The sequence below is a fragment of the Physeter macrocephalus genome, chromosome 3, assembly GCF_002837175.3.
Source record: "Physeter macrocephalus isolate SW-GA chromosome 3, ASM283717v5, whole genome shotgun sequence".
NCBI lineage: Eukaryota > Metazoa > Chordata > Mammalia > Artiodactyla > Physeteridae > Physeter > Physeter macrocephalus.
Genome location: NC_041216.1, coordinates 26173335 through 26245423, shown reverse-complemented (window position 1 = coordinate 26245423; position 72089 = coordinate 26173335). Strand labels below are relative to the sequence as shown.

Here is a 72089-nt window from a genome sequence, read left to right as displayed (position 1 = left end):
ATGGCCCTCTCTGACTGACTGCAGCCGTCAAAGTTTCTCCACTGTTAAGGATTTGTATGACTGGCTTGGGCCCACCGGGATAACCCAAAATTATCTCCCATTTTGAGGTCCTGAGCCTTAATCACATCTTCAGAGTCTCTTTCGCCATTAATGGTAACCTATAGGTTGGAGATTAGAACAGAGACATCTTTAGGGGAGGGGAGGTGGTGGGTGGGAGCATTATTCTGCCGTCATCCTATTCTTTATTAGGTAAGGAAATACACTTCCATTCTTTGCGTGCTAAATTTGTGTCATGAATAGATGTTGAAATTGATTAAATGCTCTTCCCACAGCAGTTGAGATCATTAAAGGTTTCTGTCCTTTGATTTGTTAATGTGGTGGATTATATTAGTAGATTTTCTAATCTACTAATCTCTCGCATGCCTGAGATAAACCCAACTTAGTCATCATGTTTTATCTTTTTTATGCATTACCAGATTCTGTTTGGTAAGTATTTATTTTAGGATTTTTTTGCATCTCACGTGTAAGGTTGAACTGCAAGTTCCCTTTCTTGTACAATTTTGGTATCAAGCTTGTGCTAAGGTCATGATCTGAGTTGGGGAATATCCGCCCCCCACCCCCATTTTTTTCTTTTCTATAGAATCATTTGTGAAGGATTAAAATTATACATTCTTTGAATGTTTGATGAAATTTCCCTCTAACTCAATCTAGACCCAGTGTTTTCTTTGTGGTGAGATTTCTGGTTTAACTGAGCTGAAATTCATATAACATAATATTAACCATTTTAGAGCATGGAATTACTGGGTTTTCTATGGGCTCAGTCATTCTATGTTTAACTGCTTGAGGAACCACCATTCAAATTCTTTGCAGGCAGTAGGATTAGTCAGGTTCTTTTATCTTCCTGAGATGGTTTTGGTAAGTTGTATTTGTCTAGGACTTTATCTTCATTACCTAAGTTTTCAAATTTATTGGCATAAACTGTTTTATAATCTCTTAGAATGTTTTTAATCTTGGCAACCACCTGGAATCGTGTCCCTCTTTTCATTCTTACTTTTTTTTGTTTGTTTGTTTTTTTGCAGTACGCGGGCCTCTCACCGCTGTGGCCTCTCCCGCTGCGGAGCACAGGCTCCGGATGCCCAGGCTCAGTGGCCATGGCTCACGGGCCCAGCCGCTCCGCGGCATGTGGGATCCTCCCGGACTGGGGCACGAACCCGTGTCCCCTGCATCAGCAGGTGGACTCTCAACCACTGCGCCACCAGGGAAGCCCTTCATTCTTACTATTGTTTATTTGTGCTTTCTCCTTTTATTTTCTTTGATTAATAATCATGCAAGGGATTTGTCTATTTAATTAGTCTTTTCAAAGAATCAACTTTTGGCTTTGACAATACTTTCTATTTTACGTTTTCCCTACTTTTCAGAAATTTCTTACTCTTTCCAGACTTTTCAACCTCTAAACTTGGATGCTTGGCTCCTTAATTTTGAGATTTTTTTCTTTTCTACTATAAACATTCAAGGCTCTACTTTTTTTTTTTAATATATATATTGATGTCAGTTTGTGTTAGCATTTGGTTCTGATTATTTCCGAGTGCATGCATCTTTTTTTCAATTTATCTAGCTATATTTTTGCTATTGATTTCTAACTTAATTGTAACATGGTCAGAGAGCCTGGTCTGTAGGGTAACAGTCTTTTGAATTTTGTTGAACCTTACCATTTGGTCAGTTTTGTAAATATTTCATGTGTGATGGAGAAGATTGGGTCTTCTCACGCCCATCAGAATGGCTAAGATGAAGAAAGTAGAGTAATATTGAGCATGGATGATGGGGGAGCACCTGGAACGCTCATATGCTGCTGGTGGGAATACAAATTGCTACAACCATTTGGGAAAATTTTTTGGCAGTATCTGCATAATAACTAAACATAAGCTCAACCTACTCAGCCGAAATGTGTACACATGATCATCAAAAGACATGTCCAAGAATGTTCATCTCAGCATCATTTGTATTAGCTGTGAGGAGGAAACTATCTAAATGTCCACCAGTGAAACAAGAGATAAACATCTTGTGGTTTTATTCATATAATAGAAAAACAAAGAAGACATTTCTACATGCTTAAATCTCACAAACATAATATTGAGCAAAAGAGTACTACTATATGATTCCATTTATATAAAGTAAAAAGGGGCACAATTAATCTGTGGTGTTAGAAGTCAGGATGGTGGTTACCTATAGCATGGATTGTGACTGGGGGTGGGGCAGAGCAGCAAGAAAGGGGGTTCTGGGGTGCTGTAATTTTCCATTTCCTGATTTAATCCAAGTTCTGGATCTGCAGTGTGTCCACTTTGTGAGAAATCGTTGAGTCATATATTTTTGATATGTGTACTCTTCTCTATTTATGTTCTCATTCAGTTAAGTCTAGTTTAAAAATGTCTATTCTTGGGAAAGAGTCTGAAAAAGAACATATATATATATATATATATATTCTTAATAACTTTGCTGTACACCTGAAACATTGTAAATCAACTATACTTCAATAAAAAAATCTATTCTTTAATTGCTGGGTGCAATGTTTATATATTCATTAAATCAAGTGTGTTAACTGTGCTAGTCAGATCTTCTCTGTCCTTACCTATTTCTTATATGCTTGATATATCAGTTACTAAGAGAAGTGTGCTCAACTTTCCCACTGTAATGGTGGCTTTGTCAGTTTCTTCTCATAGATGTGTAAATATTTGCTTTATATATCTTGAGGCTATATTATTAGATGCATATAAGTTCAGAATTGTTATCTCCTCCTGGTAAACTGAATTTTAAAAATATCACTGTGTAGTAGTCCTCTTTATTGCTTTTTGCTTTAATGTCTGTTTTGTCTGATGTTTAATAAGCTATTTCAGCTTTCTCTTGGCCACTACTTTGTGGTTTACCTTTTTCTATATTTTCAAATTTTTAGTGTCCTTATGTTTTGGAAGCACCTCTTGTGAAAAGCAGAGAAGAATTATATTTTTAAAAATCTGGCCCAACAGTGGTTTTTTTTGGCCACACCACGCGGCATGCAGGATCTTATTTCCCCAACCGGGGATTGAACCCATGCCCCCTGCAGTGGAAGTGCGGAGTCTCAACCACTAGACCACCAGGGAGGTCCCCAACAATGTTTTCTTTGAGCTAGCATTTTTCTTCTGACTCCCATTGTTGCAGTTGAGAATTTAGCCATCTAGGCCTTCTTCTTTTTGGCGGTACGCGGGCCTCTCACTGTTGTGGCCTCTCCCGTTGCGGAGCACAGGCTCCGGACGCGCAGGCCCAGCGGCCATGGCGATGGGGGAGCACCTGGAACGCTCATATGCTGCTGGTGGGAATACAAATTGCTACAACCATTTGGGAAAATTTTTTGGCAGTATCTGCATAATAACTAAACATAAGCTCAACCTACTCAGCCGAAATGTGTACACATGATCATCAAAAGACATGTCCAAGAATGTTCATCTCAGCATCATTTGTATTAGCTGTGAGGAGGAAACTATCTAAATGTCCACCAGTGAAACAAGAGATAAACATCTTGTGGTTTTATTCATATAATAGAAAAACAAAGAAGACATTTCTACATGCTTAAATCTCACAAACATAATATTGAGCAAAAGAGTACTACTATATGATTCCATTTATATAAAGTAAAAAGGGGCACAATTAATCTGTGGTGTTAGAAGTCAGGATGGTGGTTACCTATAGCATGGATTGTGACTGGGGGTGGGGCAGAGCAGCAAGAAAGGGGGTTCTGGGGTGCTGTAATTTTCCATTTCCTGATTTAATCCAAGTTCTGGATCTGCAGTGTGTCCACTTTGTGAGAAATCGTTGAGTCATATATTTTTGATATGTGTACTCTTCTCTATTTATGTTCTCATTCAGTTAAGTCTAGTTTAAAAATGTCTATTCTTGGGAAAGAGTCTGAAAAAGAACATATATATATATATATATATATTCTTAATAACTTTGCTGTACACCTGAAACATTGTAAATCAACTATACTTCAATAAAAAAATCTATTCTTTAATTGCTGGGTGCAATGTTTATATATTCATTAAATCAAGTGTGTTAACTGTGCTAGTCAGATCTTCTCTGTCCTTACCTATTTCTTATATGCTTGATATATCAGTTACTAAGAGAAGTGTGCTCAACTTTCCCACTGTAATGGTGGCTTTGTCAGTTTCTTCTCATAGATGTGTAAATATTTGCTTTATATATCTTGAGGCTATATTATTAGATGCATATAAGTTCAGAATTGTTATCTCCTCCTGGTAAACTGAATTTTAAAAATATCACTGTGTAGTAGTCCTCTTTATTGCTTTTTGCTTTAATGTCTGTTTTGTCTGATGTTTAATAAGCTATTTCAGCTTTCTCTTGGCCACTACTTTGTGGTTTACCTTTTTCTATATTTTCAAATTTTTAGTGTCCTTATGTTTTGGAAGCACCTCTTGTGAAAAGCAGAGAAGAATTATATTTTTAAAAATCTGGCCCAACAGTGGTTTTTTTTGGCCACACCACGCGGCATGCAGGATCTTATTTCCCCAACCGGGGATTGAACCCATGCCCCCTGCAGTGGAAGTGCGGAGTCTCAACCACTAGACCACCAGGGAGGTCCCCAACAATGTTTTCTTTGAGCTAGCATTTTTCTTCTGACTCCCATTGTTGCAGTTGAGAATTTAGCCATCTAGGCCTTCTTCTTTTTGGCGGTACGCGGGCCTCTCACTGTTGTGGCCTCTCCCGTTGCGGAGCACAGGCTCCGGACGCGCAGGCCCAGCGGCCATGGCTCACGGGCCCAGCCGCCCCGCGGCATGTGGGATCTTCCCGGACCGAGGCACGAACCCGTGTCCCCTGCATCGGCTGGCGGACTCTCAACCACTGCGCCACCAGGGAAGCCCCGAGAATTTAGTCATCTAATTGTTATTCCTTTGTAGGTGATTTTTTTTTTTCTCCTGCTTTGGCTGCTTCTGAAACTTTTCCTTTCCTCTGGTGTTTTGCACTGCAAATCCATGATTTGTGGATTTATTTCCTTCCTTCCTTCCTTCTTTCTTTCCTTTTAATCTGCTGGGATTTATTAGAATTTCTGGATTTGAGCCTTGGTATATTTCAACAATTCTGGCAAATTCTCATCCATTATCTTTTCAAATATTGCTTCTTCCTCATTCCCTCTTGTCTCTCCTTTCATATAATGTAATTTACCTCCTTTTATTATATGTTTCATATCTCTTGACCTCTCTTTTTCCATCTTTTTGTCTTTTGGTACTGCATTCTGTATAAGTTTCTTTAGATCTGTCATTTAGTTCATTAATTCTCAGCTGTGTCCAACCTGGTGGCTGACATGTCCTTTGAATTATTAATTTTAATTGTTACATATTAATTTTACTTTAAAATGTTTTATTCTTTTTCAAATCTATTTGTTCTATGCACATGTTTATTTATTTAAATATACCAAACATATGTGTTTTTTATGTTTTTTTTAATTTTTTATTTTATATTGGAGTATAGTTGGTTAACAATGTTGTGTTAGTTTCAGGTATACAGCAAAGTGATTCAGTTACACATATATATGTAACTATTCTTTTTCAAATTCTTTTCCCACTTAGGTTGTTACAGAGTATTGAGCAGAGTTCCCTGTGCTATACAGTAGGTCCTCATTGGTTATCTATTTTAAATATAGCAGTGTGTGTCTGATGATTCTCAAATCCAAAGTCTTTGCAGCTCTGTCTCTGCTGTCTGTGGTTCCTGCTGTTTTTGTTTATGGTGCTTTGTTTCCCTGTGTGTTTTGTGGTTTGTGCTTGGGAAGTGTTCATTTTCCTTTATTTTATTGTTAATTCTATAGGATTCTTTGAGGTTCAGACTGAGTTTGAGTTCTTCGCAGAGAGGGTTTACACTACTTCTGAAAGTCACCTGAGGGGCCCTATCATTCTAAGACCTGAGTGGTTGTGTGTGTTATCAGTTTCAGAGTTCAGTGCAGGAAATAGAAACCACTCAGTGTATTTTAAGCAGAAAGGGGTTTCAAACAGGGAATTAGGTGCTTATAAAATCACTGGAAAAACTGGAGGTGTGGTAAATCAGGAAACCTCCCCTGGAACTATTGAGTTGAAGACCACACCACTGTAGTTTTGATTCAGGCATAAGGAAGCCAGGGTTAGGAGGCCACTGCTGCTGCAGCTGTTACCATAATGACCATATCTACCCACAAAGCTGCTGATAAAACCCTGAAATGCTGAGTCTGGCCACTGCCAATCTTTTACACTCCTCTCCATGACCTTGGTTGCCAGCAGAACGACAGTCTTGGCCTCAATTCCAGCTACCAAATCTCATGCAGGTCCATGCAGTTGGGAGAACCTAATTCACGTCTGGAGTCTAGCTGCAAAAGAGCATCAGAAATTAGGCTTTTACGTTCCAGCCTCTACAATACAGGAGTTGAAAAGTGTGCTGAGTCCGTTGATCATGACCTGCTCAGAGCTACTGGGTAGTTCCTCACCTCTCTGCAGCCTCTCAGTTCTTGTTGCCCTTTTGTCAGCCTTTGCCTAGTGTATCTTTTCCATCCCTGTATTTTGAACCTGTGTGAGACACTATTCACTGGCTACGTAACATTCATTTCGAAATCCCTTATCTCTTGTCTGCCTTTACCAAATAAGCTGGGGTGACCTCCCCTCTTGCCAGCTGACAACAGTTTTGATTACTGAAACACGAGCAGAAGTCTTGTTGAGAACTCTGGGAAGGTTTTTGCTTTTCCTGAAAGAGGAAGCCACGTGACCAGTGTTGTTTTTCTCCCCTTCCTGCTTTCAATGTGGATGTAACGCCTAAAGCCTTGGCAGCCATTCTGTGACCATGAAGAAAAGGCCAAGAGAATTGCTGAGATACCACCCCTACACTGACGAACCAACACCAGCAGCCACATGCTTCCAGACTTCTACAAGAAAAATAAACCCACTTTGTTAGCCACAGTAGTTGGTGTTTCTGTTATTTGTATTCAAAAGCAGTTCCAACTAATATATAACTTTCTTTTTACGTGTGTCTTCTGTGAATAACATATCAGTTTGGTTGTTGTTAATCTGAAAGTCTCTATTTTTAATGTCACCTTCATCTTTTTTGTTGTTGTTTACATAAATTTTATTTTATTGAAGTATAGTTGATTTATAATGTCCTGTTAGTTTCAGGTGTACAGCACAGTGATTCAGTTATACATACATATGTATATACATACATATATATTCTTTTTCAGACTCTTTTCTCTTATAGGTTATTACAAAATATTGGGTATAGTTCCCTGTCCTTGTTGGCTATCTATTTTATATATAGTAGTGTGTATATGTTAATCCCAACCTCCTAATTTATCCCTCCCCGCCTTTCCCCTTTGGTAACCATACATTTGTTTTCTATGTCTGTGGGTCTATTTCCGTTTTGTAAATAAGTTCATTTGTATGTTTTTTTTTTTTAGATTCCACATATAAGCAATATCATATGATATTTGTCTTTGTCTGGCTTACTTCATTTAGTGTGATGGTCTCTACGTCTATCCATGTTGCTGCAAATGGCACTATTTCATTCTTTTTTATGGCTGAATAATATTACATTGTGTGTATGTATGTGTGTGTGTGTGTGTGTGTGTGTGTGTGTGTGTGTGTATCTCACATCTTCTTTATCCATTCATCTGTCATCTGTCAATGGACATTTAAGTTGCTTCTGTGTCTTGGCTATTGTAAATAGTGCTGCAATGAACTTTGGGGTGCATGTATTTTTTCTAATTATAGTTTTCTTCAGATATATGCCCAGGAGTGGGATTGCAGAATCATATGGTAGCTCTATTTTTAGTTTTTTAAGGAACCTCCATACTGTTCTCCACAGTGGCTGTACCAATTTACATTCCCACCAGCAGTGCAAGAAGGCTCTTTCTCTACACCTTCTCCAGCACTTATTATTTGTAGACTTTTTGATCATGGCCATTCTGACCAGAGTGAGGTGATACCTCATTATAGTTTTAATTTGCATTTCTCTAATAATTAGTGATGCTGAGCATTTTTTCATGTACCTGTTGGCTATCTGTGTGATTTCTTTGGAGAAATGTCTGTTTAGGTCTTCTGCCCATTTTTTATTGGGTTGTTTGTTTTTTTGTTATTGAGCTGTATGAGCTCCTTGTATATTTTGGAAATGAACCCCTTGTTGGTTGCATCATTTGCGAATATTTTCTCCCATTCTCTAGGTTATCTTTTTGTTTTATTTATGGTTTCCTTTGCTGTGCAAAAGCTCAAGTTTAATTAGGTCCCATTTGTTTATTGTTGTTTTTATTTCCATTACTCTAGGAGATGGATCTAAAAAGATATTGCTGCAATTTCTGCCAAAGAGTGTAAATGGGAATTTAATTCATACCCCTTTTGTGACTACTGAAATGTTTTGACTTATTCTTGCTATCTTATTTTATGTTTGCTTTTTACCATGATTTTTCATATTAAATTTCTCCTCTTACCATTTCTTGGATTGATCCTTCTCTTAAAGTTTCATTTTCTTTTTCTTCAAGTGTTTTAGAAGGTGTACATCCAATTTCTACCATCCCACTTGGGACAATTTTCTAATCGATTTTCTTTTTGTGCTGTGGTTTGGATACCTTCTACTTACCCGTCTTTATGTTCACATTACGATCCTTTCTTTTGCAGTATCCAATCTGCTTTCAATCTCCTAAACATTTTTTTTCAGATATAGCATTTTTCAGGTCTAAGATTTCCATTTGGCTCTTTTTTAGTGTTTCTATATTGCTCCTAAAAAGACATCCCTATACCTTCACCCATTATATCCATCTTTTCCTGTCAAATCTTTAACATATTTATAATAATTATTTTTGAGTCTTCGCTAATTCTAGTATCTGGCTTTTCTGTGGGTCTGCTTCTATTGACTGCTTTTTTCTCTTGATTATGGGATGCAGTCTCCTGCTTCTTTGCGTGTCTCATAAATTCTGATCGTACACTGAACATTATGGGTGATACATTATGACAGATACATAGTTTCTGTCAACTTCCTCTGAAAAGTGATAAACTTTGCTCTAGAAGGCAGTTAAATTACTGGCAGATAAACTTGGTCCTGTGGCAGCTTAGTTCTAGGCTTTGTTAGGGTATGTTTATTTCAGTTTTGCCTTCAGTCCAGGATGTGGGCCTCACTTCTAAAACATGGCCTTTCTGGGGTTTTAGTAGAAAGCCCAAGGGGTTTACCAAGCACCTCGAACTAAGGTGGACTTGAATTCCAAACTCTGAGTCTGCAGTCGGGCAGCTGCTGAAATCTCCGCTCAGTCCTCTGCCTCTCCACTTGTCACTTTCAGCTGGGCTCCTTGGAGGCGTGACCCATACATGCCTGGCTCAGCAGTCAGCCAGGGATTGAAGGGGTGTTTGTACACAGATCTGGGGGCTTCCTCCTTTCAGGATCTGCCCTCCCTCAATTCCCAGCTACTCTGGCAGCCCTTAAATCCAGCTTCTGTCTTTTCAGCCCTGTAAGATGAGGTGGACCACCCCTAGATTCCTTCCGTCTGGGGCACTGTGCCTTCACATAGTTGTTTTTTATGTTTTTCCCGAGTTTCTAACTGTCAATAGCTCCTGTGCTATTACCTGAGGTGGAACTTACCCTCTAGATTTTTTTTCTTTTGAAACTGGAACAGCACAAGCTTTACTGAGTGGACAAAGAACGGAGAAGCGGGAACCTACTTTAGAAATCGTCTCCTATCCTCTAGATTTTTTTAAAAATTCCCATGCCACTCTCTATATTTTACAGCTTCATTTTTAATGGTTTCCTAGGGACCCTGACACTTCTTATTTATTTATTTATTTATTTATTTATTTATTTATTTATTTAGGCCGTGCCAGGTCTTAGTTGCGGCACGTGGGATCTTTTAGTTGCGGAATGCGGACTTCTTAGTTGCGGCATGCGTGCGGGATCTAGTTCCCCGACCACGGATCAAACCTGGGCCCCCCTGCATTGGGAGCGTGGAGTCTTACCCACTGGACCACCAGGGAAGTCCCTCCTCTAGATTTTTAATGTACACTAATAGTATTCAATAATATCCAGAATTAATCAATTCTATCCTCTCCTCCCAAAAGACAAAAACCTGAGTCTGTTTTCACTTCCTTTCTCATTCTCCTTTTCCTTGAATTAATCCAGGATCTTAGTTCTCTATTATTATTCTTTTTTAGCTATGCATAAAAACTGTTTAAACTTCACTATAAGCTGTAATGGCTGCTCTGTTTGCCACTGCCCACTGGATACCACAGCTACCTCCTTCTTGGATTCTTTGTGTCTTGCTATGTTGCAATCCTTGAGAAATTCCTTCAGGGAGCAAATCTGAGAGTGACAGACTTCCTGAGGTTTATATGCCCCAAATATTTCACTGTGACCTTTCACGTGAATGCTAATTTGGCTGAGTAAAGGACTCTGGGTTCAAAGTCATTTTTTCTTAGAACCTTGATGATATTGCTCCGTTTTCCTCCAGCATCCTACGTTGCTGGGGCTCATATAATTCTTACTTCTTTGAGGGTAATTTTCTGCTTGTTTTCCTTTAGAAAGGGTGTTGCTTTTTGTTTTTCTCTTGGTATTCTGAAGTTTTGGGAAATGTGTAAGGGTGTGTCTTATTTCCAAGTAGATCATTTTGTCACCCGAGGGCCTTTTCCATGTGAAGACCTGTATCTTTCTTCAGATCTGGGAAATTTTTTTCCATTAGGTTTTAATTATTTCTTTCATGCCACTCTCTATTCCTGTCTCCTCAGATTCTAAATGCCTCTTTACTTTTCTTCTCATTTTCTGTTCCTCGGACTTTTCCCATAATACCTTGTTTTTGTGTCTTGTAATATTGTGTCTGATCTCTGAGGATTATTTTCACATCTGTTTACTTTGTGAAATCTTTGCATGGGTGCTGGTCTCTGTTTATAGAGTTTTGTGCTCTTCTTGACATTCATTGGTTTTCAAATGCTTGGTGATTTTTAATCTTATGCTCCTATTTGTGTTTGAAAACCCCCAATTCTGCTGTCTGTGGATCCAGGCTCTGACCACATGTGCTTGGAAGAGGAGGGTCCATGCTTCGGGACAGGGTGTGCAGTGGGGATGGGTCCTCTTCATCGGGAAGGGCTTTCCATCCCCCCTGGAGACTTCCTGCTGCCTGGGGCCTTGCCTGTCTCTTGGACACTAACGCTCTAGCCTGGAGGCAGACACTCACTGGCACGGTTTAGTACAGGGAAGGGAGTGAGAGCCGCTGGCTGGCCAGCGGATACACCGAAAGTGGTTCCCCAGATAATCACCCTGACTACTGCCCCAGGGCTGCTTCCTGTTCCATTTCCATAAACACAGAACTTTCTCAGAACTCTTGGAACTGCTTTCACAGAAGTCACTGCCTGTGAATAGTTCAGCCTTCCTTTTCCTTTGATCCTACTTCTCCATCAAACCACACCTATCTGCTCTGTATCTTTCATGAATTCTGGAAACAGTCCGGTATGCCAATAGACATTTTGGGTTTTTACTTGCAGGGTTTTTTTGGGGGGTGGGGGTGGGGGGGCCTCTCCTCGTGGCTTGTGGGATCTTAGTTCCCCGACCAGGGACTGAACCCGGGCCCACAGCAGTGGGAGCGCGGAGCCCTCACCACTGGACCGCCAGGGAGGTCCCAGGTTTATTCTTGACTTCAGGGGACTCCAGGATATGTTTACCAGGGAGGCAGGAGGCCCACCTGCGTTGGGCTATGGATGGGTCCCCACAGCTCGCCTGCATCACATTCCTGGTTATGGACCGCAGGGTAGGGGCTCCGCGCCCCTCCGAATAATACAGTGTCACTTGTCCTGGTTGAGGTTCAAACTTAAAGGAGAAAGACCTGCTGACATCAGGATTTGCAACCGGGAGAGGGGTTAAAAACATATCCTCAACATTAGGCTACAGAATTTCAGAAGAAAACCTTTCCATGAAATTCCCACCTAGAACCAGTTACGGGGAAGTGAGGTGATAAATGAGTCCAGAAAAATATACACGGGCTTCTAAGTCCGCCACAGCTTGCGTCAGGACACAGTGATGTAGAAATAACACGGCCAAGTTTTACGTGCAACTCGGGGTGTGGCGTGTATGTATGATTCATAAAGAATAATATGAGTTTGTATAGCTGGAAATGGGCATTTGGGTGGGGATTAAGCAACGACAGAGTTATAATGCACGCTGGGTGGGACGGTAACACCTCTTTTTGCCTGTAAGGCTGTTCAGAGAAAACTCTGTATCCAGAAAGCTGTCTTTAAGATTACTGAATACATAGAACCATTAAGAATAGGATTTAAGAAAAAAAAAAAAAAAAGACATGAATAGAAGAAGTCTATAGACTGATGATACTCCAAGTTTTAGAGGAAAACATTGAAAATGAGGATTTGGGGCTTCCCTGGGGGCGCAGTGGTTAAGAATCCACCTGTCAATGCAGGGCACACGGGTTCGAGCCCTGGTGCGGGAAGATCCCACATGCTGCAGAGCAACGAAGCCCGCACGCCACAACTACTGAGCCTGCGCTCTAAAGCCCGCAAGCCACAACTACTGAAGCCCGAGTGCCACAACTACTGAAGCCCGCGCACCTAGAGCCCGTGCTCTGCAACAAGAGAAGCCACTGCAATGAGAAGCCCGCAACAAAGAGTAGCCCCCGCTCGCCGCAACTAGAGAAAGCCCGCGCGCAGCAACAAGACCCGGTGCGGCCAAAAATAAATAAATTTTTTTAAAAAAAGAGAGAAAATGAGGATTTCCAGTGTACAGCAAAGTGAATCAGTTATACGTATACATATATCCACTCTTTTTTAGATTCTTTTCCCATATAGGTCATTACAGAGTATTGTGTAGAGTTCCCTGTGCTATACTGGAGGTTCTATTAGTTATCTATTTTATATATAGTAGTGTATATGTGTCAATCCCAATCTTCCAATTTATCCCTCCCCCCCTTACCCACCGGTAACCATAAATTTATTTTCTACATCTGTAACTCTATTTCTGTTTTGTAGATAAATTCATTTGTAGCCTTTTTTTTAGATTCCACATATAAGTGATATCATATGATACCTGTCTTAGTCTGTCTGACTTACTTCACTCAGTATGATAATCTGTAAGTCCATCCACGTTGCTGCAAATGGCATTTTTTGTTCTTTTTAATGGCTAATATTCCATTGTATATATGTACCACATCTAAATCAACCATAAAAAATGACAATTTCAGTTTGGTACATCAATTTCTTTATAAGATCCTTATCAGTAACCAAATAAGTGCCAGTCTATTACCGTTAAAGTGTGTGGATTCTTGCAAAAGGAAAAAAATGAACTGATTCAGCATCCTGTAAGCTTGGAAGAAAAAAAAAAAAAAAACTAGCCTCGAAAACAAAAATAAAAACAGATTTCTGGCTGCTGTCCACAAAATCCTCGCACACAGATGACTGATGACAGGATGAACGCCTGTTGTGTTACCTGCTCCATGGCACACACCCTTCTTTCCTCAATAGCCGCTGACGTGTGCCAAATCAGGATTTTGGTCCCAGTGGCAGTGACTTTCTCGCGCGGCTCCGTACAAGCATCTTTTTTCCTTTCTTCTCTTTTTTGGCCACACCACGCGGCATGCGGGATCCTAGTTCCCCAACCAGGGATCGAACCCGCGCCCCCCACCCCCCCACCCCCCGCCCCGCAGTGGAAGAACGGAGTCCCAACCACTGGACGGTCAGGGAAGTCCCAAGCGTCTTTTCTTTTGAACCAGGTCGCTTGGTTGTAAGGCAGATGCTGATAGCTTCACACAAGATCTCCGTGTGCCCAGCACCGCCCCTGGCAAAGGGCACGTTTCTGATAACTGGTGACTGTTAACGCGGTCAAGGAAATGCAGGAACAGGTTCAATCAGTCAAAGTGGCATCCGTGAGCCACCTCTCAGGCCAAAGCTACCTTGAGTGGGGGAAACACGGCTGCTTGGGGCCCCGATATTGGGCTTTTTTTGCGCTGACTCTGCCGCGATGCCCAGCAGTTTTCTGCTGGGCCACTTAGGGGGCAGGTGGAAAGTTGAGCTGGAAAGACCAGAAAGGTAGAGCCTGAAACCTTGATGGGAGGATAAAATTGTGGCGGTGCTTGGAGAAGAGCCGCCTGGGTAAACGGACTGTTGTCTTTGGAAGGCGGTTGTCGTAATTCATATTGAAATGACGCATGGGGCTCGGAGGAGCCTCCCTGACCCGGCTGCCCAGGCAGTGAGAACTGTGCCCGCGCTATCTTCACAGTTCTGGGATCGTGTGAGCCGGGCCACCTGGGCTCCTGCGAGCCCCAGACGTGTAATTAGAGCCTCCCGGGCCGGGACGATATGCAGACAAGTCTTATCATGCGTGTGGGCTGCTGTGGGTGCGCTGAGCCGGGCTCCCAGGTCTCCCTGAACCTCGGGATCCGGCCCCGGCTTCTGCTTAGCCAAGAGCTGTGATCGGTTACTAGGTAGCAAACTGTGTGCAGGACACTAGTGCCTGCAAGAACCCCAGCACCGCCGAGGAGCTGGCACAGGCAAAATACAGCTTCCTGCGTGCTGAGCCCAGGGCCACTCAGGGCTCAGGCCAGACAGACAGCCTCATCCTGCCTTACACAAGAGGGGAGTGTACAAAAGTCATGCAGTCCCAGGGGAGGCGCTGGGCTAATCCCTCATAACTGCGAAATGAAGAAACACGCAAGAAGCATGTGATTAAGATGTTTATTTGACATGGATCCAAAGTTATTTCCAAGGAATGAAGGTGCTGCCTTTTTCCATCAGGGCACAGAGTTCAAGATGACGAATGCTCGTACGTTCCCAAGGACCAGTCCCTTGGTTATAACCCCTCGGTTCCCCCTTTTGCTTTGGTTGGGGGAGGGAGGAAGAGAAGATTTACATGCCATCGTGGATGCTGTTTTAGAGAACTGGCTACAGGTGGGCTTGCTTTGGGTTCCAGGCCATTTGATGGGATCGCAGGGTGAAGGATGACGGCATAGAGGAGGCACGTGTAAGCCCAATGGCCTGCCAGCAGCTCTCTTTCTAGGCAGGGAAAACCTTCCCAACCAGCCCCAGCCCCCTCTCCATCCCAAACCCCACCTGCGGCCCTGCCAGGTGGCCGTGGGCCTGAGAAGCAAAGGGCCGTCAAGGGCTGCTCTGACGTGAAAGCATTTCTGCAGGTGCTGGAAAACATAAACACTGTACCTACCTTTGCCACTGAATTCTGGGCAGATCACGTGAAAGCCGAGGTGAGCCTGTCTAAACACGCTCTAGTAACAGACCTGGGCTGCTTAGGTAGAAGTATCTTGAAGTTTGATACATTCAGGTGAAAAGCAAGCATGAAAATTCACACCCTCAGATTGCATTAGACATGCTTCAGTTACATTGTTTCGCTTAGTACAAGGAGAGGCTAGCTGACTTCGGATGCACTTGAACCTTCTGCCCTATTCTCTCCTCTACTTTCCAAATAAAACCCCAAAACTTCTCTTAAAAGGTGTATGATTCAAATGTGGAGAGGAAAAGGGTCAGAACGTTTGCCAAATGGTCTAGTCTGCAAAGCAAACCAGGCTCTGAGTGTATCGTAGTTTGACCTAAGCTAATTTTCTTAAAATCAAGAATCCATACCACCACCATGCCCCCCATTCCCAAGCTTTAGTACTGGATTGGAAATTCACAGTTTGCCTCCTGGTTTGTTACAGGATTCAGATTTCAAAGGTGTGGAACCTCAATCTGTCTATCTGAAGGCCTTTAAGGGAAAAATCATTCAAGAATCCTCAAAGTTTGAAGTAATATCTTTACTAGAGCTAATGCAAATTAATCTTGTGGAAAATCTTGGCAGGTCAAAACCAACACGAGTCACTTTTATCTTCTCAGTTTCCATTACCATAATGTAGAAATTTTTACATGGCAACGTATTTTTAAAGTTTTATTAGCGTTTCACAAAATGCCTAACAGAATGCTGAAATGAATTTCTAAGTTAATTTTAAAAAGTAGGCCCTAAGTCCATTTTGATAGTAACTATTGCTAAATAAAATACTGTATATATATATATATATATATATATATATATGTGTTGTGGCAATGTCAATTTCCTGGTTTTGATTATGGACTATGATTATATGTTATCATTGGGGAAGTCTGGGTAATGGGTACAGGGGACCTCTCTGTACTGTTTTTGAAACTTTTGAATCTATAATTAATCTCAAAACGAAAAGTTAAAAAAAAAAACAAAGCTATGTATGAAATAACCATGCTAGGAGCTTTTTTTTTTTTTTTTTAATTAATTAATTAATTAATTAATTTATTTATTTATGGCTGTGTTGTGTCTTCATTTCTGTGCGAGGGCTTTCTCTAGTTGTGGCAAGCGGGGGGCCAGTCTTCATCGCGGCGCACGGGCCTCTCACTGTCGCGGTCTCTCTTGTTGCGGAGCACAGGCTGCAGACGCGCAGGCTCAGTAGTTGTGGCTCACGGGCCTAGTTGCTCCGCGGCATGTGGGATCTTCCCAGACCAGGGCTCGAACCCGTGTCCCCTGCATTGGCAGGCAGATTCTCAACCACTGTGCCACCAGGGAAGCCCTAGGAGCTTATTTTTAAGAAAATGTCTCCATATACCCTAATATAATAAATTATGTGATGAAATGAAGAACTGAAATAGAGGGACGTCCCTGGCAGTCCAGTGGTTAAGACTCCGTGTTTCCACTGCAGGGGACTCGGGTTTCGATCCCTAGTTGGGGAACTAAGATCCCGCAAGCCGTGCAGTACAGCCAAAAAATAAAATCGATAAAAAATTTTTAAAAAGAACTAAAATAGAGAATAGCTTAATATATATTTTGATTCTTAAGCCAGTAGGCGGATGTAGTTCTCTTTTCTCCGACTATGAATTGCTCTGGAAAAATCTATGGCTCTGTTGTTTTGACTAGGGCCCCTAGCACTGAAGAAACATCCTTTTAAAAGATCTTTTCATAACACACTTAAGACATCCCTTGAGACCTAAAGAGAAATAAGCAACGCATAAACAAGATTAAACTTCCATTAGAATGTGGAATTTATTAAGATCGGCAATGCATACTTGATTATTGCAGCCTAGAGAGACTTGGAATTTAATAGTATCCAGATTTTGGGTTGACTTAACAAAGGAGTCCTCTTGAACTTAGCTTCTGCTTTCTGCCATGAAACAGTCCCTAATAATAAATTCCTTCTGTTTGCATAGGCCTGGGCCCTGCTCGGCTGTGGTCTCCCATTGATGAGGAAGGGAAGCTCAGGGAATCCTTCCCGGAGGACGTGGGAGGTTGAGATGAGCCTCCACTTCCTGACTTTAGGCCAGAGCTTTGTTAGCTAGGTAAGACCCGTCTTTAAGTGAGGACTCAACAGTGCGTTCAGTGGCAGCTAAGAGCCGGCTGTCTCCTCGCCCGTAACGGGTCGGTCTTATCGACACTAGGAGAGCAGGCCCAGGGCTGCCCGAGGCCAGGGGAGCGCTTAGAATTCCATCTGTTCTGCGTGCTGGCCAAGGACTGAGTTGGCAAGTGGTGCTGTGGATAGCATTCTGGTCACTAGTGGCACTGGCCAGGAAGAAACAGGAAAAGAGAAGAGTCTCGCAAAACCAAGGAACAACATGGAGGTGAGAGGGAAGCAAATACGCAGTGAATTAAAGATGGGCTCGACCACGGTACAAAGAAAAGGCGGTGGGGCGGGAAAAAGAGGCAACCAATACAAGCCGCAGATGGCGCGGCGTCAGTGCCGTGATCAGGAGCCCCCGGAAGCTGGGGGACAGGCACAGTGGCTCGGGCCACACACCTGGGTCTGCCTCCCACCTGAGATCACCACCTGCTATTTCTCCCTCCAGGTATCTTCAAAGCCAGCGTTTCTCCATCTCCACTGCCGGACGCTCGGATCTCAGTTCCGACAGCCTCTGTCCTGAAGTCTGCCCATTTCCAATCCGTTCTGCGTGCAACAGCCACTGGGCTTCTTAAAACACATCCCATCCCATCCATCCCCTGCTTAGACCTTCGAGTGGCATCCGCTACCCTTTCCCATTGTCCCTCTCGCTGGGTAACTTCGGGCCCCTGGCAAGTGCCCAGCTTCCTTCCAGCCCTGCGGTCCTCTCTGCTGGCCCCCCCAGTTAGTTCACTGCCTCCTTGGGCTCACATTCCACCCCTTCAGATCTTATCACCTCAGAGAGGTGGGGGCCCCTTGGTCATTCTGTCACCACCACTGTTCATTCCTTTCCAGCGTTTATCACAAATGGTCACTAGGTACTGCTTCAAATTCCGTAAGGGCCTGGGTGTGTCTTCCGAGGATCGAGCACTTGGTAGTTATTCAACAAATGTCTGTTGAAGGAACTCCTCAAACCCATTTCTTCACCTGTCAATTGCCAGAAATAACGCCCAATTTGTGGGGTGAAGATGAGCAACAGAGAATCACGACATCAGTTCACAGACTGGGCCCTCACTGTGTACCAGCTACTGGTTGATACGCAGTGGTCACAGATAATTCTCTATCGTGGTTGTCACCCTCTCCCCCAGTTTTACCAATGAGAAAACTGAGGCACAGAGATTTCGAAGAAATCTGCCCAACACGTCATTAGAAAGAGCCGGAGTTGGACTTTCAGCCCAGATATTCCGTGGCCGAGTCCTCACTCTTTACCCTGGAAGGAACCACGCACAGGCAGGGGTGCAGTTAAAAGTCATGGAGAGCTTTGCCGTCACCCAGGAAGCTGGGGAGTGTCGAGGGCCGGGGGCGGGGGACGACAGGTAGCTGGATTTCGGCGACAGGGCAGAGAAAAGGGGGGAGAACAGGCAAAGGGCCGGGCGACACCGGACAGGCACCCTCCCCGACAGCATCCCAGCCTCCCCCCGCCGCCCCCCCAAATCCGTGACTCAATGAGAGGCCGGGGCAGGCTGGGCTTCCTTTGGTGGCCTCGCGCCAGGCAAGAAGCAGAGCCTCCCCAAGGGCCCAGGGCCATCCAGACCTGGTCCTCAAACTCAAAATGCGTCACGTCAGGTCCACGTCAGAGCCGGCTCCTTCCTGTTACAGCCCCCTTGATGGGGACGCCCCTCCCCAGAAGGACTGTTTCCACAGCAACGAAACCAGCATCAATTCAGCAGCACCTTCTTAACTGTTACAGGTAAATACAAACAGCTCGTTTTCACTGTCCGTATACTACTTAAATGTACATTGCTTAAATCGTTTGTCATTTTAGGGAAAGGTGGTAAATTTCAAGCCTATGTTAGACTGCTTAAAACTCTTCCCTTGTGCTTAAGAATGGTCATGTTGTCACATTACTCGAGACACAAAATTGTATAAGAGTGTAGGCAAGAAACATTATTAACGGTGTCATAAATAAGTATTATAGCTTTATTAAAATGAAAAGACAATATTCAAAATAATGCAACAAAAATGAATAAAATCCTTTGTCCAATACTGTACACGCAAATGCAGAAATCAGTGCATTTTTCTAAAGCATGTTTTAACCTTCATTTAGTTCATACTGAAAGATAAGCTTTAAATAGCTCAAATAACATCACTCAGCAGTTTAAACTGTAAACAGCTTGTTTAATGTGAAGAACATCGCAGTAAGGTACTTCTGTTACTGAGCACCGTCTCCTCCGTGTGGCTCTACGCAGGACACATACGGCGAAGCTTGTGAAAATGGGAACGTGAGCTCCGTGTCTCACCGAATCCGAGCAGAGCAGCCGACTGTGAGAGTTTCCAAAGCACGTGCTGAGGTGACCTCTGTTCTTAAGACATACTGGGCTGTTGGTCAGAAGTGTTTTACTTAAAAAGCAAACAATCCCCAGGAAATACTGAAGAGGAACCGGCAACACAAGGCCAGCTTGTGTTGTATTCGTTTATTTATACAGTCTAAAAAAGTTGGGGGGGGGGAGCCCAAGACAAAGAAACAAGAAACAAACAAACAAGAAAACCCACGACACACGTCCCCACACAGACCCTCTCAACCGCACTGCGGTTTCATTACTGCTTCAACTGACGTCCTCAGCACTGGCGAAGGGTTTAGGCCCCGAGCGCCCTGTGTTTCGGGGCGGTGGGTGTGTGGGGGGTAGGATACGGCAGGAATGGTAAGGAAAAATGATTGACTCATTCTGTTACCTTCCCATTTTCCAAGACGTGAGACACGGACAGGTGAGAATACGGCACCAAATATGTGGCCGTCCCTCCCCTCAACGGACCAGAAAGCAAGACCTAAAGGATTTAGGTCTTGGGATGACTTGAACGAGGCAGGTGAAGTCACAGAAAGAACGAATGGCCTGCCCTCCGGGGAAAAACTGCTTGCAAAAATGAATGAGACGAAACAGAACAGGCCTCGGAGCCAGAAATCCTCAAACTTAGTAAGCAGAAATAGCTGGGGTTTTTTTGTGTTGTTTTTTTTTTTAAATGATTTTGATCTAAACAATACTGTATTCTGTATTCTCTTCCATTTGCTCAATTTTCAGTCTATCAGGAGCCATCCTCCAGCTTTAGTTTTTATCGTTCTAAATATATATTACTCTAAGATAGCAACTACTTGGTTAACTGGCAACTAGGATCTACGATTTTACCACAAGTGTAGGTACGGGTGCCTAACGTGCGCACGTACAGAAATGTCCCCATCCTTCCTTCCCGCATCACATCTTTAAATCACAGACTTGAGCAGACTTCTCCCCGCCGCTAACACGGTCAGGGACGCTCAGCGCGGCGGCACCTCACGACCCTCTAAACCCTTCTCTTTAAGACAGACAGTTCGACTCTCCGACCCTGCGACCTGCGCCGTCTTGCTGTGAACCGCCGTCAGGCTGGAGAACCGCAGGAGAACCGCTGGCTGCTGCGGCACCTCTGCTGAGCCAGGACCCAGGGTCTACGGGGAAACCACGTAGGAGAAATGTCTGCGCTTCGCGTGGCCTGCCAGATCCGCTCTTGGTTTCGAGTCCAGCTTTTCTGGGGCCGAAAAGACACCGCCGTCGGCAGGGAGGGGCTGGATGGGGGTGCCCGCGTGTGTCTCTTCTGCTTCCCTAAAAAACTTTTCGTATTTGTCCAGGTAGGGCGGCCTCTCAGGGAGCAGGTAGTAATGCGTTGAGCTCACCTTCCTCCCATTTTCAATGATGGGCAGGATGCAGGGGACCTTACCGGCGGCCCCCTCGCTGTGCTGTCTCTGCAGGGCTTTGCTGCTCACGTACTTGGGGTCGGGGGCAAAGCTCTGCGTAGGCGGCATGACCCCGTTGAGGTAAGACGGGAGACTTTTGGGGCTCGGGGTGCGGGAGTTACTCCGGGACAAGGGTTCTCTCGGCGGGACTTTGGGGGGCCTGTCCTCGTCGCTGTAGGTGCTGGAAGTGACTTCGGCCGACCACCTTCTGTAGTCCGGCTTGGCCGGCCGGGGAGGGATGGGGACCCGGGGGGGCACCTCGGGCTTGTCGTCGTCCGAGTTGGGAGAAGCCCTGTGCACGTAGCTGGAGATCCTGATGGCCGGCTTGTTAAAGGACCCTGCGGGGCCTGAGTGAGACCTCCTCAGTCTCCGGTGGGCGTGGGACGGAGGCGGGTTGGCACCCGTCCCCCCGGCAGCCTGGTCGTGCGCCTGGCTGAGATCCGCGGCCGAGACGGCCGGGGTGTCGAAATACGCGTAGTTGATCTGTCCGCACCCCCGGAAGCTGCGCCTGCCGGGGCCGTCGGGTCTGAAGTCGGAGAGCGCGCAGTCTTCTAGAAGGAAGTCCGTGTCCGAGCTGGTCAGGAACTCGACCTCGCAGTCCGTCTCGTCCAGGGAGAGGTCCTCGGAGATGGGCAGGGGCGGCAGCGGCCGGGAGCCCCGCTCGCAGGGAGCCACGCCGGGGAGGAGGGCCGGGGGCGTCTTGATGGGGGTGAGCGGGGGCGTGGGGACACAGAGCCCGTTCACTGCCAGCCTCCTCAATCCACACGCCACCCGATCCTCCTCCGGCTGCCCCCAGCCTTCGCTCGGGGGGATGATGAGAGGGGGCAGGCGGGCCTTGGCGGAGGGGCCGTGCTCCGGAAAGTGGCTGCCGTTCGTCGGAGCAGACCTGGAAACGCGCCCTGGAAGGAACCCGAGAGGTCACCCAAGATCGACCGCGCTCGCCCGCAGCTGCCCGCGCTCCTGCCACCGTCTGCCAGGTCGCCCCCCGGCCAAACACCCGGCCGCTGGAACGCCGAGCACACCCAGGCAAGCGCCGCGGGCGTAGTCAGGGCCCGGAGGGGGGGAACGCACCGGATCGGGTTCAAAGAACAAATGGTCTCTTCTCTATCTGCCTCGGACGTGTGCGCGGCGCATGCCCACACGCCCCACGCGGGTTCTGTGACGTGTGCAGAACCCACCGAAGGCGGGCAGCACGTAACTTAACGCGAGCGCCGGCCTGCAGCAGCCTGGCCCTTTGAGAGCTGGACCACACAGCACATGCAGGGCGGCCCTGAGACAGGACGAAGCCTCACCCGGCCCCCTGCCATACCGCGAGCCAGAGACTCGCCTGCGATGGGACAGGCAGCCCTTGGCAAAAATCTAAGGAACGCCAGGTTCACGTTAGAAGGACTAACACACTCACACTCTTCTAAGTTTTTGTCAACACTTATACCGCTCTGTCACTTTCAAACAGGCACTCGAGGCTCGTCAGGAAGAAGAGAGGTCCTGTCCAGGGTTCCTAAACGTTATTATGTCTCATCGCTGGGATGCCTTTAGAAGCTCACACCTCCAGAGGGAGACCCAGTGACTCAGGCTGAGGTGCAAAGGCGGCTAAGAGCACGCTTAGCTTCAGATCTGTCGCCACTAGGGGCCCGGCTCCTGTGGGAAACGGCCCAGGGTCGTTCCCTCATTTGGAAAATAACGCTGGAGGCCAAGCTCACGCGAGGGGCTGCCACCACCCTCCTCCCCAAGTGCCGGGGGCGCTCGGGCTTTCAGGACACGTACCTATGGATGTCAGGTGCTCCTGCGCCGTCGAGTTCAGGCTGTAGGCCATGGTTATGGGGTCGATGTTCAAAAAGCCGCTGAAAGGACAGGACGGACACCTTGGTGACAAACGGGCCGCAGGAGCGTCCCCGCCCTCACTCGGACGTCACACACCCAGGCTCCAGCGGCCCCACGTCCTGCACTTACTTCTCAAACTCGCCGCGGCCCCCCCAGCAGGCCTTCAGGCTCCCCAGGGCGTGGCCATCGTGCAGAAACCCAGTTTTTAACGGGACTCTGATCTCCTGAGCAGCGACTCCGGCCATGGACATCGTGCCTTATTCTGGCAAGTCTTCAAACGCGTGAAGCCCAGGGAGGGACGTGTGGTCAGCCAGTGGCTTTCATTCCCTAGAGGGGATACAGAGGAAGACAGTGAGGGAACAGTCCCGAAACACGCGGAGCTCGCCACGGTCGTTTCCACGACCGACTTCCACTCAGTTCTTCCACTTTTATGTTACCTGGCTCTCACTTTTCACGAGGGTACGTAAACGTAGACATTGTAAGTCTTTTTTTTTGGGGGGGGGGGGCGGGGGTGTGTACTAATCCAGGATGTGAGATGCTTTCAGCCAATGGGAAACAGAGCGTGGCCAGCCGAGGCGCAGCTCCTGCGCGCGGAGAGCCGCACGGCACAGCGGCCTCACCCGCCAGCGCGCACACACGGGTCTTCGGCGCGCGGTTGTGTTGAGAGTGGAGCTCATCCCGCCCCGACCCCCGAGCTACACAGGTAATTTCGGAAGTTACCGTGTTCGAATCTGCAGCACTAATGTTCCCTAAGACCCGACGCTTTGATGCAGCAGGCGAGTCTGCACTCGGCCCCTGATCACCCACGCCGCAAGCCCGCAAGCCCGGCCTTTACTTGCATTCTGTATTTCGGGGTGGGCCCCGGGAGGACAAATTCTCCAGTTACTACTTTTGCGAGAATAAAGAAATCGTTACATGCGAAGATACTCGCTTCCATTCTCCTGTGGAAATCAAGTTCTGCAGGATGACTGGCTTCGGCAGAGGCCTGGAGAGCGTCCTCCTTCCTCCCTTTTAAAGGCAAACTGAAGCCTGCATTCTCCACATTCTCCCCTGTGAAGTGCCTAGTAAATTTATGTCTGTCCTGCCTAGCTGCGAGGCATGGATTACAGTTGTCTTAACCCAGCAGTTCCTCACCTTCAGACCCCTCCGCCCCCTTGTCAGGTGTGTCTGGAGTCCCCAGCCCCCACTTTCCGTATTCATCAGCGAGGGCTAGTCTCGTTATTAGCATCCACGTCCGCCCTGTCTTCAGACACGCATGTTTGCTTAGAATAAGGTGAGGACGTCACTTGTCAAGTCTCCGTGTCACACTGACCCCTTGTGCGATGGGTACATGCACTTTCTAACGCTGTCTCATCCTCTTGGCAAGTATTTTCGCACAGGCCGAGGGCTGGGTGCCGTGCTGAGGACGGTGGGTGACACAAGACGAGTGAGATGGGTGCTGTGCTGGGGGAGGGGCACGCGGGTCAGAGTTTTGTTCCGTCACCCCCTCCAAGACGGTGAGCTCAGGAAAGAGGCTGCGCCCCAATCATTAATTATCGCCACCTGAACGTTAGCAGGTGCTCAGTAAGTGACCGTTTGTTGAAAGGATGTTTGGGCAAAAATGCCATCTGTTAGTACTGTCAGCATCAACTGAATGTATACAATATGGAAGGCACAGGGTTTATTTTTTGTTTTTAAATTACTCTGCAAATGTTTATGATTCTTTTTTTTTTTCCCACGTAAAAAGGAATGCAGACAGTAATGTTTCGGTGACAAAGGAGGACGGGGTCCGATCAGCTCTTCTCAGCTTTTTACTCTCCTGAAGTCAGCTGTTTTCATATACTAGGCAGAGATTTCAACAGGTTTCAAATATTATTTCTAATAGTCAAGCATTATCTTTCTTTCATCGGTCTCTAAAGATATGCGATTAAGAAGAGGGGGGAAAAAAACCCCATCGTTTCAGAAATCTAAGTTATTGGGAGGTCTTTTTTTGTTGTTTCTGCGGGTTGGTTTTTAAGATCGGGAACAAAGCAAATGTGTTTTTACTTCCCCTGAATGCAGTTAAGCTCTAAGAAAAACTTAAGATACAATCTTTAGCAAAAAATTGCTAGACACGCCCTCTCTGTCCCTGCCCCGTGGTCTAGGGTGCTGTTTCTGAGCAATGTGCAAGCACTGGCAGGACGACAGGGACAGTATCTGTGGCGACAGGGACAGTATCTGTGGCGACAGGGACAGTATCTGTGGCGATAGAAAAATGAAAGGCCAGATAGGAAGAAGAATATGGTATCTGACTGGTTTGAAAGCACACATTTGAAGACCGCCCATCCAGATTACAGGAAAGTGCTGCAGGGGATGGTGAAGGCCCAGCCCTCACCTGTCTGCAGGCCAGCAAGAACTACCAGTAATTACTGCGGGTGGGCCTCCGAATGCCATCTTCTAAATCTTCGCTTTCAACAGGGTGATTGTGTAACCATCGCCTCTGCTGAAATGGCCTTAGAATTCTGGACTTCCATTTCAGTGGTCCCTTAACATTATGTACACGTTCTAGAAAAAGTTATTTTTCGGTCATTGTTTCCATCACCTCCCTGTTAGCTTTAAGAAAAAAAAAATTTTTTTTTTTTTTTTTTTTTTTAGTATAAAAAGAATTGTGTTCACTGAGGCAGCTCGCTTGTGACCACAATAGTGTCTTTGTGCATTCATCGAAGGTGACCTGCCTCTACATTTCAATGGGGAATTGTGAATGGGCCATGTTATGAAACTGTCCAAACTTCCCACTGGCTCGCACGGGGGAGCTCCTAGGGCAGTGTCACTGTGTGCTCTCTTCTTCTGGAAAATAACTCCCAACTGTAGACTCAAAATGGGGAACCTGCAGGGGGTCTGGAAGCAAACTTTCAAAGTGTGTTCCTCAGGTTGTAAACCCAACCACCTGGAATTCTTTTATGCCTCGCTCAAAACTCTGGAAGTATTCAATATGTATACTCCTCTGTAAAACAACAAAAAAAGTCAATCAATTTGGTCAACCTCGAGTCAAAAAGAAACACGGCGCTCAAGTGAAATTTAACTGATGCTGCCGTGTTTCGAAGTTTGTTCCCTTATAACTGTAAAACTAGCTCTACCTTACGATTCATTAGGAAAATGGCTGCAAAAAGATACCTACGTGGGAAAACCAGGATCTGTAAGGCCAAGATGGCTTTGTGTGATGAAATGCAAAAGTACGAAAGCTAATGTGAATCCACTCATCCTGGTATAGACCAGGGTCTCAATAACCTTGGGCATAGTAACTTTTCTAAAATACATGAACTAATTTTTAGCCTTTGTGTCAAAAATGCTGTTAGATACCCATCCCAGGTGTGAGCTACTTTTTCCTGTTAACATCACTTTTTTTTTTTTTAATTCAAGGAAAACAAAACAAAACAAAACAAAACCCCTGAAACCATCTGTTTCTTGAGGCTGTCCCTTTATTTTCTCTCCTCACAACCTGGCCCTGCCTGGAGTTCTGATCCCCCTCTAGGGCTTCAACTCTACATTGACAGCTTCCAGGCGCAAGCCTGCACTTTGCATTTCCTATTGTCTGGTGATTACCTTTCCAGTCGGATGGTCCCCTGGCATCTCCAACTTTACTAACCGAACGCCTCCTGTCACCCACTGCACGTCCCCTCTCTCCCTTCCCAAACCAGTTCACACGTCTCCGAAAGGCACCATTTTTAACCTGAGTTACAGCACATGTACGTTCAATCACCAAGGTCCACAACTTATTTCTACGCTGCTTCTCGTATCTATCTTCCTTCCGTCGCGATCTGCCTCGGGTCTGAAAGTCCCCCAGCCACCCTGCGCGCCAGATCGCGGTCCCTCATCTCTCACTGCTCCAACCTCGTCAAAGTCTTCAAAGGCTTCTCAGTGAAAGCTGCTCCGTCCGGCATCGAAGGCCTTCACAACGAGGCCCCCATCTACCTTTCTCAAGCTCTTGCTTCTCCTTCCCCCAGATCGCTGTTAGGAATCAATTCAGGCTTCAGGGCCACCCTCTCCATGAACCCGCCCCCTTGGGAGAAGCCGGAGGAGGCTGTCCAGGGCTCGGGTTATTCTGTGCCCCTGGTCCCCTCCTATCAGCCTAACTTTCTAGGACAGCACCCCACCGCCCCAGCAGATCCGGACCTCATTCATTTCTGACACATACTTAGTAAGTGGATTTTGAGAAAACAGTCATCTCATTTTTTAAAAAGTAATTACATGAAAGATTCATGTAATTTATAATACAAAGCAGTGAAGAAGGGGTAAACCACAGGTTTGTAAGGGATAAACTTAACATTTGCTGACATTGCCCAATTATCACGGAACAAGTCTAGGACAGGTAGCCAGCAAGGAATTTTCACTAAATTCATTTCCAAAATCCAAAGTGGACAGTTTGAGACTGGGTAAAGAATTAGAAGCTTAAATGGTTAACAATGTAACTTTCCCAACTGGCATCTGTTACTAAATGTCTACTTAGAGCAATCAGGGGATGCTTTCTAGAAACACTGAATTTCACCTTCTCCTCTCTTCTGGATTGTTAACGCACCTCCTGTGTTTTTGCTGCTAAATTTAAGGTCATTTTCCTTAAACAAAAAAAAGGGTTACACCCAAAAGCACTTTGCACATTCTTTATCAAATAGGTGAAATCACATGCCTTTTGCTTGAGGATAGCCTCTTTGAGACTGTCCTTTAAAACCCAGGCTACCTTGAGACAATAACCTAGATAGGCTCACCTGGCCACAGATCTCATTAATAAATCTCAGAGGAAAAAAAATTTTTTTTTTTTTTTTTTTTTAGTATAAAAAGAATTGTGTTCACTGAGGCAGCTCGCTTGTGACCACAATAGTGTCTTTGTGCATTCATCGAAGGTGACCTGCCTCTACATTTCAATGGGGAATTGTGAATGGGCCATGTTATGAAACTGTCCAAACTTCCCACTGGCTCGCACGGGGGAGCTCCTAGGGCAGTGTCACTGTGTGCTCTCTTCTTCTGGAAAATAACTCCCAACTGTAGACTCAAAATGGGGAACCTGCAGGGGGTCTGGAAGCAAACTTTCAAAGTGTGTTCCTCAGGTTGTAAACCCAACCACCTGGAATTCTTTTATGCCTCGCTCAAAACTCTGGAAGTATTCAATATGTATACTCCTCTGTAAAACAACAAAAAAAGTCAATCAATTTGGTCAACCTCGAGTCAAAAAGAAACACGGCGCTCAAGTGAAATTTAACTGATGCTGCCGTGTTTCGAAGTTTGTTCCCTTATAACTGTAAAACTAGCTCTACCTTACGATTCATTAGGAAAATGGCTGCAAAAAGATACCTACGTGGGAAAACCAGGATCTGTAAGGCCAAGATGGCTTTGTGTGATGAAATGCAAAAGTACGAAAGCTAATGTGAATCCACTCATCCTGGTATAGACCAGGGTCTCAATAACCTTGGGCATAGTAACTTTTCTAAAATACATGAACTAATTTTTAGCCTTTGTGTCAAAAATGCTGTTAGATACCCATCCCAGGTGTGAGCTACTTTTTCCTGTTAACATCACTTTTTTTTTTTTTTAATTCAAGGAAAACAAAACAAAACAAAACAAAACCCCTGAAACCATCTGTTTCTTGAGGCTGTCCCTTTATTTTCTCTCCTCACAACCTGGCCCTGCCTGGAGTTCTGATCCCCCTCTAGGGCTTCAACTCTACATTGACAGCTTCCAGGCGCAAGCCTGCACTTTGCATTTCCTATTGTCTGGTGATTACCTTTCCAGTCGGATGGTCCCCTGGCATCTCCAACTTTACTAACCGAACGCCTCCTGTCACCCACTGCACGTCCCCTCTCTCCCTTCCCAAACCAGTTCACACGTCTCCGAAAGGCACCATTTTTAACCTGAGTTACAGCACATGTACGTTCAATCACCAAGGTCCACAACTTATTTCTACGCTGCTTCTCGTATCTATCTTCCTTCCGTCGCGATCTGCCTCGGGTCTGAAAGTCCCCCAGCCACCCTGCGCGCCAGATCGCGGTCCCTCATCTCTCACTGCTCCAACCTCGTCAAAGTCTTCAAAGGCTTCTCAGTGAAAGCTGCTCCGTCCGGCATCGAAGGCCTTCACAACGAGGCCCCCATCTACCTTTCTCAAGCTCTTGCTTCTCCTTCCCCCAGATCGCTGTTAGGAATCAATTCAGGCTTCAGGGCCACCCTCTCCATGAACCCGCCCCCTTGGGAGAAGCCGGAGGAGGCTGTCCAGGGCTCGGGTTATTCTGTGCCCCTGGTCCCCTCCTATCAGCCTAACTTTCTAGGACAGCACCCCACCGCCCCAGCAGATCCGGACCTCATTCATTTCTGACACATACTTAGTAAGTGGATTTTGAGAAAACAGTCATCTCATTTTTTAAAAAGTAATTACATGAAAGATTCATGTAATTTATAATACAAAGCAGTGAAGAAGGGGTAAACCACAGGTTTGTAAGGGATAAACTTAACATTTGCTGACATTGCCCAATTATCACGGAACAAGTCTAGGACAGGTAGCCAGCAAGGAATTTTCACTAAATTCATTTCCAAAATCCAAAGTGGACAGTTTGAGACTGGGTAAAGAATTAGAAGCTTAAATGGTTAACAATGTAACTTTCCCAACTGGCATCTGTTACTAAATGTCTACTTAGAGCAATCAGGGGATGCTTTCTAGAAACACTGAATTTCACCTTCTCCTCTCTTCTGGATTGTTAACGCACCTCCTGTGTTTTTGCTGCTAAATTTAAGGTCATTTTCCTTAAACAAAAAAAAGGGTTACACCCAAAAGCACTTTGCACATTCTTTATCAAATAGGTGAAATCACATGCCTTTTGCTTGAGGATAGCCTCTTTGAGACTGTCCTTTAAAACCCAGGCTACCTTGAGACAATAACCTAGATAGGCTCACCTGGCCACAGATCTCATTAATAAATCTCAGAGGCAACCCATGAGAGGGGGAGGGGCACATTTTTGTCACACAACTCATCCAGTTCTGCCCAGTGCTTCCTTATTTAAAAGTGTGATGTAATTTCCGTCTTTCAATCTGGTTTAAGAACCTGATTTCTGTTTATTCGGGGTGATAAATGGTCTTCTCAGCTGCATTTAACAACTACCTACCTACCTATTTCCATACCCAGGGAGATATAAGGTAACTATATTCACAGCCAAAATTTGTGAAAAGAAACTGACTTAAGACCATGACAAATACCATGATTTTAGACACTCCCCAAGTTAACCAACTCATCTTTCATTTTGAAGATGCCTAAAATAATCACCTTTGGGAAAATGAAAGAGCAAAGAAAACAAAACCAAGCCTCACTATTTTTACTGTGATTAGTGTCTAAAGCACTGGTGGCCAAGCGCTCTGCACTGAACGTTCAGTTTAGCTCTTTTACAGGATTTTAATTTCCGTTAATAAAAGGAGAAAACTGAACTTATGTGACATTCACCTAACACATTCAGTGTTTATGATCGCTATAGTGTTGTGTGGCCTGAGCTGATTCACTAAAAGCAGAAGAGTCTTCAAAAATCACAGACCCTAATTCAGGGTTTTTCTCGGATTTCACTTCAATAGGCATGATCTGGGGGAAGGGAGAAGGGGCAGCAAGGTAGGGGAGAGAGAGCCCTGCTGCTGTGCAAGCATCAACAGCCTCTGCGTTAAATGCCCAGATGATTTTAAAGAGTGTTATATGAAGTTACTAACACGTAACTAAACTCAGTGGTTTCAGTGAAGATGTGCGTGTGGCCCAGTGTGGTGGGGATGGACGTTTTGTCCTCCTGCAGCCCTGCACCTGGCCCATGATGGCCCATTTGTAGGTGGTAAAAACCAAGGCAACCAGGAAAATGTTTTATCTTCACACTGTCGCAATCAAAGCTAGGTGACCTAAGTTCTGAAATAATTCAGAATATTCTCTAGCTAAGTATTTTAAGAAACAGGCAAGCCAACAGAAAATGTATTCCTTCTCTACCACAGTCACCGACAGCCTCTGGATTCCCGGAGTCTCCTACGCGGCTTTGGTGACAGAGCAGAAACGCCCCACAGCAGGAATGGATTCTTTTGTCCTTCCTTTTCTTACAGAGCGCTAGCGGAGCACAAAGACACGCTGCGTGGCAAATATTATTCCTGTTAGACACACACACACGGTACGTCTCTAATCGTGAAAGATACATGATTTCTATCACGGTAGATCTCTAATCGTGAAAGATACATGATTTCTATCACGGTAGATCTCTAATAGTGAAAGATACATGATTTCTATCACGGTAGATCTCTAATTGTGAAAGATACATGATTTCTATCACGGTAGATTTCTAATTGTGAAAGATACATGATTTCTAGTCAAATTTTAATGACAATGAGCACAAGAGTCTAATGATAGGAAGCGAGTCTTTAAAACTTCAAATTTAGGGCTTCCCTGGTGGCGCGGTGGTTGCGCCTCCGCCTGCCGATGCAGGGGAACCGGGTTCGCGCCCCGGTCCGGGAGGATCCCGCGTGCCGCGGAGCGGCTGGGCCCGCGAGCCATGGCCGCTGAGCCTGCGCGTCCGGAGCCTGTGCTCCGCAACGGGAGAGGCCACAGCAGTGAGAGGCCCGCGTGCCACAGCAGAGAGAGGCCCGCATACCACAAAACAAACAAACAAACAAACAAACAAACTTCAAATTTAATTAATGAGCGTTTAAGTCGCCCAATGGGTAATTCGAGATTGTTACAGTGAACAGAAACCCAGTAAGGATAATAACTAGTTCACTGGACGCTTATCTGACAGACATCGTTCCAAGTACTTTATGTGTATTAACTAATTTAATCCTCTCCACAACCCTGGGAGGTGGGTGCCTATTACCACCCTCATTTACAGCCCAGGAGCCAGAAGCGCAGAGCTAAGGAACTTGGGGCCCCGACTTGAGCCAGGCTCTTCCCACACACCACACGGCTCTCCAAGCTCTTAATTAAACCGAGGGAAGATCTGACCCACTACGATGCTCAAGGTTTCAGGGTGGCTCAGACAGACTGTCCTGGGGCTTCGCTGCCTGGTAATAGTTTTTTCTTGGGCAATCTTTAGCCTATGAAAGTTCCTATTATACTTCAACTCCCTCAGATTCTCCTGTACAAGTCATTACTTGCAGGTCTGTCCTATGTATCCTCTGGAAAGGGTGGGTTAGGTATCAGTCTGATATTCCGTGACCACTTCAAACAGTTCTTTGAAACCGTCAACCTTCAGTGACATGTGGATGCCCCACCATCATATAACCCGCTACAAGATGGTATTTGATATACGCGGGTCTGTCTCCGTCCGTAAAAAGGGGTCCCTACATATACCCACGGGGCCTCCTTTTAATCCACTCCCAGCATGGATCCCTGTGGGGCGTGATAATCAGGCTCTATTGTAAAATCCAGAATTTAATGATAGAATGTCTTGTGTTTGGAAAGCGGTCCACAGATGACAAAACACTTTCTAACATGTTATCTCACTTGATCCCCAAGGCATCCCTGTAAGAGGAGGCAGGGATTATAGTCGCCATTTTGCAGAGGAGGAAATGAAGTGAGGTTAAGCATCTTCCTGTTGGCAAAGGGCCATCGCGGCTCTTCTACCCTGTAATCTAGCATTTTCCCCACTACACTTTCACCACCTCCCCTTTCTAGAGTGTCTTCATTTCAGGCGACAGCCACGTTTCTCCTCCTGACATTCTTGGTTACAGATGGAGAACCTGACACAAAGGACAGGACCCAAGCACCGGTCAGCTGCGCAGAGAAGACTGAACTCAGCTCACGCATTTGGCTCACTGGTTTTTAGAAGGCAGGGCTTCATTATTTTCACAAATAGTTATCGGATGCTTATTCTGGACTACATACGACGCTAGGTGGGGCCGCCTAAGGTTCAGTCTAGCGAGGAGAGAGCTAAGAGGTAGGCACACAATTTCAGATTGTGGTCACTCCCAAGGGAATGAGCGGAGAACAGGACAGGGCAAGGAGGCAGAAGAACCTATTCACACAGGCGGCTAGGGAAGGCTTCCCTCGGGTGACTTTTAAAATTTGAATCTAAAGGATGAAAAAAAAGGCATCCATGAGAAGAGTCAGGAGAAGAGCATTCGGCGCAGAGAGGAACAGTATTTTCAAATCCCAATCTGTAACTCATCGAGTTTCATATTCTGGGGGTCTTTAACAAGAGCTTTTGGACAACGTCTTCTCATCCTGACCTTCCTACTGTTTCCTCCTCTGTTAAACCGTAATCTTTTGTTGAACCACAGCACTTTGGAGTTGAAAAGGGCTTCGTCATGCAGCCAGAGCCCCATATTTAAAAAATATATTCAGTGGCCTTTCGGTAATACTGCCCTATTTTACGGTATAAAGAATTGGATTCAGGTATCAGCGAGGACTCCAAATCGCAGAATCCTTTTTTCTTTTCTGAAATCTGAATCCCACATTAACTTCCCCCTACCTTAAAACGAACTTCTGTATTTAAGCTAGTAACGTACGTTCAGAACCCCAAAACTCACCAGTTTTACCTATCTTTACAAAGCATGTTTATACTGTGCGAATAATGCCAGAATGCCACAACTGGATTTCGTGTATCTGGTGAGTTATCCCGATCAGCTTTTATAACGCATGGCCAAACAGCAGCACCAAAGGATGCTACAGAAATCCTGATGATGAGGTACCCACTCAAATGCATTTAGCTTAAGAGCAGACTCCCTCCGTGGCGGGAGTCTGTGACATTCCAATTCCTGGAATTACCCCTGGCACCACCTTTCCCCTCCTCTGGTCACCTTTTGAAAGCAACCTCATGGTATGTAGACATTCAGGTCAGTTTCAAGCATGTTAGATTGCACCTGTAATTTAGGTGACTTGATTTTTTTTTTTTTAATTTATTTTGGCTGTGCCGGCTCTTAGCTGCGGCACGTGGGATCTTTAGTTGCAGCATGCGGGCTCCTTAGTTGCGGCATGCATGCGGGATCTAGTTCCCTGACCAGGGATCGAACCCAGGCCCCTGCACTGGAAGTGCGGAGTCTTATCCACTGGACCACCAGGGAAGTCCCAGGTGACTTGCTTTTAAAAGCTACCATTACTATTAGCAGAAAGGAAGTATTGTCTGGTTCCTCTCAGGAGCAGCAGTTATTTTCACACAAAAACTCAAAGTCTACAGTATAATTAAACCTCACAGAAAGGGCAACTAGAATAGACTGTGAACCGAAAGGAGGAAACCCAGTGCATCACGACAGTGGTTTCCCCTATCTGCCAAAACTACGAATAATTCAGACATTTCATAACGGCCATTAAAACAACAACAACAACAGATTGCTTTCCGAACTTTATCAGTGACTGGTCTTATCCTGCTGAGCTTTAAAATGTAAAATATGCTTTCCTGCAATTATTTATCAGTCATCAACTATGTGCAAAGCTGCCTAAGATAGAAGTTGTGCAAGGCAGGGTTCCTGCCCTTAAGGAGTTTACAGTCTAATATATTAGATAATCTATTATCTAATATCTAATATACAGTTAGGTTATAAATTATTACTCCCAGACCTCTCCCACCTACGAGTGAGAGTCCACAAGAACACACAGCTGAAAAGGAAACCTCTGTATGAAGTGAAGGCAATGACGAACAGTGTCTGAACTCCATGCTAAAACCCATTTGTATTTCTCTTCACATGTGCTAATATCTGGAGAAGATCTTGACTGATAACATACTGATAACCAATCATCGTCGGCCTGTTAACAGGAACCGACTTCTTTTATTTTGGTCTTAGCAAAATTTGGTCATTTTCTGAAATAGGTACCAAAATGCCTTTGTTTAAGGAAAACTTCACTTACAACTATATAATTCCAGTAACGATTTTAAAAAAAAGAAAAAGAAAGAAATGCAGTTAAAAAAAGAAGGCAAAAGCAGATACGGTGAACTTATTTAGATGCTTCAGTCTCCTGAACAAACGTATCCCCATTGCATTCTTAACAGATTTATAAAAGCCTGAAACTGTGTAGAACACTTGTTCTCCAGAAGGGGGGGGAAAAGGCATTTTAACCTCACCTTTCTTCACCCCCGACAGTTGCCTAGAAACCAGTCCTGCCCTACCTGTGCTGCAGGTGCACCTAAAGTCACCTACACATCTCTTTTAAAGCTACAGTCTCTATTCTGATTGCACTTACGTTTATGACTAACACTCTACTCATATTTTCTTTATCAGGTAAGAGACTGGTTTCTTTCAGGCAATGACGAAATCTTAATAGAGACTTCGCAAGCGCCAATCCAGTATCAATCCTGGTAAAGGAGTCATCTAATTTGTATAAGACTATGATATACATATAAACACACACGTACACACACAAGAACTGGCCAATAAGCGTTCTCGTTTCGAACACAGAATTTTACAATTCCTTCCCGTTTGAGGCAGCATTTAGGACCTTCACAGCAAAGAATCACGTTCCTGGGAGGAGGAGGAGCAGCAGGGGGAGGAGGAGGGCGCGGGGCTGCTCGGATGAATTAAGAACACCGACTGGGGATGACCGTCGTCGCCGAGACTAGGCAGAAGAACCGCGGGTCAGCACCGGCGCCGATCCCGGCCCCCCGCAGCTCCCAGGACAGGGCTTGCGGGCGCGCGGTGTGGACCAGACTAGCGCAGCCCCCCGGCGGGAGGAGGAAAGAGCCCGAGGCCGCCGCCAGCCCGCGGACGCAGGACCCCGGCTCGCCGCTCCCGGAGCCGCGTCCCCGGCGCCCCGGGCCGGCCCCTCCCTCCGTCCCGGGAGACTCTGCGCCGGGCGACCCTCTCCGCGCCCCGGGGACCCACCCCGCTTAGGGAGCCGCCCGGAGCCCTGAGGGGCGCGGCGCCACCCCCCCGCCCGCAGGCCCCTTACCCCAGCGAAGCCGCGGCTGCCCCACGGCGCCCTCCCGCGCATGTCCGTCCCGGCTGTCTCAGCGCCGCGGGCTCAGGGGCCCGGACACCGCGCAGGCGCCTCGCCGCTCGCCGGCCGCCCGCTCCCACTAGCGTTCCCCACTCGCACTCGGCCGCCGTCGCCGCCTCAGTATATAGTGAGTGGGCGGGGCCGTGACGTCGCCGCTCGCCGCCCCACCTCCCCCGCGCAGCCAATCCCGGGCGCGAGCCGCTTAAAGGGGCGATATCGCGGCGGAGGCGCTCGCGTGGGGTCCGGAGGCGCTCGCGTGGGGTCCGCCCGCGTCGCGCGGCCCCGCGGGGAGGCTGCCTTTGTCTCCCGAGGGCGGTGTTTCTGGGCCGCCGCGGTCTGGGCGCCTCCCCTCTGCCGGATGCGGGTGGCCGCTGCCCCGCTCCGAGAACCCCCTCCCGGGAATCTTCCTCTGAAGTGTGCGGGCCGCCCGGCCTCGGCCGCGGTTCCTGCCCGACCCAAAGGCGGCGCCGCGCCTCGCACGGGGTTTCCACCGTTTCCAGCCCCAGGGAGGGTTTTGTCTTCCCCTGTCCGCGGGCCGCCGCCGCGTGGGTGGGTTGAGAGCACCGTGGGGAGGCGAGCGGAGCTACTGCTGGGCCGGCCTCGGGTGGGGGGGGCGCGCCTGCCGTTTGCAGCCGCGCGCTCACCACGAGGCCCGCGGGCCGCGGCGTGGAAGGGACAGCGTGGGACATCAAGGGCAGCGCAAGACACGGAAGGACAGAGTGGGGCATCGGAACCTTGAGGGACAGCGTAGGGTAGAGTGGGACCGTGTGAGACAGCGAGGGGCAGCGAGGTCACGTTGGTGAGGGCCTTTCCTGGCAGGGTGCCCGGCCACCTCTCCTCTGACCACACGTTTGCCAACGGAGGCCAGGCCCTGGTGGCAGTTGACCCGGATAGGGCCGCCCACGGACTTCCAGAAGCCCCCACCCCACCCCCAACTAGGCGTCCGCTTGAGTTCCCAACCTCGTGTTTACTTAATAGACCCAGGCAGACCTCAACATCTCTTGGCATCAGGGCAGCCACTGATGCCCAAGGACAAAACATCAGCAAGCCGGCAGGAGGAGGTTTCTCGAGGCGCCGGTGATGCAACTTAGGCTTATAGTTTAACCGTAAAATAAATAATACAAATGATAACAAACCAAGAGTAACTAAAGTAAGAAAAAAAGCAAACAGACAGAAACCCTCCAGTTTTAACTAGAACAAATCCCCTGAATGGTACTCTCTATTGAGTAGAGGCCAGAGACCTCTTGCTGACCTCTTTGGTCTCCTCAGAGGCCCTTCTTGCATTTCAGCAGTAATGCCCAATAGTTAGACATTTAGCACTACCTAATTGGGGTAGTTTAACATATGGAATGAGATTCCGACCTCATTATCAGGTTAACTATTAACTTTACACTCCATGAAGTGATTTGCCTTTTCTCCCCTATTATTTACTTACATTCTTTTAAATTTAATTCAAAGGCTTAATTTTGAATTCAAGGCCTTAGGAACCAAAACTAAAACCAAAACAAAACAAAACTCTCTTTTATTTGCAAGATAAACAAATATTTAGCAGGGAGAGCTCTATCCCTCATTCTGATGGGCTCCTTCTGGACTACAGGGCTTTTGGGGTCATTTTCATGCCTCTGCTACTTAACAATTCAGTTATTCCATCTTTCTGTTAACTTTTCTTACTTACTGCCATTCATGTAGTAGTATTTTAGGATGATGAAAATTAATCACAACTAATTGCTAATTTTCTTAACAAATTAACTAGGTTTTTTATTCACAGACAATCTATCCAGATTTTTTTTTCCCCATTTTGGTTTCATTTATGTTTACGGCTTACCCATACACTATCAGTATAAAAAAAGGATCAGCCTGAGAACTTGCCAGAGAACATCTTTTCAAACCTCACAGTCCAGCATTTACTGAATGGGGACCTAGCCAAGCTCATGTTTCATCCAAAAGGCACCCTGGTTGCACTATTTCAAGTAACCACAATACAGCTGTAATTTGTGCTTTGGCCTTATTGGCATGCTTTTACATTCTCCTATTCATTAAACAGTGATAATCACCAGAGCAACCATCAAACACACCCCTTCTTTAGAGAAAGAAGATCAACAGGATACTCAGTATAGGGTTGAGAGCTGTATGATGGGCTAATGTTTTGGTAAATTATCAAAAAAAAAAATCACAAAATCACATGAGTCATTCTTGATGAATATGATTTTTTCTTCTGATCTATTTACAACTTGCAAAGTAAACATCTTAAAAAATTTTTTAATTGCAATATAGTTGATTTATGATGTGTCAATTTCAGGTGGACAGCAAAGTGATTCAGTTATACCTATCTCTATGAATATATATATTCTTTTTTTGTTCTCTTCCATTATGGCTTATTACAAGATATAGAGTGTAGTTCCCTGTGCTATACAGTAGGTCCTTGTTGGTTATCTATTTTATATATACTAGTGTGTATATTTTAATCCCAAACTCCTAAATTTCTGCCCACCCCCCGACACCCCGGCCCCGGAAAATAAACATCTTGATTTATTCATTTTGGGGGAAAAACCAGTTAGAGCTGATGGCTTACTGAATTTTGCTTACAATAATACTCATACAATGTGGCTTTCTCAGCTGTGGATGAATTGCATAAGAACACTTATACCCCACTTATCTTTTATCTAAGACTCTATTAATGATATTTTGTCATAACACTGACATGTCAATAATATTGTGGAGTACTTGCGAACGGTTTAAAAGGAAAATGCTAAGCAACTTCAATTGAGCATTTTGTGTTTATCGAGTGATCATTCCATGACTTTTAACAGATTAGAACACTAGTCTAGAGGTTTAGGGAAAAAATACCCTCTTTGTACTGAATCTAGCATGTTTTAAATTATCTCCAGTAGGGAAGAAAGTTAAAGTCAGACAATGATTTTTTTTTTTACATCTCCCCAATTCATCTAATTTGGAGGCCACCTCCCAAGGAATTTATATTGGCTGATTGTTATTTAATATAAAAAAACCCTAAATGTAACATCTAAAATGTTAGACTTACATCACATTGACCCAGATTGTCACTTTGCACTTGCCCTTCTTTCAGAGTAAGAAGAGGCTGTCCTTGGAGTGAGAACAGGGGGAGGTTTTGGCTCAGAAACCTTAGGATCACAGTCTCTGCTTTCCTAAGGACATTGTTTCTTTCTGTCCTCTCCCAGTATCCCTGCAAATCATGTGTAAGCATGCACGTGCTGGACAGGGCCTTATGACACTTCCAAATTTCTATTTGGATATTATGCGAATCCTGTAGAAGAGGATCACAGCTTGGTGTTTATTCATCTTGATTATAGATGTTTTTGTGTTTCGGCTCTGTTTATAGAGACATATTTTAAAGTGAGACACTTTCTGCATTACTCTCTTAGTCCTAGAGCCTTTTCTATTCACAGTGTATGTAGTTATGCACCTTTTTAAAAACCAATTTATAGATGTGTGCAATAAAAAAAATACATGAGAATGGAAGAATTGTATTTCATAAAGGTCATTTGTTTAGTTGTCGCTTTATGTTTTGGAGACATCTGGCACACACACACACACACACACACACACACACACACATATTTATACAGTATTTCCAATAAACTTTGTGGATTACTTTAAACTCTCCCACTGATGTGAGCCGAGATTCACCCATGGGAATTGCCTCATCAAATCAAAGTTTCCATGGAGCTTTCAAATTTAGCAGCCATTTGAAAAGTTGCACAGAAAAAGATTTCTTTACAACTTCCATTTTCCCCAGGGATCTTAATTAGGGATATTACTCCCCTTTCTTAGCTTTTCCCCTAAAAAAAGAAAAAAAAAAAAGCAGAAATGAAAGAAAAAAAATACATGCAGTATGCTCAGCCTAGGAAAAGACTGAAGAGGCTGGTTTTCATTTATCCGTCTACTAGTTTAAGTGTTAGGGCCAGGGCTTACCTGCTTTTGCTTACTATGAGTTTTGGAGGGCTATTTGTATAGTTTGTTTTTAACGGAGCCACTTTTTCATTTACTTAATGCTCCCTTAACATTTGATGCTATTGGCTGTTAATATATTTCTAGTTTTATCCCATCTCTAGAACTTATAACCTTTAGAAATTTTTTAGTGTCCTGTAGATACACTAATTTAATATATAGATGTTTACGAGACAATTTTTTCAAATTTCTTTAAAACACTGATCTGATTTTTATCTTCAGATTTTAACATGACATTTTCTTCCAAGTAAATGCTGTATTTCCCATTAGCTGGCCAGTAGGGTGTGCTCTAGTCCCTTGCCAAATTAATTAATTAATTAATTAATTAAAAATATTAATGTCAACTCTTCATTAAGAGATTTCAGAAATATATTTCACTCCTTCATTGCCATCGACACAGATGAGGTATGTTTACATAGACACAAGCGAATAGTTCAGCAAACACAACATATATGGAAAGTTAAATTGTTATATTAAAACAAGAAAACAGAGATGTTTCCTTCTTTGGATTTAGTTCTAAAATAACTTGGTATCATTTTACCAAATTGGTCCCTTGGTAGCAGATATTTTCTTTTCTTCCGGATAAAAGAAGAAGGAAAATGGTGTAAGGATGAAGAGCTTAGGGTCTGCATTCAGAGGATTTGGGTTTGAATCCAATTCTATCACTAGCTGTATGACTCAGGCATGCTCCTAACCTCTCAACACCTAGTGAGCTGGGGATAACAGTGCATCCTACTCCATAGGGTAGATAAATGATATTGTGTACATAAAAGTATTTAGATCACAGCCTGGCTCCAATCAGGATTCAATAAGTGTTAGCTGTTTTTTAAATCAATATTGTTATTCTCATTGTTAGTGTTGTTATGTACTCTTTTTTTTCTTTTTCTTTTTCTTTTTTTTCTTTTTGACCGAGCGGTACGGCTTGTAGGATCTTAGTTCCCTGACTAGGGATTGAACCTGGGGCCCACAGCAGTGAAAGCATGGAGTCCTAACCCCTGGACCGCCACGGAATTACCTGTTATATATTCTTTGAGTTTTTGAACACCTTTCAGTCTAAGATTCCAAAATTCTCTATTGCTTATTAGTATACATGATTTAATTTATCCAGGAGGTTGTTTTGTTAAATTCCAGGAGCATAAATGATTCATAAGATAAAATGTTTTACTTTCTTTGCAGTATTTCCACTTAAGAGGCTATAAAACCTTAAGCCAAAGAAAGGGATCTGTCATAGTGAAATTTCAGGCACCAGCCTTTCTTGGAGAGATAAGCTACAGGCAGGGAGAATCTTCCTAGTGTCTCTGAAGGGAAGGTAACAAGTGGTCATAAGTCTAGGAACATTTACTTGTAAGCCCATACTAATCAACATCCATAGGCATGTTTCCTTTAGAAAAAAATAGGTTTGGTTTGTCCATAAACTTCAAGTCCCTACAGAACTTTTAAGTATGAACAGCTTTACCATTTTCTCTGGAATGCAAAGGCAATGGGATATACCCAGTGACTAGATGCTGTAAGAACTGAATGAATGCCAACACCTCTCGGTATTTCTTCTCCTTTTTTTTAATTGAAGTATAGTTGATTTACGGTATTGCGTTAATTCCTGGTGTACAGCAAAGTGATTCAGTTATATGTATATATTCTTTTTCATGTTCTTTTCCATTATGGTTTATTATAGTATATTGAATATAGTTTCCTATGCTATACAATAGGACTTTGTTGTTTATTCATTCTATATATAATAGTTTGCATCTGCTAGTCCCAAACTCCCAATCCAACCCTCCCTCACCCCGCTTTTTGTATTTCTAATTTTATTCATTCATACTTTTATTCATTCATCCATCAGTAAATGTTTATTGAACTCCTGTGTGCCAGGCCATACTAGGTACCCATCAGTAAGCAAGAGACACACAATCCCTCCCCTCAGAGAACTTTCAGCTGTGAGAGTTGTAGACAAGCACCCAGGAAGCCGTAAGGTGATAGAGGCTGGCAGGGTACTATGGGAATCATAGGAAAGGCACCCACCCAGACCCGGGGGAGTCAGGAGAGCTTTTTTGGACCATGTGAGGTCTCTACTGAGAGGTGAAGGTTGCTTCAGCTGTGGGAAGATGAAGGGAGGACAGGGCAGACAGAAAATGTTCAGAATGTTGACATTTGAGGAGGTCAAGTTCACTCTCAATGACAAGAAGGTAGGAGGTGAGGTTGGAGAGGTTAAGTAGAGGCCAGATTTTACTTGACTGTATATGTCATTTCATGTGAAGAAGTTCAGACTCGGTGCTAAAAATAGGCGGAGGGTGCTATTGAAAAGGTTTAAAGTAGACAGTGAAATGTTTAAATTTGCATGTTGAGATGTCACTCTTATTGCCACAGGCATTATGTGACCAAAAGATTTATAATTTGGGGCTGAGGGTGCTAAGTTATCTTCTTAGTTCTGAATTATCATTCTGGCTAGGGCATTAGTTCTTCTAACCCTGGGACATGGAGAGCTGCACCAACGTTTGGCAGTAATTACGAAGCGGATGGGAAACAAGAAGAGGGACAGAGAGAAAGAGACAAATGCATAGATTTTTGGTCAGCTCCTTGGTTTTCAGCCACTTGGGGTGACAGGAATGGCATCTGTGGCTGGTGGCCTCGCTTGGGGAAATATAGATTGGGGTTCATGGTGTTTTATAATAAATCCCTCAGTGTCTACAACATTGCAAAAGTTACAGATTTCTAGTGGAGACACCACTAGAACTCAGGGCTTTAGGTTCAATGACCCTTTTATAAGAGAAGGTGTGAACTTCAAATCTATTATAAAGGTTAGGTGAATGTTGGTTGATACTTCAGTTCAATTTGCCACTGTCATGTCTTCTGAGTTGTTTCTGATCTCTTCCTTAGTCAATTTAAGACTGTGGGATAGGGACTTCCCTGGTGGCACAGTGGTTAAGAATCCGCCTGCCAATGCAGGACACACGGGTTCAAGCCCTGGTCCGGGAAGATCCCACATGCCACGGAACAACTAAGCCCATGTGCCACAGCTACTGAACCTGTGCTCTAGAGCCCGTGAACCACAACTGCTGAGCCCACGTGCCACAACTACTGAAGCCCGTGCGCCTAGAACCCGTGCTCCGCAACAAGAGAAGCCACTGCAATGAGAAGCCCACACACCGCAACGAAGACCCAATGCAGCCAAAAATAAATAAATAAATAAAATTAAAAAAAAAAATACTGTGGGATAAAGTCATCTTTTTTCCAGATTATACTTTTCTTAAAATAATGATTGTGAATCACTGATATCTTAAAGGTGGCCAGATTTTTTTTTTAATAAAAAGGCATATTTGACTGTGTAATTAATAAGACAAATGACCATTCCTTTGCTCAGTTTCTTCCATTGTAAAACACATGTGATTATATCATTAACTTTAGGGTGTTGTCATTAATGAAGGCTGTTTGAAGAAAACTGTAACAAAAACTTTGTTTTCACCTATTTAGATATATACTAAAGTCTACTCCCTATTAATTTATCCTATAATGATGCATCCATCAGGAGGCACTTCAGGACATTAGGGTAATCAGCACATTCACTCAATAAATATTTATTGCCAATCTACTATATTCTTTTGATGGCTTCTATTTTTTCAAAGTAAAATTCAGAAAATATCCACTTATTTGAGCTTTCTGATTGTTTCTATTTTAAAATTTCTTTAATACTTTATAAGCATTTATTCCATTTCATTAATTAGAGTATACGATCCTAGTAAAGACTCATTTACAGGCAGACCTCAGAGATGTTGCAGGTTCAGTTCCAGACCAGTGCAATAAAGTGAATATCCCAATAAAACAAGTCATGTGATTTTTGGTTTCCCAGTACATATAAAAGTATGTCTACATTACACTGTAGTCTATTAAGTGTGCAATAGCATTATATCTGTAAAAACAATGTACATATCTTCATTAAAAATACTTTCTTGTGACAAATACCATATGATATCACTTATATGTGGAATCTAAAATATGACACAAATAAACTTATCTGTGACACAGAAACAGACTCAGACATAGAGAACAGACTTTGTGGTTGTCAAGGGGGAGGAGGGTGGGAGAGGGACGGAGTGGGAGTTTGGGGTTAGCTGATGCAATCTATTATACATAGAATGGATAAACAACAAGGTCCTACTGTATAGCACAGGGAACTCTATTCAGTATCCTGTGATAAACCATAATGGAAAAGAATATGAAAAAGAATGTATATATATGTATAACTGAATCACTTTGCTGTATATAGAAATTGTAAATCAATTATACCTCAATAAAATAAATTTTAAAAAATACTTTCTTGCTAAAAAATGCTAACCATCATCAGGGCCTTCAGTGACTTGTAATCTTTTTGCAAAATCATAATATCAAAGATCACTAATCACAGATCACCATAACAAATATAATAAAAAAGAAAATGTTTGAAATATTGTGAGAATTACCAAAATATAACACAGAGAAATGAAGTGAGAAAATGCTGTTGGAAAAATAGCACCGATAGACTTGCTTGATGCAGGGTTGCCACAAGCCTTCAATTTGTGTAAAACACAGTATCTGCGAAGGGCAATAAAGTGAAGTGCGATAAAACAAGGTCTGCCTGTATTTTATATCTCCTTTGATCATAGGTCTAAGCTTAAATTACTGGAAGGAAGACTTGGATGAGTGCAAATACACTAATTGGTATAAAAATGCAAAGGAAGTATCTTTGGAGCAAGGCTGTAGATTCTACCTCCCTAAAAATCTTTGAGAATCAAATAGACTCTTTGAACTGGTATTTTCACTAGTACTCTAAACTCAGGAAATAATCATATACAGAGTAACCTTTGTGCTCAAAGATGTTCAAAGCAGTGTTATTCACAATAGTGAAAAACTGGCCTGTTAGTAGGACAATTGGCTAAGTAAAGTATGAAATATCCATTCATCTATTAAAATGATGCTTATGAAGATTTTGTAATTAGAAATAATAATTAATAATAGCTAGCATTTTTACACCATTTACCAAGTATTAGGCACAGTCTTAGGGCTTGGCGTATATTAATTTAACTTTCACAACCCTATAAGGTACATGCTATTCCTCAGTTTATGACTGAGGTCAAGTGATATGCCCAAGGTTGCACAGCTACTAACTGTGGACTCAAGCCTAGGCCGTTAATTTACTTTTAACCACCCCAAAATTCTTCCATTATCATGTTTAGTGAAAAAAGTGGACTACAAAATCGAATATGGAATAGCTATCCTCATGCTATCACTTAGAATTTTTTACTTTGCTAGTGAAAGAAAACCCAACTCAAATTGGATTAAAAGGAAAAAAAAAAGGAATTCAGTGGTTCAGTAACAGAAAAGTCTAAGGATGTCTTGCTACATGCACAGCTGTATTCAGGTGCTCAAATGATGTCATCTGATTAGGACTTTATTTCACTGTGGCTTTGTCCTCTTTTATACTGACTTCATCTTGAGGTTCCTCAGTGGCATGGTGGCTGCCAGCAAACCCTAGGGTCAGCCAATTAAAAAAAAAAAAAGAGTTCATTTAATGGTTTGAACAAAAACCCTGAGCCTTACTCTCACTAGTTCAAACTGAAGGCCAGGGAATGCAATGCTCTGACTGTCCAAGCCCAAACATGAGCCCACCTTTGGAACCATGGGTAGAATCAGTGCCATCCAAAGCACATCAGCTAAGAGTAGAGGGGGTGGTAGTTTCCTACAGTAAAATTAGAGAATGGACTAGGAGAAAAGAGAAATGGATGTTGTTAGTACACATTATGTAGCCACAACAACAATTTTCTTCCCTATAAATTAAGCATTTAACATTAACTTACAAATTTCTTCATGTTTTCTGTCCTTTCACCTTGGTGACACTACACTGTTACACCTTTTTGATGCCTCTCCTAAGTAGCCTATGCTTCTCTTTCTTGGATGCTTAGCTGTAGGCATCCTTTGAAGCTGTCTTTACTTGTTCATAATTTAGCCATCTCATTCAATTCCTGAACTTTTTTTTATCACCTCTATAGGAATTGCCTCAAAATCTAATGGTAATCCTATCTCCCTTCCTGACCTTTAATTCCATATTTTCAGTTTCTTACCAGTGCTTCTCCCATGGATATTTGTTGCAGATTGCCTTCCTTGAGAAGCAGGCTTTGAGACAGAGGATGTTTTTTACAGTTTGCTCCTAGGATCTGGGGAAGAGAGGATGAAGAAGCAGACTTGGGCAGAAGATGTTGAGCTGTGATACAGACCTCTGCTGATCCTATGGAAAGCTCTATAGCCAGATTGTCCCAACTCGGGCAAGGGAGCTGGGCCTGTATTCCTTCCATCCTCATCAGCCTGTCATTGGATGTGAGTTGCCCTTGGGAGTAGTAGTAACCTTGGGCAAGGTATTTTTCTTCAGCTGAGGCAAATCTGCAAAGAAAATTGATGGCTAAGTGCTATTTTCTGGCTGCAATCCTAGAAGTATGGGGACTAATCCTAGAAGTAAGAGTTTCAGTGCTCAAGGGAAATCTGGATAGCTCATCACAGTAGCTTTCTTTATTCTCTCTGCTCTTAGTCTATCCTTCCTCTCATTCTCCTAGTGGTTTTGTTGATTTTTTACTTACATATTTTGAGACTATGTTATTCGGTGCATTCAAGTTTAGGATTGCTAAACCTGTCTGGTAAACTGAACATTCTGTTACTATGGAATTAACCTCTACCTCTAGTAATAAGTTTGGCTTTCAAGTTTGTTTTGTTTGATATGACTATAGTCATACTGGCTTTCTTTTACTTAGTATGTTGGTGAATGTTTTTCCAATATTTTCTTTTTAATCTTTGAGTTCCCTTAAATTTTACATATGTCTTGTAAAAAGCACAGAGCTAGATTAAAAAAAAACTTTGTCTTCTAAATGGAGAGTTTAATTACTAATAATTATTGTGGTTGCTGATATAGTTACTGGTGATTAGAAATCATTTTTACTATATTATTCTGGACTTCCTATTTGTCTTGTTTTAGGGGGTTTCTTTTTCTTCTTTCTTGCTTTTTTGGTCCCTCAGATGTTATTTTAAGGTTAGTTTTCTATCTCTCTACAATATTTCTTTTGAAAGTTCCTTAGGGGGTGATATATTGGTTGAAACTCTATCAGTTTTTATTTACTTGAAGATGTCTTTTATTCACCCTCCTTCTCAAAAGATAGTTTCATGTATATGCAACTCTATGTTGACAATTTTTTCCTCAGAACTTTGAAAGTATTATTTCATTGTCTTTTAATATTATCATAATTGATGAAAACTTAGTTGTCAGTTTTTTGTGGTTTTTTTTTTTTTTGGCTGCATTGGGTCTTCATTGCTGTGCATGGGCTTTCTCTAGTTGCGTCAAGTGTGGGCTTCTCATTGCAGTGGCTTCTCTTGTTGCGGAGCACAGGCTCTAGGCACGTGGGCTTCAGTAGTTGTGGCATGCGGGGTCAGTAGTTGTGGCTTATGGGCTTTAGAGCACAGGCTCAGTAGTTGTGGCACACGAGCTTAGTTGCTCTGCAGCATGTGAGATCTTCCCAGACCAGGGTTCGAACCCGTGTCCCAGCATTGGCAGGCAGATTCCCAACCACTGCGCCACCAGAGAAGCCCTCTTTTTATTTTCTATTTCTGTTTCTCTGTGCTGGATTTTGTGTAATTTCTTCAAATCTATCTTCCAATCGGTTATTACTCTCTTTCATTGTATCTGCTACTTAACATTAATTGACTTTATGATATCATTTATTATATTTGTCATTTTTAGATGTTGTATTTGGTTCTATTTCAAATATGCTTGTTCATTTTTAATAATCTTTTTCCTTCTCTGATATTTTCTTTTATTTGTTTAATTATCGTAAACATAATGTTTTACTTTTGGTATCTAATAATTCCAATATCTGCAGTCTTTGTGGGTCTGCTCTTACTGTTTGTTTTTTCTGCTTAGCTTTACTTTTAGTAACTTGTTTCCTCATGCATTTTGTGCTTTTTGATTTGAAGCTTTTATTCTTTGGCTCTTTATCTATGGGAATTCAAGGATTGGTGTTTGTTTATGCTGGACACCGAGGGGCACTTCTTAGCCAAGATCACTTGAATAAACTGAAGTTTTGGCTAAGAGTTTTTTTGGGCCACCACATAGATAATGTGGGTTCTAACCTGTGTGAGGATGGGCTTATGGTAGAAATTCTCAGGGGAAACATTTTCCTTTCCACCACAGCTAAGATACGAACAAGCAAGTATCTCCCTTATCTCCCTCTTCAGGACAAACATTTTCCTAATTCATCTATTGAAGATGTCACTTTATTCAGTCTTTCATAAGGCATCCCACACGATGCAGGTGCCTGGCTTTGTCTCCCAAATCCCATAAACTCAACCCGTTAAAACTCAAGGCCAGGATTCAGCAGATTTTTTTTGTAAAGGGCAAGAGAGTAGATATATTAGAGTTTGCAGACCATATGGTCTCTGTGGCAGCTACACATCCCTGCTATTATAGCATGAAAGCAGCCATGGACAATACATAAATGAATGGGTGGGGTTGGGTTCAAATAAAACTTTACTTACAAAAAGAGGAGATAAACTAGATGTAGCCCCTGGGCCATAGTTTTCTGACCACTGCTCTAAGGCTATCAGGAATTGGCAGATGTCCTCAGAGCAGATGCCAGCTTCATCATTTTCTTACCTATTTGGAGTCATGCTTTCTTCTTTTGTCAGGTCTCTGAAGATTTCGCTTACTATTTTGCGAGTCCAGCAATGTATTTATAAAGATGTTTTAGAATATTTTGTTTGCAGTTGAATTGTTCTGCACCAGAAGGGTTTCTCTGGATGGAAGTCAGCAATGGGAGTCAGATTCATCTTATTAGTGCAGATTTTCTCAGACTTTCAAACTGCTGGGAGACCTTTAATAACCACACTTGCTTAACGTATTAAGTCCAAACTTCTCACATGGGCATTTAAGGCTTTTTATTCTCTGCCTTTAGCCTGATTTTCCAATTCTTAGCTCCCTCTACTCCCTTTCTTGAATAAGCTTTTTTTTCCCCATTTCTCTCCTATTTCATGCTGTTCCCTGTACTATCCTTGCACATTTCATCCTTAGTATTTCCCATGGCAACAGCAGCCAGTTAAAAGATGACTCTCTTTGGACTTCCCTGGCAGTCTAGTGGTTAAGACTCCATGCTCCCAATGCAGGGGACATGGGTTTGATCCCTGGTCGGGGAAGATCCTGCGTGCTACGTAGTGAGGCCAAAAAATAAAAATAAAAAGACTCTTTTCAGATACCCTCTCCTTTCTTTTCTTTTTTTTTTAATGTTTATTTATTTATTTATGGCTGGGTTGGGTCTTCGTTGCTGCACGCGGGCTTTCTCTAGTTGCAGTGAGTGAGGGCTACTCTTCGTTGCGGTGCACAGGCTTCTCACTGTGGTGGCTTCTCTTGTTGCGAAGCACGGGCTCTCGGTGCGCAGGCTTCAGTAGTTGTGGCACGTGGGCTCAGTAGTAGTAGCTCGCGGGCTCTAGAGCACAAGCTCAGTAGTTGTGGCGCACAGCCTTAGTTGCTCCACGGCATGTGGGATCTTCCCAGACCAGGACTCGAACCCGTGTCCCCTGCATTGGCAGGCGGATTCTTAACCACTGCGCCACCAGGGAAGTCCCTCCTTTATTTTCATCTTTATTTTCATCTCAACTGGATATACTCTCTCCCTCCTCCAATGTTGTGCCTTGTATTATAGTTATTTGTAAAATTGTTTTGATCATCCCTGCTAAATTATAAGCTCATTTAGGACAGAGAACATCCCTTATCCAACTTTGTAGACTTTTCTCCTTCTCTCACAGAGCCCCTAACCTACTGTTTTGAGCAGGTACTTAGATATTTGCAAAATGGATGAATATATAGAATTTTAAAATTATTATTATTTTTAAATTTATTTATTTATTTATTTTGGCTGGGTCTTAGTTGCAGCACGTGGGATCTTTAGTTGTGGCATGCGGGATCTTTTAGTTGCAATGTGTGAACTCTTAGTTACGACATGCATGCGAGATCTAGTTCCCCGGCTAAGGATTGAACCCAGGCCCCCTGCATTGGGAGTGCAGAGTCTTACCAGGGAAGCCCCTAGAATTTTTTATTTTTATTTCTATTTATTTATTTTTGACTGCGTTGGGTCTTTGTTGCTGCGTGCAGGCTTTCTCTGGTTGCTGCTGGTGGGGGATACTCTTCATTGCGGTGCACAGGCTTCTCATTGCAGTGGCTTCTCTTGTTGCAGAGCATGGGCTCTAGGCATGCGGGCTTCAGTAGTTGTGGCGCACGGGCTTAGTTGCTCTGTGGCATGTGGGATCTTCCTGGACCAGGGCTCGAACCCGTGTCCTCTGCATTGGCAGGTGGATTCTTAACCACTGTGCCACCAGGGAAGCCCGATTTTTTTTTTTTTTAAGTTGGGAAAACTCAGTATTTTATTGTAAAGTCCGTGCTATTTCTCATCTTCAGCTCTTCCTAAGGCTCAGCCTCCATGACAGCCATTGCATTCCATTGGGAATAGAATCACAGCTGTGCTTATGCCCTAAGACCCATGTAGAATCTCTTTTCATGGTGTCTGAAAGTTACTGCTTGCAAAATAATAACACCACCCAAAGATAACTGCTGTTAACAGTGTACATATTGTTAACATTATAATATTATTCCCATTGTCAATAAGCACCCTTTCACGACAGGATTTTTTCATAGCTACTTAGTAATCCATCGTATGGATATAGAATGATTCATGTCTGACCAGTCCTGAGTATTAGATTTTGAACATAATATTATTATAAATAATGTTATAATGAACTGCCTTGTATGTAATTTTCCATCTCTCTGCTTATTTCCTCGGGACAAATACTATCAAGTAAAGGAAATCTTGAATCAAAGAGACAAATCATCTTTCAAAACTTTTCCATTTGCCAAATGGCAACCAGATTGTTGGGACACCTAGTAGAAGTACACTCAATTAGTGATACACTTTGCATCTTTGGAGTTTTGGGTTAGTTTCAGATTTTTTTTTTTTAAGTTTGTTTCTTTGTTTTTGAGGGTTGATTTATTAGGCAAAATTTTATCGTAGTTTTAAGAAAATATGCATTTCTCTTACTGGTACTGAAGTTGAATATATATGTGTGTATACATACGTACCCATATATACATACATACTCATGCATACGATGACTGGCCCTTATACTTGTTCTCTTTTTTATTGTGGCATTTGTTTTTTTCTTACGATTTATATATTGAGGAATTAATTCATTGTCTATCACATATGTTACAAATACATGTATATACATTTTAGTATATGTCTCTTTATTTATGACAATTATTTAAAATTTTGACACAATTTCAGACTTACAGAAAAGTTGCAAGATTAGTGCAAGGAATTCTCTAGTACCTTCACCCAGAGTCCTCAAATGTTAACATTTTATTACCTTCATCTTATTCTTTTCCTTTTCGGTTTTCTCTATCTATATAATTTTTATTTGAACTATAAGTTATGGACATTAAGCTATGGCATTTAAAAAAATAGCAATAAAGATGTTTAAAGTAGACTTTATTTTTTGGACAGTTTTATTTTTACAGAAAAACTGAGAAAGTAGGACAGAGTTTCCACTTACCCCGCACACAGGGTCCCCTATGATTAACATCACTTGAAATGAATGAACCAATATTGATACGTTATTATCAGCCAAAGTGCATCGTTTATGCAGATTTCCTTAGTTTTTACCTAATGTCCTTTTTCTGTTCCAGGAGTCCATCCAGGACACCATATAGCCTTGTCTTCATGTCACCTGAGGTTCCTCTGGGCTGTGACAGTTTTTTTTAGATTTTTCTTGTTTTTGATGACCTTGACAGTTTTGAGGAGGACTGGTCAGGTATTTTGTAAAATGTCCCTCTATTGGAATTTATCTAATATTTTTCTTATGATGTTATTTTTCTTATTTTTCTTATTTTTCTTATGATGTTACTGGTTTTGGGGAGGAAGACCATGGAGGGAAAGTGCTATTTTCATCACTTCCTATCAAGGATACAGACATGATTTGTCATTGTTCACGTTGACCTTGATCTGAGGAATACAGAGTCTTTTAATGTCTATATAAATATCATCAGTTACAAAAGAACTTATTTACAAAACAGAGACAGACTCACAGACATAGAAATAAAACTCATAGTTACCGAAGGGGAAAGGTGGGTAGGGAGGGATAAACTGGGAGTTCGGGATTAACAGATACAAACTACTATATATAAAATAGATAAACAACAAGGACTTACTGTGTAGCACAGGGAACTCTGCTCAATATTCTGTAATAACCTAAATGGGAAAAGAATTTGAAAAAGAATAGATATATGTATATGTATAAGTGAATCACTTTGCGTACACTTGAAACTAATACAACATTGTGAATCAACTGTAGTCCAATATAAAATAAAGATTAAAAAAAAAACCATCCTCAGTGGCATTTAGGTCAGGTCAGCTATTCTGAACAAAACTTGAAGGTTCAAGTTATCTTTTTTTTTTTTTAATTTATTTATTTTATTATTTAATTTAATTTATTTATTGTTTCTGGCTGCATTGGGTCTTCGTTGCTGTGCACGGGCTTTTCTCTGGTTGCAGTGAGTGGAGGCTACTCTTCATTGCAGTGCGTGAGCTTCTCATTGTGGTGGCTTCTCTTGTTGTGGACTATGGGCTCGAGGCACGCAGGCTTCAGTAGTTGTGGCTTGTGGGCTCTAGAGCGCAGGCTCAGTAGTTGTGGCACACGGGCTGAGTTGCTCCGCGACATGTGGGATCTTCCCGGACCAGGGCTTAAACCCGTGTCCCCTGCATTAGTAGGCAGATTCTTAACCACTGCGCCACCAGGGAAGCCCTCAAGTTATCTTTTAATCATCATAAAAACTGTACAATAGCTAAAGAACTGTTATATTCATTGCAATTCATGGGCCTGAATAATATATCGATGGGACTTGCTTAACTATACGGTTAATGTTATACAGTGTGTTCTTGGTGATACTACAAACTAGAAATTAATGTTGGAACAGAAAGTCTTAAAACTGGTTCTTCAAAACATTTAGCAAATTATTTGAACTGCAAAAATACCTGCGTGCATCCACTGAAGGTGAGAGCATCTGTACACCTCTGTATCCCAGACGTAGCCTTCGATTTTCTAGTATTGTTTTGCAAAGGAATACATCTTAACTAGAAACCATTTAGCTGTCTTCTTTCCACTATTCTTATTTCCCCTTCACTGAATAAACCTTTTGAATGTTTGAGCAGTTAAATTCCCACACTCTACATTTGATCATTTCCAGGAGCCAATAAGAAAATTTAGTAAAGTGAATCTGAATGATGTATTTGTACAGAAAGAGTGAATTTCCTCTTAGTCGTACATCCGACACCCACACGATACCTCATCTATGATGCTGGGAAGGAACATTTTCAGGAGAAATTTGATGCCCAATTAGTGTGTTTTAATTTAGTCAGTGGAATTTCCATCTGGCTCCAGTATATATCCTGGAGGGTAGACAAGCATGGAGTGAAACAGTTGATGAGTTTGTGGGATGGGTCCATAGATACAAAAACACTTCACCCAAGCAGGATTTTAGAGATTCTGAGTTTCCCCCCCTCTTTTTGTTAGTTACAGGATGAATGGGGACAGAGAAAGCACATGCTACATATTTTGCAAATAAACACCTTACTATATGATTCAGTTTATATATAAATATAAATTAACTGCTACAGGAAAGTCTGAGATAAAACAAGCCTACTATAAAAGTAAAGTTTTGGGATTTCCATGGTGGTCCAGTGGTAAGGAATCTGCCTTGCAATGCAGGGGACGCGGGTTTGATCCCTGGTGGGGGAACTAAGGTCTCACATGCTGCTGGGCAACTAAGCCTGCACACCACAACTACTGAGCCCGCGTGCCACAACTAGAGAGAAGCCCGCTCACCACAATGAAAGACCCACACGTGCTGCAACGAAGACCTGACGCAGCCAAATAAATAAATAAATATATACTTTAAAAAGTCAAGTTTTCACAGAAGGTTTTGTTTCCTATTTTGTCTAAAAATAGAGGGGATTCCAGAAGTCTATGATCCTGGTCCAAAAATCCTGTTTTCCATTTTGTGGAAGATATCTTTTCAGTCCACTTCAAACGAGGACATGTTGTGTTTTCTGGTCTTCAGTTGTTCTGTTTGCATACACTTGAGCTTGAGCTTAGAGAGCTGACGTTGGTCATCTCTTTACTTTCCTAAGAGAATCACACTCCCTTCCTGGGCGCCTTCATCTCAAGAAGTTGTGTCACACTGTTAGGTAATGTCCAGATTTGGCTAGCTCCTCACATTTCCCCCATTCTGTGTAACAAATTAGCACTTCTTATTCAGATTTTCTGGGTTTTTTTGTTGGTTTATGTCTTGAGGGTATAACAACATAATCTCAAATGATTGTGAAATGTTAAGTTTGAATGCAAAGATTTTACTGTGCTTCTTTTGACAGTTCTTCTTGATTTCAGATGCTTAGGAATTCATTATTTTTAGGAAGGAAAAGTGATCATGTACCTAAAAAACTTTCAAACGTTGACCTTTGCTAACGCAGTTCTGATTGTGTTTAATCATGACGGTTGGGACATCCTTGAGCAAAAGCCCCAGGCAGAGACGATCATGACCAAAACACCCCGTCCTTCCAGGAACAGGACCAGAAATGTCTGCATATGTCGGTCGACTCTGAACCTCAGAGTCTGTGAACGCCTTATGGGGTTCTACTGTATCCTCAAGTTTGTTTCCCAGCCGTGGAAAATGCCCGTGAGAAACAATTGTGCAACTATGAACTGTTAGTCACTTTATATTTCCTGAATATTCCCTGTTTAATTTCCCTGGTAGCTGGCAATCATGTCGAGCATTTAAGTTGCCGAAGGGAATTCGGGAAAACCCACATAAATGTCCCGGATGAGGTTTGGCAAGCTACGCGTCTTAGTGACATAACAATGTCATAACTAGAGATTTCATCAAACACAGGAGGCAGGAAATCCGTCCTGCTGCCAGACACCCACTTATACTCACTGGAGTCTGAGAATCATTGTTTGTTACAACGGATTCTACACCATTTTTAATCTGATTATCAGGCTGCTGGAATAAAAATTTGGACCTGGTGTTTAGATAACGTGAGATTTCGTTAAAAATGAGCAACTTCAGGGACTTTTTAGAAACAGAAAAGAAAAAAAGAAAACTTAGTAAAGTTTCTGTAAAGGGAACAACAGCTTCTCCAGGAAAGGCCCAGCCTGCTTCCTCCAGATGGGGCCTGAGCTCTGGGGAGGGATGCAGAGGGCCTGACCAATCAGCCGAGCCAACCACGGCAGTCGGAGGGATGGATGACAGTGTTCCCAGGCAGACTTTTCTCACTCCCAAGAGCCTAATGAACAGGACTTATACCTTAAGACAGCATTTTATAAATTGAGGTATTATATGTATCTTAGTCTCTGTGAAAATAGTCTGACATGTTCTGAATGTTATCCCATCCTAGATGTTGTTTCATAGTGTGTAGGTTTAGATTACTTCAAGGTACTTTTTATTTTTGCTCATTTTTTGGTTTTTATTTGGATCTAAGAATATAACTAAATTCTGTTCTAGAATTTGGAAACTTTTTAGGAGAGAGATCTGTATCCTGGTGAAGGAAGTTGAGGGTTGACTTGCCAATATTCTCCATTTATACCTGCTCATTCTATCTCACTTATTGTATGATGTTGGGCTACTTTCTTTGTCTAATTCTTTGATATTTAATTCTGTCACTTGGGTAAGTATTGAGATCTTGGTGACCATTATATATGTTTATTGGCCGCATTTCCACCACTTAAGACATTTTTATTATATTCATTGGAACATGAATTTAGTGTCACGTTTTTAGTGCCTAGTGGTTTACCATTACATGGTGATTTTATCTGCTAATGCTTCTTGCTCTGGCATTGATTTAATCTGATACTATGGGGATTGCTCTGCTCTTCTTAAATTTGTGCAGGTGTCTTAGAATGTAGACCATCCTGTTACTTCAGAGGTTGGCCTCTGCTCACGTTTATGTAACTCCTGTAGTCTGTGTGTAGCAGACTGTTGGATTTCGCGCTATAGTGAAGTCCGGTCTATTTGCTCATGGTGTTAAAATTAAATCTCCAAATTGACATTTTTAGCCCCAAACTCTCCTCTCAACTCCAGACCTTGGATGTCTAATAGGCATCTGTATTTGTTTCCTGGGGTTGCCATGACAATGCACCACAAACTGGGTGGTTTAAAACAACAGAAATGTATTGGTGCACAGCTCTGGTGTCCAGAAGTCCAAAATCTACGTGTCGCCAGGGCCATCCTCCCTGGGACTCTAGGTAGGATTCTTCCTTGCCTCTTCCAGCTTTTGGTGGTGGCCACCAATCCTTGGCACTCCTTGACCTGCAGCTGCGTCGCTCCAATCTCTGCCCCCATCGCCACATGGTCTTCTTGTAAGGACACTGGTCATGTTGTTAATCCAATATGGATTAACAGTAAGGGCCCAGCTAACTCTACTATGATCTCATCTTAACTAGTTATTTCTGTAAGACACCTTTTCCAAACAAGAGCACATTGTAAGGTTCTGGGGCCTGGGACTTCAACCTATCTTTATTGGGCGACACAGCATTTTTATGTAATTTTTATATAACAGCTCTGTTGAGACATCTTCTTGTGGTTTTTCGGAAGATAGCTTCTGCCTTATTTGCATTTGCTGTGTCTCTGCTTCCATTTTCTTCCCCCCCACCCCCGTCTTCTCATGGCTTACTTAGATCATTTGGCTGCTCTGCTCAAAGAGGCCTCTTCTGACCACCCTATCTAAAACAGAAACTCTCGGCCTTCCCTGGTGGCGCAGTGGTTGAGAGTCCGCCTGCCGATGCAGGGGACACGGGTTCGTGCCCCGGTCCGGGAGGGTCCCACATGCCACGCAGCAGCTGGGCCCGTGAGCCATGGCCGCTGAGCCTGCGCGTCCGGAGCCTGCGCTCCGCAACGGGAGAGGCCACAACGGTGAGAGGCCCGCGTACCGCAAAAAAATTAAATAAATAAAATAAAATAAAATAGAAACTCTCATCCTCTGACACATCATTATCTGACATTCTAGGTTTGTTTGTTTACTGTCGACTTCCCCAACTAGGATGCAGTATCTGTGAGAGCAGGAAATTAATCTTGCATCTGATCATTATATCCGCAGGTCCTGAGGCCGTACTTGTCATGTAATAAGTGTTCAATCCATATGTGTTGAATTAATGCAGGAAGGGATATTGTTGTAGCATCATCCGTTTCCCTACTACTTTATTGAGCAGAGTTCTGAATCAGAGTGAATAACAGGGAGGTGCAGGGGAAGAGTGTTTAAGTAGAGTGTGGCAGGACAGTACGTGCAAAGGGCCTGAGGCAAGACCATGCATGGCATGTTCAAGTACCAGCAGGGTTGGCCAGTGAGTCAAGGTGAGTGGTAAGAGATGCCATTAGAGAAATGGACCATATCAAGCTCTCGCCTTGCCTGTGATGTTCTGGCCACCTGGCGTTCTTTCCCTGGCTGTTCCAATGGTTGCCTTCTCATTCTCGGGTGGTGGCTGCAATGTCACCTCCCTCTCATTACTCTATGCACAGCACCTCATAGCATTTATGACCAGCAGTAAATCTGTTTACTTTTTTAAAATATAAATTTATTTATTTATTTTTGGCTGTGTTGGGTCTTCGTTGCTGCGCGTGGACTTTCTTTAGTTGTGGCGAGCAGGGGCTACTCTTTGTTGCGGTGCGTTGGCTTCTTATTGCGGTGGCTTCTCTTGTTGTGGAGCACGGACTCCAGGAGTGCAGGCTTCAGTAGTTGTGGCTCATGGACTTAGTTGCTCCGCGGCATGTGGGATCTTCCCGGACCAGGGCTCAAACCCGTGTCCCCTGCATTGGCAGGCGGATTCTTAACCACTGCGCCACCAGGGAAGCCCTTGTTTACTTCTTTATTGTCTTGCCCTACTACCCCACCGGGCACATAAGTGTCATGTGGGTCACGACTGAGTTTGTTTAAGGACTGTTGCTCTCCTGGGACCTAATACAGGGCATGTTCCCACAAGTGTTGGTTAAGTGAGTGAACAAAGATAACCTTCTACTGGTAAATGAGTTCCCCTGAGTAGTTTAATTCAGCTTATAAAAACATGTCTGTCTTTTACTGGGAGGAGAGAAAGAGGAGAAAAGAAAAAGGCAGCCATATCTAAATTTGTCTCTACCTCCAGTACTTAATACCAAGTAATATAGTGATATTCCTGGCATCTTCCTATGTGACATTTCTCTATTCCCATGACCTTAAAGCATATCCCTTATGAATAGTAAGGTTCTATTTTTTCTCTTACCACATGGATCAAGTTTTTACCCAACATACTTTCCCAGTGTTTCTTGATTTTCTTTTCACATATTCTTCATAACATTAACCTTATAAGGCATATAAAAAATTTCTAGCCTGAGATTAAACAAGAATAAAGTGAAGTTAATTGTCTACAGCTAATAAGTATATTCATTAGCTTTTATTAAGTTTTTTTTTTTTGGCCAATTCTGCATCTATTTATTGTGTGCTTACTGTATATAAGGCACTGGGCTAGGCCCTGGGGGTCCTGGGGTCAGCTGAGCAGGAGACACATGGTTCCCACCTTCCTAAAGCTTATGTTCTGTTGTGAGAAAGATATTAAAAATTATTCATGTAAGAAATTACTGAATTACAACGTACATCTAAGTGACTCACAAAGGAGGAGTGTATGATGCTCTGAAAATATCTTACAATTTTAGGCATCAAGGAAAGCCTCTTTGCTGGTTATCTTTCCAATAATCATTCTTACCTTTTTTGTTATGAACAGAATCCAGATTGTGTTTGGATCAGCAAACTATCCAGCTTTAAAAACTCCTTTTTTTACCTCCTTTACAACTCTGGGTGTCCACCTGTCACAGCCTCCACCAACGAGAATGCTGGGTGGGTGCTATTTTCCAGGTACAGGTGCTACCTCCTCATTCGTGGCTCTTTGTTCCGCTTCCTGCCTGATGGGGATGTTCGTGGATTGACATGGGGACTGATGTCACATGCTAAGGATGGTAGAGGAGAAAGATAAAAGGCGCCCGGGGTCTTGACGATGTCAAAGACCTGCTGCACCAGCCCCGGATTTTCCACCCCCTGACTTTTTGGTGGGTGCTGACAATTAGCCCCTACTTGATGGAGCCGCAGCAGCTAAGTTTCCACTCCACACGGTTGCATGCAATTCCTAATGAATACAGCTTATGTGCATTTGAAATGGGCTTTGAAGGGCCTGAGTAGCAACTAACCGGGAAAGGGGGCCAAGGAAAGAAGTCTTTTCAAGCGGTCTGTTTGGACTGGGGGTTTTTGTTTTTGTTTTTTAAATTTTATTGAAGTATAGTTGATTTACTATGTTGTGTTAATTTCTTCTGTACAGCAAATCAGGCTATTGAATATAGTTCCCTGTGCGATACAGTAGGACCTTGTTGTTCTTCCATTCTATATATAGTGGTTTGCATCTGCTAATCCCAGCCTCCCAATCCATCCCTCCCTCTCCCCTGCTCTCCCTTAGTAACCACAAGTCTGTTCTCTATGCCTGTGAGTCTGCTTCTGTTTCGTAGATCGGTTCATTTGGGTCACATTTTAGATTCCACGTATAAGTGATATCATATGTTGTTTGTCTTTCTTTCTGACTTCACTTAGTATGATAATCTCTGACTTCACTTAGTATGATAATCTCTAAGTCCATACATGTTGCTGCAAATGGCATTATTTCATTCTTTTTAATGGCTGAGTAGTATTCCATTGTGTATCTGTACCACATCTTATTTATCCATTCATCTGTCAATGGACATTTACGTTGTTTCCATGTCTTGGCTGCTATTGTGAATAGTGCTGCTATGAACATAGTGTGGCATGCATCTTTTTGAATTATTGGACTGGGGGCTTTTGAATATCAGGGGTTCATTGTCTGAGTTCAGGGGTGTGGGACGTAGACTTCTTAAATACCTCTCAAATGGGCCTTGGGGATGAACCTGTCAGAGGGGAAAAGTCGAATAATAATGAGTAGTAGTAGTAATAATAATAATAGTAATAGTAGTGGTAATAATGATCATAGCTAACCCTTGCAGGGTGCCAGGCACTGTTCTCAGGGATCTACATGCATGACCTCATTCAGTTCTCACAATGACCCTTTGTGAGGAAGGTGCTATTGTTACCCCCACTTGACAGTTGAAGAAACCAAAGTGAAGATCAAGCCGCTGGCCCAAGGTAGCACAGCAGGTAAACGGAGGAACTGGGATTTGAACTCCAATAGTGTGTGGCTTGAGAGCCTGTGCTCATTGCTGCAGAACAGGCAGAACTTGCCCCAGACCTTGAACCCATTCCTGCTTCTTTCGCTTTGACGACTAAGAGAACCCCTGAGATGTACCCACAAACACAAAGTGTTGATGTTCTTACTGAGGAGTGTGCCTTTGACTCTACTCCTCAGTAGCTCATAAGCCAATCAGGGGACAGTTTGGGAATGCTTCCTGTAGGTCCTCTCCTTTTTATTGTTTTCGGGATCCCTACTGAACGAATTGTTCCCTTGCACTATGAGATATAGAGGTGCTTGCTTTACCTTTTTAGACCCTGCCCCAAATTCTACTGATTTGTTCCAAGTTGTGATAAAAATAATTATCCCAGGGGCTTCCCTGGTGGCGCAGTGGTTGCGCGTCCGCCTGCCGATGCAGGGGACGCGGGTTCGCGTCCCGGTCCGGGAAGATCCCACATGCCGCGGAGCGGCTGGGCCCGTGAGCCACGGCCGCTGGGCCTGCGCGTCCGGAGCCTGTGCTCCGCAACGGGAGACGCCACAGCAGAGGAAGGCCCGCATACCACAAAAACAAAAACAAACAAACAAACAAACAAAATTATCCCAGTACATGCAGGGCTCATCCCAGCCCCCAGACCTTCCTCTGTCTGCCGCTGCTCCTTCTGGAACAGTCAAAACCCTTCCCCTTAGGTCCAGCTCCGGACAACTTGGAGAGTAGCCCACAGACTACAAGTTCAAAACTAGTTCGGAAACTGTTTGTTACTGGGCTGCAACAGTATGAGCGGAGAAATAGAGAGTAGCATTTAAAAGCTTTTTGGCAATTTAGCATTACCCCGGCATCCAAGCACGTGACTGATGAATCTGTCTTGTTGACACAAGGCATAGGGCACCCTCAGTGCTGTCAGACTCAGGTGATGAACTGGATACAGCCTGAGCTGTGTCGCGGCCATGGGCCATAGGACCACTTCTTGGTTCATGATGGATCGGAAATTAAAACAAAAGCGGTCTCTCACCACAGAGAGTTTGAGCATCAGTGCTCTAACCCACATCAGTTCTTTCCACAGGGAGTAACCATGGTTATCCAGTCGATATCATGTAATCTCGTGCTGGACCTTATATATACATATATATATATTTATATAGATATATATTTTTGGCTGCGTTGGGTCTCTGTTGCTGCGCGTGGGCTTCTCTAGTTGCGGTGAGCGGGGGCTCCTCTTCACTGCGGTGTACGGGCTTCTCATTGCGGTGGCTTCTCTTGTTGCAGAGCACGGGCTCTATGTGTGCGGGCTTCAGTAGTTGTGGCTCACGGGCTCTAGAGCGCAGGCTCCGTAGTTGTGGCGCACGGGCTTAGTTGCTCCGCGGCACGTGAGATCTTCCCGGACCAGGGCTTGAACCTGTGTACCCTGCATGGGCAGGCGGATTCCTAACCGCTGCGCCACCAGGGAAGCCCCAGGACCTTATATTTTTAAGCTTGATTCCAGTCGTTTCATCTATGGAGGTCTCACTTTCTTGTTTGTATTGTTGCAGGGCCCTTGAGGACGGAGAACGTCCTTTCTCTTCTTTTGTATCTGGCATGGCACTTAGCATGCTCCTAGACACACGCAGTAAGCACTCAAGTGTTTTTGTTTGTTAGGGTTTTTTTTGGTTTTGTTTTTGTTTTTTGGGCCATGATTCAAATCATAAGATGAGGCCGGGTTGGACAGGCAGGAGAAGAAGAGTCAACTTTGCCTCATTTGGTGCTAGAAGGGAAAAAGATCTCTAATAACTTATTTTTTACAAATACAAGGTCAATGAAGAACCTTCAAGCATACTATCGTAATGACCATTTGTGTTATATGCCAGGCATTATGTTAGAGGTTTTATTTATTTACATTTATTACTTCATTTAATTTTTATACCATCTCTTGAAAGGTATAATTATAGGTATCATTACCACCATTTTGCAGATGAAGGAAATGAAGTGTCAGAGAGGTTGAGTAACTTGCCCAAGATCACACAGCTCCCGAGTGGTGGTGGTCTGTCTGACTTAAAAGCCGGTGTACTTTTTCTTATTCCCATTAATACTTAGCAACAGCAGTTATTGATAAAACGGAATGTTACTGGATTTAGAAAATACATGTACTCTGTCATTTTTCTGAACAAGCTTTCTTTGTCATTGTTCTGATGTCTTATATTTCCATTACGGCTTTTCCTTCATATACTTTTCTTTTACTTTAGAGAATGGTGCAAAACTATGCTTGGCCCAGGCCGCCCAGCAAATTGCAATTCCAGCTTTACCTTTGCTTCTCTTGGGAGAAGAAAGAGACAAAGCCTTCTTCTCTGGCTCTAATTAGGCTGTAATTCAGCCTCCTAGCCATGGAGGTCGGGACATGCAGCTTTAGCAGACATCTGTGTCCTGTCTCTGAGAACAGTGGATTTGTTACATGCTTCTCTGGTGTGTCATCCTTACTGTTTCTTGTATGGGGTTTTCAGATGCCACTCTCTGGTTCTTCGGAGATCATTGTTTTTTAGTGCTTTTAGTAGTTTTCAGAGGCTTTTATTATTTAATTTAAATATGTATTTCTTAGTTCTTCATTTTATCAGTCTTTGACAATTATTTGGACAACTTGCTCTCCTCAGTTAGAACAGAATTGCAAATTGGATGAGACAAAGGCACATTTACTATCAGCTAACATACTCAAGCTGATTGTTTAATTTTCCTCTAGAACATAAATTTATAATTGTATTCCTTTAGATGTGTTTCAGGAAACTGACTACTTAAAGGGTGAGATTTGAAAGAGGTAAAACGGAAATTTTTATGGTATTTGCATTTCTATGTCAGAGTCAGATCTATACTTTAAAAACAACTTTTATGTTTTAAAAAACAAGGTTATTAGGAATTGTCTGTATTCGATGTGCATTCTTGGGTCCTTAACAAATTCAAAGGAAACTTGATTATGGAAAGATGATTGAGAAACCAATTTTGTCTTTCATACCGTGTCTATCTTGAAGTGACTCAGTAATTAAAAGTGAAAACAGAACGATTGTGGTTCAGGATGTTATAAGGAGGGGAAATACAAGGAAGGAAAAAAAAAGTAAATTCCCCTCTTTGGAACTTACATGGTCTTCTGACAAGTAGTTTACTCAGCATGGTGCCTCTAAAATATATGCCTACATATGTATTCAAGTAAATTTTCTTTAGCCAATTACCTGTCACATCACTGTTTCTTTAATCCCTCACATCTAATTGGTGATCAAAGCCTTGAATTCTATCTGTTAAATGAAGCTTTGACTCTGTCCCTTCCTCTCCAATCCAACTGCCCTGCAGTTATTTATTTAAAAAACTTTTTTTTTTTGGTGAACATTCTTTTTTTTTCAAATTAATTAATTAATTTATTTTTGGCTGCATCGGGTCTTCGTTGCTGCGCACGGACTTTCTCTAGTTACAGCGAGTGGGGCTACTCTTCATTGTGGTCTGAGGGCTTCTCACTGCGGTGGCTTCTCTTGTTGCAGAGCATGGGCTCTAGGCGAGTGGGCTTCAGTAGTTATGGCACACAGCCTTCAGTACTTGTGGTGCGTGGGCTCAGCAGTTGTGGCTCGTGGGCTCTAGAGCACAAGCTCAGTAGTTGTGGCACACGGGCTTAGTTGCTCCGCGGCATGTGGGATCTTCTGGGACCAGGGCTCGAACCCATGTCCCCTGAATTGGCAGGCGGATTCTTAACCACTGTGCCACCAGGGAAGTCCTCTGCAGCTATTTATGTTTCTTGCCTTTTAACTGGTCTTATTGGCCCCCAAATCTTCCATTCTCCAACCCACCTCTCACACTGCTGCCAGAGCGATGGCTCCTTAGAAAACATACCTGGTTGTGTCATTCTACCACTTAAAATTCTTCCATCTTTATTTCTCCCGGAAAGAAAAAAATAAAATAAAAAACCAAAGTAAAGAGACACAAAATACAGAGACAAGATAAAACACAGTCCTTGCTTTCTAATCCTTGCCTGCTCTTCCTTCCTCCTCATCACTGGTATTCCAGCCTCAGGGACAAGCCGATCACTCCTGAGTCTTGTCTTTTGATCACATGGTGCTGTTGGCCTAGAATGTTCTTCACCGGCCACTTCCCCTCCCTGAGGCCCAGTGAAGGTTTTGGCATCATTACCTTCTTGATAAACCCTATGTGATCATCTCTTCCCTCCCTCCTCTGCTTCGATTTAACCAAAAGCCCAATGTGTTTTCAATATTAATCTAGGTTACGTAAATTTTAATTATTTCATTTGTATCTAATTATTGTATTTTAATAGTGATGTGGCAGGTGGTTGAGACCTCCATGCTGACTGTCTGGATTCCGATTCTAGCTTTGCTATTTCCTAGCTGGGTTACTGGGCAAATTACTGAAGCTCTCATACTTCAGCTTACTCATGTGTAAAAGGGGGATAATAACAGCACCCACTTCCTAGGGCTGGAGTGAAGATTCAGTGAATCAATGCACGTAAAATTCTTGCACCACTCACTGCCTGTGACAAGCCAATTGTCACATTGTGCATTCCGCGAGGAAGTTGTCACGTGAATTGCATAGATCTCATTAGAGAAAGTACTTTAAAAATATTTGATTTTTAAATTATTCATTTAATTATGTTAGTTAAATGTTAATAAATATATAGGGCTGTATTCATTTGTAAGAGAACAAATTGGATCATGTTAATATCAATCACAACAAATTGCTGTTTGTTGGTAGGGTTCTTACCCAGGAAAATGAAAAACTTAAAATAAAGAAATTGTTTACTCTTGGGCAGAAAAGTTTAATACAGTTCTTGAATTTTAGTAATTTAAGTCAGAACCTTGACTGATTGGCAGATTGTCTACAATTTATTAAACTCATTGACTCGGTTTCTGAAGAATCCAGTGCACACATCAAGTTACATTAATGTGCAGAGTAGATCCAGAAGTAAGAAGTAAAGATGTCTGGCTGGTTCCTTGGCCACCAGCAATCAGGGAATGGCAGTTTAGTTTTTCAGTTCTCCCTTGGATGATTCCAATTTTCACCATTATAAATCATGTTGAAATGAATATCTTTTACCCAAAACTTTTATGCATCTTTAATTATTTCCTTAGAATAAATGGATCAAAGCAGAATGATCAGATCAAAGGAAATGATTGAGTCTTTGTATACTAATTGCTAGCTTACGTTCCAAATAGGTTTTTACTCATTTATACTCTTACCAACAGTGTTTGAAAGTGTTCATTTCCTCTACATTTCTGCTATCAAAGAGTATTTGTTTTTTTATCTTTCCTAACTTCATAGGCAAAAAAAAAAAAAAAAAAAAAGGGAAGAAGAAAAGGAAAAACGGAAACGGTATAGCTCGCTCTTGCAAGGGAGAAAAATATTTCACTCTCATTTACATCTTTTTACTAGTTTTTAATAAAAAAATGTCTGCTTCAGAGTCTACTATTTTTCTGTTCACAGGATTTTTAACAACCAAAACTCTTCGTATCTACTACTTAAAAAAAAAAAACCCTACATAAATTAAACAGAAGAGGAGAAAGAGATACTGCTATTACATGCATTGAGATTAAGAAAGATCACAAGACTAAACTCCAGAGCCTAAAGACTGACTTTCAAAAAGGACAACAGGTGTGGACTTCCCTGGTGGTGCAGTGGTTAAGAATCCGCCTGCCAATGCAGGGGACACGGGTTCGAGCCCTGGTCTGGGAAGATCCCACAAGCCATGGAGCAACTAAGCCCGTGCTCCACAACTACTGAGCCTGCACTCTAGAGCCCACCAGCCACAACTATTGAACCCACGTGCCACAACTACTGAAGCCCGCACGCTGAGAGCCTGTGCTCCGCAACAAGAGAAGCCACCACAATTAGAAGCCCACGCTCTGCAACTAGAGAAAGCCCACACACAGCAACGAAGACCCAATGCAGCCAAAAATATAAACAAACAAACAAAAAGGACAACAGGGGTACTTCCCTGGTGGTCCAGTGCTTAAGACTCTGTGCTCCCAATGCAGGGTCTGGGGTTCGATCCCTGCTCAGGGAACTAGATCCCGCATGCCGCAACTAAAAGATCACGTACCACAACTAAGGAGCTGGTGGGCTGCAACTAAGACGCCCGCCTCCCGCACCTAAGACCCAGCGCAACCAAAAAAAAAAAAAAAAAACACAACAGGAATCTCAACAACTGGAATCAAAGATCCCACAAGCCATGGAGCAACTAAGCCCGTGCTCCACAACTACTGAGCCTGCACTCTAGAGCCCACCAGCCACAACTATTGAACCCACGTGCCACAACTACTGAAGCCCGCACGCTGAGAGCCTGTGCTCCGCAACAAGAGAAGCCACCACAATTAGAAGCCCACGCTCTGCAACTAGAGAAAGCCCACACACAGCAACGAAGACCCAATGCAGCCAAAAATATAAACAAACAAACAAAAAGGACAACAGGGGTACTTCCCTGGTGGTCCAGTGCTTAAGACTCTGTGCTCCCAATGCAGGGTCTGGGGTTCGATCCCTGCTCAGGGAACTAGATCCCGCATGCCGCAACTAAAAGATCACGTACCACAACTAAGGAGCTGGTGGGCTGCAACTAAGACGCCCGCCTCCCGCACCTAAGACCCAGCGCAACCAAAAAAAAAAAAAAAAAACACAACAGGAATCTCAACAACTGGAATCAAAGAAACTCAGTTTAGAACTTTGTATTTTCAGTTACTGGATGGGAATGTGTAAAGTTTAGTAATAGAGAGACTTTTGGTGATTTAAGGGACATCTGATCTATATTATTTGTGAACCAGCTCAAAATTCCTTGGTGATATAGTTTGAAAAATGATCAGAGCTATTAATTAATTTTTTTTATCCAAAAAGGAATATGAATTAGAAAGATGAATATATAACTCTGTAGTGATTGGTGGTACTCTTTACCATGTCCTGCAGTGTTCTCATTCAGTACTGTTTAGAATAATGATGTGTGTATGAAGAGTGTTATGCATACTTATATCTAAAAAGTAGTTAGATGTGAGGATTTTCAGAGATATACATGTATTTTAAATTCAAATAATCTTCATGGTATTTGAAGGTAGAATTCTGGGGCCCCGCCGGAGGGAAGGAAGGGGTTAAACAGGGTAGGAAGTTGCTGGGATAGGCCTCTGGGCTGATTTCTCACTAGGAAATCTGGTATTTCAGGTTGGACTGGGCTTTGGGCATGGTTACTCCTTTGTTCAAGAGAAAAAGTGCTTGGATCTGCCTGCACTGTCAGACCGGACCTGTAGAAAATGAATTCTCGTGATTTCTAGAATTAGAAAGTGAGGCCGGGGGCCCCGAAGTCCCTTGAACAGACTTTACCCCGTAAATCCAAGCGCGTATTCCCCGATTTCCTAGGACTGTGCGTAATAACTGACCCCTCAAGGCCTCTCCCCACAGCATATCCATGTATCCTGGGAGTAAATTTGGAAACGTCAGTGATCTAGTTCACAAACCTTAGTCTTTCTAAGAGCGGGGGATTCCTTTCACATTTATTGTGAGATTACCCCTTAAGTAAAAGTGACCTTGAAATTGCCATTTTTATTTCAGATAAAGTTGTTTTCCTACTTTTCATAGTTTGCGATTCGTGTATTTCTATTTCTCTGATGACCAGCGTCTGCCTGTGGATTCCTTCTTGCCACATTTTTTTTTCAGTTGCTTCATTTAACCTGTGACGAATGAGTTAAATAAAAACAACATGTACTCCTAGAATTGAGGAGTACAGCTTGTTCCAGACCTGATAAAGAGGAGGAAACTGCACTGTTCATTCCTGTCATTCTTTCTCCCTCCCTTCCCTTCAAAATTATCATCAAAAGTCATGTTGGAAAGTTTTTAATTAATGGTAGTGAGCCCAGGGTATGTTTATTTTGAATTAAATTGATTGGTTCCTTTAGGAATTTACCTACCAAGCACTAACTTATCTTCCGGTCATATGTGAATTATTCTGTTAATGTTCTCGCCAGCCAGCTCACAGGCTTAAGGGCCCCAGGCTGTACACAGTGCCTGAAGGGAAGAAAATAGGTGGGAAGAAACTGTCAGGAAGGAGAGACTGTAAACTCCCTGAGACATTTGGGATTTAATGGAAACAGCGGTAGACCAGAAGTCTAGGAACCCGGGTTCTAGGTTGAGCTCCCTGCTCGGATGTGTGAAATTGCACAATGTCACCCAGCCTCTCGAGTCCCTGTTTTCCTCACTTATAAAATAGAAATTATAACACCCGCGTGGCCTGTTTCCCTAGGATGGTAGTGGGAATCCAATGAGATACTGTATGCAAAAATCACTTTGAAAATCACTCTCTAGGGACTTCCCTGGTGGCGCAGTGGTTAAGAATCCACATGCCAATGCAGGGGACATGGGTTCAAGTCCTGGTCTGGGAAGAGCCCACGTGCTTTGAAGCAACTAAGCCCGCGCGCCACAACTACTGAGCCTGAGCTCTAGCGCCTGCGAGCCACAACTACTTAGCCCGCGAGCCACAACTATTGAGCCCGCGTGCCACAACTACTGAACCCCGTGTGCCTAGAGCCCATGTTCCTCAACAAGAGAAGCCACCGCAATGAGAAGCCCGCGCACGGCGACGAAGAGTAGCCTCCGCTCGCCACAACTAGAGAAAGCCCGTGCACAGCAACGAAGACCCAACGCAGCCAAAAATTAAAAAAAAAAACAAAAAACATAAAAAATAATTTTAAAAAATAGAGCTCTTTCTAGAAGTAACATGTAATTATTATTTTGGAAAGAAAATATGAGACAGGCAGGAAAGTGCATCCTCTTTGGGAATTCATTCTGGAGTGAGGTTTTAGGGGCATTGGGAAGGGTCCCACTTGGGTAACTTAGATGAAATTCCTCAAGGAAGTTTCCCCTGACCCTACCCCTTCCCACACCCAGGTCTGTGCTCTCCAGACACGCCCCTACCATCCTGTACTCTTAGCATTTTGCAGACAGTGCTATCACTGTTTACAAGGCTGTAAGTCCCTTGAGGTTAGGACCTGGTCTTACCCATCATGTGTCCACAGAGCCTGGCATTGTACACATAGGGGACACTTAATAAACAAGTGAAACTATTTCTCATAAGTAAAATCCTGAAGGAGGCATTAAATCAGACAGGGTCATACATCAAAGGACTCTGATGCACCTTAGCACTGTAAGGAAAAGTCAGTGGATTGAAACCAGACTTGGTGTCCAAAAGGCTAGGTTTAAGTCCTAGCTCTATCACTTTTTTGCTGTATTACCTTGGGGAAGTGACTTAACCTCTCTGAACTTCAATTTCCTCAATTGTAAATGGAGTAAAATACTTTTCTGGGCTTTATCTTCTTTAACTCCATTAAGAACACCATTTTTGTTCTTTGTTAATGGCACATTTAATTTGGCAAATGCTCTAAAATATTTTGTTTTGATTATTCCTGCAATATAAATAACAAGACAATATTAACATACTTTGCAATATGTTTCTAAAATAAACATAAAATTGTAATAATAGAATCATTTTTATCTTAGTTCGTCTACAACTCTATCCTCTCTCATTGTTCAGGTTGTTGGGTGATTTGAATCATGAGGGTTTGAGGGAGATGGAGTACCTGAGTAAGGATGATAGTTTTATATAAACTCATACTACATTCCTGGTACGTCCTTCCTATGACCACTAGCCTAGGGCAAACCCCTATCAGCTCTGGCCACCTAAATTATCTTGCTGCATCCATTCGTGCCTGTCTTCAAGTCATTTCTCCTAATATAGAGCAAATGTTAAAAACTTGCAAATCTGACCATATCACTTAAAGCCTGACTTCTCACTGCCTGGGAATAAAGTCCAGGATCCTCCTGGAGCTGGTTCTCCATATTATGTCTCTCTGTCTCTGTCTCTGCCATTGTCCTCTCTCATTATCCTCCAAAGAGCTGGATCTAATTTTCTCAGCCTCAGACTTTGTCATGCTCTTTTCTCTGCCTGGAATATTCTCTTCTCTCTTTGCATCTGGCCAACTGTACTGTCAACCAGGTCTCAGTGTTAATGTCACTTCTTCATGGTAGGCCTTTCCTGAGCCCCTAGACTAGACTGAGGGTCCTTGTGACCTGCTTCCTGAACATCTCTGTTCCTGACGCTTGCGATGTTCTAATGTCTCCTTCGCTAGACCAGGCTGTCAGCTCCACAAGGCAAGGGTGGCCTCTCCAGTTCACCTCTACACCCCTAGATCCTGCAGGGCATGGGGTGTGCCTCATGCAAGAGGTGCCAGGTGTGTGTTCCCTGAACTAGAAGTGATACCGCCACCTAGCCCAAGACAGAACATTGAGTCTATCACGGCAGTCATTCATTCAGTTACTGATCCCCTTACTCTGTGTCAGGCACCGTTCTGGGGGCTGTGGACACAGCAATGAACACACAGCCACAGGTTCTTGCTTTCGTGGGGTTTATATCCTAGTAGGGAGGGCCTGATAATAAATGAAGCCAGGTATGGAGCATGTTAGCTGATGGCAAGTGTTGGAGAATAAGAAGGCAGAAGAGAAAAGGAACACTCCTAAACTGCTGGTGGGAATGTAAATTGGTGCAGCTACTATGGAGAACAGTATGGAGGTTCCTTAAAAATCTAAAACTATAGTTGCCATATGATCCAGCAGTCCCACTCCTGGGCATGTATCTGGAGAAAAGTCTAATTTGAAAAGATAAATGCACCCCAATGTTCATAGCAGCACTATTAACAATAGCCAAGATATGGAGGCAACCTAAGTGTCCATCGACAGATGAATGGATAAAGAAGATGTGCTATTAATATATATATATATATATATATATATACACAAAGGAATATTAGCCACAAAAAAGAATGAAATAATGCCATTTGCAGCAACATGGATGGACCTAAAGATTGTCATACTAAATGAAGTACGTTAGACAGAGAACGACAAACATCATCTAATATCACGTATATGCGGAATCTTAAAAAATGATGCAAATGAGTTATTTATAAAACAGAAACAAACTCACAGACATAGAAAACAAACTTATGGTGACCAAAGGGGAAGGTGAGGGGAGGGATAAATTAGGAGTTTGGGATTAACAGATACACACTATTATATATAAAATAGATAAACAACAAGGACCTGCTGTGTAGCACAGGGAACTATACTCAATATCTTAATAAACTATAATGGAAAGGAATCTAAAAAAGAATATATATATATATGTATCACTTTGCTGGACACCTGAAACTAACACAATACTGTAAATCAACTATATTTCAGTAAACATTTTTTAAAAAATATTTATTTATTTGGCTGCCCCTGGTCTTAGTTGCAGCACGCGGGATCTTTATTGCGGCACGTGGGATCTAGTTCCCTGACCAGGGATCTAACCCGGTCCCCCTGCATTGGGAGCGCCGAGTCTTAACCATTGGACCACCAGGGAAGTCCTTCAATAAAATTTTTTTTTTTAATTAAAAAAAAAGAAAGCAAGAGAGGAGGATGGGGAACGCCAGGAGAGGTGGTAGGGGGTATGTTTCTGTTTTTAATAGGTTAGTAGGGAGGGCTTCATGGAGGTGGCATCTGAGCCTGCAGGAGGTGAGGGAGTGAGCTAGGAGGATGCTTGGGGCAGAACATTCCAGACAGAGGGCACAGCAGTGCAGAGCTGGCGCTGGCGTTTTCAAGGACCAGCAAGAAGGCTGGTGGGCGGCAGCAGAGCTAGCTGGGGAGACAGCAGGAGGAATTGAGGACTTTAATTTTCTTCTGCGTGAGAAGGGGGCCATTGCAGGGTCTGAGCAGAGGAGGGGTGTAAGTCCAGCTTACACGTGAAAAGGATCCCTCTGAACTATATCTGGAGAATTGACTCAAAAGAGCAAGACAGAAAGCAGAAAGGCTCGTTGAGAGGTTTTGCGATAATCCAGGCAGAAGATGGAGGTGATTTGACCCAGAGTGTTAGTGGTGGGCATGCCGAGAAGGGTTTAGATTCTAGATCTATTTTGAAGGAAGGGCCAAGAGGATT

The 72089-nt window shown here is 43.3% G+C and overlaps 1 protein-coding gene across 1 annotated transcript; it reads right to left on the bottom strand.

Annotated features, from left to right (window-relative positions):
• Nucleotides 1-19315: 19315 nt before the first annotated feature.
• On the bottom strand, nucleotides 19316-35911 carry ERRFI1 (ERBB receptor feedback inhibitor 1). Its single transcript, XM_024125294.2, has 4 exons — nucleotides 35773-35911; nucleotides 23070-23267; nucleotides 22884-22960; nucleotides 19316-22018 (listed from the first exon to the last, which is right to left on the bottom strand). Exons 2-4 carry the CDS (start codon nucleotides 23189-23191, stop codon nucleotides 20835-20837), a joined length of 1383 nt encoding a protein of 460 aa, XP_023981062.1. The 5' UTR covers nucleotides 23192-23267; nucleotides 35773-35911; the 3' UTR covers nucleotides 19316-20834.
• Nucleotides 35912-72089: the final 36178 nt, after the last annotated feature.

What these genes read in the sequence shown, in the direction of transcription:
- ERRFI1 (XM_024125294.2), bottom strand. Translation starts at nt 23,191, where the DNA reads ATGTCCATGGCCGGAGTCGCTGCTCAGGAGATCAGAGTCCCGTTAAAA. An exon ending in GGCCGCGGCGAGTTTGAGAA is followed by an intron (nt 22,961 to 23,069) that starts GTAAGTGCAGGA and finishes CTGTCCTTTCAG; the next exon opens with CGGCTTTTTGAACATCGACC. An exon ending in GGAGCACCTGACATCCATAG is followed by an intron (nt 22,019 to 22,883) that starts GTACGTGTCCTG and finishes GGTTCCTTCCAG; the next exon opens with GGCGCGTTTCCAGGTCTGCT.